Source organism: Apteryx mantelli, chromosome 17 (genome assembly GCF_036417845.1).
Source record: "Apteryx mantelli isolate bAptMan1 chromosome 17, bAptMan1.hap1, whole genome shotgun sequence".
NCBI classification, from domain to species: Eukaryota; Metazoa; Chordata; class Aves; order Apterygiformes; family Apterygidae; genus Apteryx; species Apteryx mantelli.
In genome coordinates this window covers 2,261,728-2,327,373 of record NC_089994.1, presented here as the reverse complement: position 1 = coordinate 2,327,373, position 65,646 = coordinate 2,261,728, and the positions used below count along the sequence as shown (strand labels likewise).

General features: G+C 47.1%; 2 protein-coding genes across 8 annotated transcripts; both read left to right on the top strand.

The window, feature by feature from the left end:
• The first annotated feature begins 10,415 nt into the window (after positions 1-10,415).
• ASCC2 (activating signal cointegrator 1 complex subunit 2) lies at positions 10,416-39,535 on the top strand. Of its 3 annotated transcripts, none has more exons than XM_067306959.1 (19): positions 10,416-10,488; positions 12,662-12,762; positions 13,953-14,111; positions 14,512-14,682; positions 16,474-16,603; positions 18,563-18,630; positions 20,364-20,474; positions 21,401-21,513; positions 23,610-23,684; positions 24,246-24,353; positions 25,959-26,027; positions 26,763-26,837; positions 28,315-28,501; positions 30,083-30,297; positions 31,973-32,092; positions 35,394-35,618; positions 37,465-37,573; positions 38,136-38,212; positions 38,744-39,535. In XM_067306959.1, the coding sequence occupies exons 2-19, from the start codon at positions 12,682-12,684 to the stop codon at positions 38,910-38,912; spliced, it is 2,262 nt and encodes a 753-aa protein (XP_067163060.1). In that variant the 5' UTR covers positions 10,416-10,488; positions 12,662-12,681; the 3' UTR covers positions 38,913-39,535. The 3 variants fall into 3 exon arrangements, with proteins under 3 accessions (XP_067163060.1, XP_067163057.1, XP_067163059.1); XM_067306956.1 differs by having other exon boundaries at positions 38,133-38,212; XM_067306958.1 differs by having other exon boundaries at positions 10,417-10,488; positions 12,667-12,762; positions 38,133-38,212.
• A 4,698-nt stretch (positions 39,536-44,233) lies between these two features.
• ZMAT5 (zinc finger matrin-type 5) lies at positions 44,234-62,086 on the top strand. Of its 5 annotated transcripts, none has more exons than XR_010885959.1 (7): positions 44,234-44,333; positions 48,716-48,917; positions 50,727-50,789; positions 51,034-51,114; positions 54,119-54,227; positions 56,957-57,591; positions 58,098-58,182. XR_010885959.1 is itself a non-coding variant. In XM_067307385.1 (7 exons), exons 2-6 carry the CDS (start codon positions 48,791-48,793, stop codon positions 58,204-58,206), a joined length of 489 nt encoding a protein of 162 aa, XP_067163486.1. In that variant the 5' UTR covers positions 44,235-44,333; positions 48,716-48,790; the 3' UTR covers positions 58,207-58,209; positions 61,856-61,939. The 5 variants fall into 5 exon arrangements, 4 of the variants coding, with proteins under 4 accessions (XP_067163486.1, XP_067163483.1, XP_067163485.1 ...); XM_067307385.1 differs by lacking the exon at positions 56,957-57,591 and adding an exon at positions 61,856-61,939 and having other exon boundaries at positions 44,235-44,333; positions 58,098-58,209; XM_067307382.1 differs by lacking the exons at positions 54,119-54,227; positions 56,957-57,591 and adding an exon at positions 61,856-62,086 and having other exon boundaries at positions 44,237-44,333; positions 58,098-58,209.
• Positions 62,087-65,646: the final 3,560 nt, after the last annotated feature.

The window sequence follows — 65,646 nt, the reverse complement described above, 5'->3', positions numbered from 1 at the left end:
CACTGGGGGCTGCGGTGGGGGATCCTCCTTAGGACTCCTCCACAAGAGCTGTCCGAGCCCCCCTCGGAGCAACAGCGTGCCTGACTAAGCTGCTCTTGCACGAAGGGCCTTGCAGCCGATGCTTTCCCTCTTTGCTCTTGGGACCTCCAGCTCGGCTGCAAGGACGTGTGTGGCCCCTTGCCATCCATGGACACGCTGTCCCAGCCACCCCGGGCAGCTCCTGCAGCGTGAGGTAATGGCGAGTGGGCAGCCAACAAGAGACCTGAGGACAGAGCCAAAAAATACATGGAAATTGAGAGAAGAGTGATAACGCAAAAGGGATGTGAGCGCTAAGCAGCAGAAGGGCACAAGAAAACATGAGAGGCAAATGGAAGCTGCAGCAGAGCCCAGCACAGGTAGCAGGATACAGTTGGCAGGAACCATTCACATTTCCAAAATGAAGCTTTAACTAAGCCTTGCAAGGTGGAGTTCATTTTCAGCAGCAAGATCTCTACCAGAGATTTGTTACAAATCTGATAGATCATTAATACTTTATTTTATACATATCTTTAATTGACAATATAGTATGTAGGTCAGGCTGTACTTTTGGGAGAGATTTCCACCTGCTCCCCATGTTTGCCTTGATCGGAAATGAAATGCTTGCTTGCAAGTGACTATAAAATGTACTCCTAAATTATCCACAGGACTCTCCCTCTGAGTCCAAGGCTAGTCATTGTTAACAGATGGGACTTCAGTCTGTCATTAAGCCATGTTTGAGCTAGAAGTAGAATTAATGTTCAGAGAGGAGAATACAAAATGCAGGATCCCAGTGTCTTTAAACTCAGATATATGCCACGCAGTGAGTTGTTTTCCATTTAGCTCCCTTGGTCAGGGACAGTAAACATATGAAAGGAAGTTAATTAGCCCCTCTAAAGGAATTTTTCCAACAACAAACCATCATCAAAATGCGAATGCTATCTGAAAGTCAGTACATACCTTTAGAGGAACTTTGGAAGAAATGCAGGTAACGAGGAAAAACGGTATTCCTGGCCTGTTTATCCCCCAAAGCAATGAAAAAATGTTCAGACGGTATAGCTGCATCTGGAAAGGACGTGTGTTGACAGCATGAGGAAGCAGAATATGAGTCTTGAAAACTCTATATTAAACAGGTACCTTTTTCAGTATGCCTGAAAGGAAATCAAATATGACGTATTTCAGGACAGTGGGTCCTGGAGACCTAGAGCTTTTGTACAGCATAACCTGCTGGTAGCTCCTTCTGCTTTATAGAGGGAACTAGCTGGGGTGCTTCCGCTGACCACCACTGTGACAACAAGGATGGAGGGAAAGCTGTACGCTTCCAGCTGCTTATTTCAGTGACACAAATAGTCCTTTGGCGTAATCTTTACCAATATGGTTAAACACATTACATGGAGTCTCCCCATTTCTTGTGTTCCAATCTAATTTTTAATAAATATGAGGCATGGCCCCATGTTAAATATCTGTTTTGCCTTTGTCTTCAGTAGAAATGATGATCAGGGCAAAGGATGATAGCTAATAAGAATTACTGTATGGAAATGGAAATTACTGTATCCAGAGGGAGAGCAAGACCCATGGGAACCTGACACACTCAGCGCAGGGAACAGGGTGTTCCCAAGCCCATGGTTCTGACAGACCTGAAACATGTTCACACCCATCCGGGCTGAGGGTTTTTAATTTGTCAAGTTGGAGGTGGTAATGAATTACTAAGGAACTGCTCAAGCACTATCTGTTTTTAAGCAGGAGGAAGAAAAGTAATCCAGTCATTAACATCCCTGTTAGGCTGACCTCAAGAACATTAAAAACCTTAGGAAAAAAATGTAAAGGAAAAAGTAACTGCAGACAGACAGGTAAGTGGGAAATAAGGTAAAATGCAACATAGCTTTACTACAGGTAGATTACATCAAACTAAGCTGACACCTTTCTTTGATAAGATTATTGTTTTCTGGACAATTGATAGACAATTTCCAGACAATAGATTTGCTGGATTTAGTAGGATATTAAATGCAATGCCACATGGCAAATACTTAGTCTATCTGGGGAGCTATTTGGTAGGTAAGAAACTAGCTGCAGGCAAATGACAATGGTTTGGGTGAAAAGGTAGACTGTGAGGATGGAGCTGAGCTCTTTAGGAAATGCTTTGGAATTAGACTATCGGCAGGTTCAAAAATGTATTAAATTAATGGACAACAGGTCCATAAACAATTGTTAAAAGGAAAAAGCAAGGATGTTGCCTCTAACATGCAACACCTGTGGATGTGTGGGGATTGCGAAAGGAAGGGATAGCAGGAAGTGGCAGGGCTCCTACCTTCTCCCTAAACAGCATCTCTGACTGCCGCCCTTGGAGACAGAGTACCGGGCTAGATGGAGCATCTGGCTGACCCAGCAAAGCATTTCTTATGTTCTTTTGATCTTAAACTATGTTTTTCAGGCCTTGGAACAAAAGGTAGGAGTGAGCTGATGGCATTTGCTGATGGCACAAAGTTGGGAGGCACCAGCGATACAGAAGGAATAGCTGTATAGCTGGGATATCATGCAGGAAGAGTTGGATAACAGCGAGTGCTGGCACATAAGAAATGGGATGAAATTTAATAGTGGAAAGTACAAGGTCATGCACTTGGGAATTATTAACAAGAATCTCTGCTAGAAGCTAGAGCTCATCAGTTGGAAATGACAGAAGAAGAGAAAAATCTGGGTGTACATGTTGATCTCAAGATAACTGAGAACTTGCAATATGAAGCAGCTCTGATGAAAAGTTTATATTACTGCAATATTTTCTGGAGAAAGAGGAAAATGTTAATACATACAGAGCTCTGCTGCAATCCTCTCTGAAATTATGAATACAACTCTGGTCACTTAATCAAGGAACACAAAATGTGATGGGAGAATAATTACAGGGTAATCCACAGTTTTTCTTATGTAAGGATCTTAAAATAATTTGTTTAACCTAAAAAATGAATGCTGAAAAGGGATACAGTTGCTCTTTATGAAACTTCAGGGAGTAAACATAAAAGTAAACACATCTCCCTTAAGAGCAGGGGTGACGGTGGTGTAAGAACAAACAAATATCTGGTGGCCATGAAAAGTCTGGACTGAAACATGAGAAACCAGAGCTTCTGAAGGCCTGAAGACAGAGGCTTTGGATCATCCTTCCAGAGCAGCCTTACCATAAGGTAGTTGCCAGCTACTGCTGAGTACAAAACCTGAAGGCCCAACAAGTCCTTTCTAGACCTCTCTTACTGTTTGAGGCAAAGTCACTGAGCTACTAGTTGGCCTTTTATGAAAGAATATGGAATACCTGGTGTGGAATATCTGGCTGCAGAAGTTTATCTGGCCCAAGAAGTTTCATTTAGCCATTGGCTGTATTAAGTAAGAGCACATTTAAAATCTACATGTGGTCAGGGTAAAGGCTGGCAGCATGCTGTTCTGGATCATCCCACTCTGGTCCCTCAGATCATTGTCCCACAGGTGCTTGCTCCCGTGCCCTTCATATATCTGCAGTGCAGTCCTTGAGCACTCCTGCACCTCGCACAGCGAGAAATGGCAAAAATCTACTTGTCTTAGGCACTTTCCTGACCATGTTACCATCCAGTAACCTTTAGTACGCTTCCCTCTTGTAACCCAAACAGATAGCCAAACTCAGGTTTTGCAGGTAGCTTCCGTTACAAGGAAAAGCTCATGGTAGGGACAGATTTATTTATTTATTTATTTTTAAGAGAATACACCAAGTCCTGATTCTGTAAGAACAGTGAGATGATGAAAACACCAAGTCCTGATTCTGCAAGAACAGTGGGATCATGAAACATGGGGTAGTTTCCTTTCTCAGGACTCCAGCCAGTCTCCTATTCAAAAGCAGCTCTCTTGATCCTTTCCCATTTTGCTTCTTTTGCCATCTTTCACCTCATCGTGATGTTTTACATCTTTTACTCTCTGGTTTCTTTTTTTTAACCAATGCATGAACACACTGCTGCATTCAAACCTGTCTCTGATCGTTATTTTTACACTGAGCTCATCTTTGTGCAGGGGCTTCCATTAATTCTGCTGCTGTCAAACAAGCAGTTATTTCATTGTTCATTTAATCAAAATGGCAGGTGGGGAGGGCATTAAGGTCAGCACAGTTGTGCGGCTGCCCTGATCAAAATACACTACGTGAGAAGCACCCAGTCTGTCAGTCATCCTGATGGGACCCAAAACATGGATTCTCTGAATGACTCCTCCTTTGAAAAGTAGATGGTAGATGGTTAATTTTAAAATAATGAGTTTTTTATTACTTACATATCATTTTTGCAGAACATTTTCAAACAGTCTTGTTTTAATATTTTTTTTTCTCGTAATATCCCTGTGCTAAAGCAGGATGTACTATTACTGACACTTTGCGAAAGGTAAACTAGCACAAAGAAGTTGTCTTGTCCAAGGCTGCACATCGAGATTATTATCACAGGACTAATCAAATACAAAGTTCTGCGGTCTCTGAGAACCTCAAGTTCAGTGGAATGGCTACAGCATTTTTGAGCAAATACTAAAAATGGCTTTGGGGACTATGTTTCCAGGTGGGAGCACAGCATGGCTCAGCACGGACGTGTGAGCTAGTTGACACATGAGAACCCAGCTTCATCCTGCAGATCAGCTGAAGATGTATGATGCCCATTTGTGAAATGAAGTACAGCACTTGATTATAGGACTTGTATTGACTGTCGTAATTCTGCTTGGTTTTGTGAGCACAGAGCTGTCCTCTGTAGATGATGAATGACACCTTGTTTGTGCAAGGCATTTCTATGCCTGCGAGTAAAAGCAGAGGACATCAGTACTGAATGTGTACTAGCAGTTCATTGTAGGCAGAATGCATAGAATATGTCTGCTTATATTATTTTCTTATACCTAAAATACTGATAACACATATTGTTCGCCTTATGTGTTAAAAAGAGGTAAAATGTTCGTAGTGTTTTCTGCTGAACACGTTCGCTGTTTGGAAAACTTAACTGACACAACCTTAAGCTGTGTTGTGTGCTAAGTTACCACCACAATGCTGCCTGACAAATGCTTTTAATAGTAAAGCACATATATTTTTCTTAATGAGCAGGCTTTTATAGGCCCTTCCTCCTGAAGTTATACAGTTGTTATTATTATCCTATTATTACAAATGAGAAACACAGGGCAAAGAGAGGCTAATGATTTGCTCAGAGGAGCTGCTTCAAGGATCACTAGAAATAGATTTCCAAAAGTTATTTTAGCTGGTAATTCTTTATCACATAGAAATATGCCAGTACCTCACTCAGGCCTGTGCCCACTACGGTAAGCAGGTGCGGGGAGGAGAGAGTTCCCACCCACAGGAACTTGCACCGCTAAAATTCTCAGACATTGAGCAACTCCTTCGTTCCAGGTGCCAGGCAAATGTCCCACCAACCTTTTGGTGATGTTCCTGCCCCTATGCAGAAGCAACCTTATACAGAGAACAAACTTGGAAATACCTTGGGCCATCCCTGGTGTCTTGCATTAGTGACCAAGACAGAAAAATACCTGAAGATGAGACTATGCTAAGAATATACTTAGAAAGGGTTAATTGGAGAGTAAGAGAAAATTGAAAAACTACTTAATTATTGTAGAATCTATCAGGTTTAATAGTTTAATGATAACACCTCTGCTTTTATAACTGTCAAGAACATGCTGCTGAAGGCTTATAGCTTCCATTAATCCTTAATAAGCTAAAATATAAAACATTAAGATAAAATTTAAAAAAGGAAAATGTGGAGTTGGGGTGAAAAATTACAAAGCCCGGGGCTTCACTGTTCCATCATTATTACTGTAAATGCATTTAGCCGCATAGAAAATATAATGACCAATTTCCACAACTTTGCAGTTTAATACTATGGTTATGTCTTTTTTTAGATTACATTGACGTTTTCCTCTGGTCGTTTCGTAACTCTTAAGTTTTATTTATATCTGTATATCTAAAAATGTGTTTAGAAGTGACAGTTCACCAGGGTTTCCTGTGCTCTCAGACCTGCATATAAATAGCATGTGGCCAGGCTGCTCTCTTCAGGCTTTCCGCGGTTTCCTTTTGAAAAAGAAGAGGGGACAGCAGGTGTGCCTGGCCCTGTTTGCACGCGGAGAAGAAGGTCGCTTGGCCCAGTAACAGCTGAGATTACTGTGCGAGTAGGGGAAAAGCAGCTATCTTCTGCAACTGTAAAGCAAACAACGTAGCTGTTTTAACCAGCCCCCAGACTGCCGCTGGGGACTTTCAGGCTGAATTTGAGAAAATGCAGGAACTTTGAAAAACTTAGATCTGTTCAAGAAACAGAATGCTGTATTGTAGTTTTCGTGACAGACCTACAAAGAAAAACAGACTGACCTCAAATAGTTGCATTCTTGGGGCAGCGCCAGCATTTCAATCCTCCTCTTGGTGCTTTTTGCATTGCTCGAAATTAAAAGGCTGCTTTTGTGTCTTATCACTAGTCAAGTCAGGAGTGACCTTACCACAGAAACAGAGGCAAGGAGATTATTGGTATATATCTGTCAAAACACTGACAGTGCTACCGGAACCAGGGCACTCTTCCCAGGCTTTGACTTGTGACATCTGATAATCTTCATAGTTACATTCTGTACTGAACAGCTTCAACCCATCCATGAATCATCTCAAAAGAAAGATCCCTTTTAATACAAGCTTTCTTTTTGCAAAGTTCTTGTCTGGAGAAATTCTCCACTTATGGTCTGTTCCAAAACCCAGTTATCCAATAATTTCAGAAGACTTTGGATCAAACTTTGAAAGAGTAATTTGCAGTAGACCTCAGCAGCCTACAGGCTGTTTTTAATGTTTTGCCTTACCTATGCAATAGGGGCCAGTAGTTAGCCTATACTTTTTGGACTTGAAAGTTGTGATAAGTGAAAGGCAGTTTTTCTCTTAGATTTGTATTAAGGTTTCAGATTTGACTTTACTATGGTGAAGTGGTAAAGGTCCCTTGCATGTTGCACATAGATGAACAATTGCACTTTTTTGTGGACCTTCTTTAAATTCTATTCATTTGTCAGATTTAATCTGCACACGTAATACATACAGAAATAATTATGTAACTCAGTTATACATATATAGTTAATATAGCCAGTCCTTTGGGCAGAGGCCCCCATAGCTTTAGGAAATCAAGCACACAATACACGACTGATAAGGTAACAAAAAAAACAAATAAATAAAAAAGAGGAAGAGATATTCAGAACGGCTCAATGGCGGATTCTAAGCCCACCGGATCACTTGGAGTCTATCCACTACTGCTTTGGAAGAAGGTTGGCAAAGAAGGGGAAATAAACAGATGCCTTTCCAGAGGATCGTGTTTCAATTGCCAAATGTTACCCTCCACTAAACAATCTTAGCAAACTTTGAATCTGGTATACTTACTAGAGTTTTGTTCTGCTAACTATTTTGCACAGCGTGCTGGTGCCAGGGGTCCAGTCTGAGAGCCAGACTTGTGTATGTGATGTCTGAGAAATAAAAACAGCAAATGCCTAATTAATTTGCAACAATTAATTCAAATGATATGACAAAAGAATGGTTAAAATTGCAGGTTCGCGAACAACCTGCCATGACATTTCAAGTCCAAATCAACGGTACTGTTCCGAATGTGAAAGGCCACAGAACCCATCCATGCTGTGTTCTTTCTAGAGGGAAAACGTCAGCATGTTAATAGCTAAATGTTGAATCTAATGGTGTTATGAGGGAGAATAAAGCTTTCCTGGTGAAGCTGACACAAGCCCTTCAGGGGTTTAGCCCACTCCGCAGTGTTTCCTACTGCAGCGTGTAAAATGCAGGATCGTGGGCATTCGTAACGCAATTACGTACAAGTGGGCACCAGGAAGTGGAAATGCTCCGGGATAGTATTTCCACGAGGGCTGGACTGGGGGATTGGGAGCTGGAACCTGGTTACATTCTCATTCCCAATTAGCCACATGACGGTGGGCATGACACCATTTCTATTTTAGACTATTTTAACATCTAACCTGGGATTCTAAATTTAGAAGTTCCCTATAGTCAGTGAAGAAAACGGAGATACTTTAGAGCACCTAAATTAGGTACTTAGATGGTACAAATCCCCTGCTCCACCAGTCTTTCATCCAAAAGGTGATTAAAGCAGGTTGCAGAATGTCTGATTCCTATGGTTTTCATGTGTTATAAGCTTGACTAACGTAATCTGTTCTTAAGATCAGTTGCGCCTGTATTAATTGACAAGAAGTATACTTGTCCTGCAGGGTCAAACTGGTCATATACAGTAATCTCCTTAAACAGCAAAGAGCAACCAAAGCTTAAGAAACCGGTGAGCGGAATTGTACAGACTCCTGAATATAACAGGCCCTCGTTGTCCTCGTGGGAACCACTTCCCTGTGTCTCTTCTGTTAAAAGGATGCGAGAGACTCATTTTGCTTTTGGACTCCAACTCCCTTTTCATTTGCAGGCCTTTAGAAATGCACATTCATGGCTTTGTTCTACTGGTTTTGTCTTGTTGGGAGAACTTGCGCTTAGAAATAGTCTGGGTGTCCTGAGCATGTCAGAAACGTTTTAGTTTTGAGTTGCATACCAGCTCTTTCTGTCACGTAGAACATATCTTTCACCTTGCACGTGTCATTTTATTTATCTGCAAAATTAAGTTAGTAAGATCTACCTCACAAAAAAGGTGACTGCTTTAACTAGTTAGTTTAACTAGCTGGTGGTCTTTCAAAGGAAAAAAACAATTGCATTGTAGGTAGAGGCTTTTTACCATCACAAGATAACATTGTGGATAAAAGTCATGTCCAAAATATATTTTAAAAATTACCTTTCATGTTATTTGTGGGATTATGTAACTATAGATTTCCATCATATCTATAGAGGGGTCTTTTACTGCTTAAAAGAAAAAGAGTGCTACAGCAGGAAGCGGTGTTGTGAACACTTCTCCCTGGCTTTGGGCTCGTCTCCACAGCACAGTTTTATTTTACACAATTAAAATATAATCACACAATTGAAACCTGGCAGGGACTAAAAGTGATATTTTGGGTTTAGTTTAAATCCTTTTCCAAACATTAAGTAAAAATGCCTGTTTTATATGGAAGTGGGTATCTCTCCATGGTTACTGTAATATAACCATGGCAATTTAATTTCACTCCATAGCTTTTATTCCTGTATCTCCTCCATGTAGACAGGCCCCGAGCTCCAGAAGGGAGGTCAGAGTTCTGCGGTGCCTCTGCTCCAGGATGTGTTTGCGTTTAACGAGGCGGCTAATTCTGCTCGTTTCAGCTGCACGCTGCCAGGCGTGTTCCTTCATCGCAGGTAGGCTGCACACAGTCGAACTTGCTGCAGCTTGCAGAAGCACGTCGCCCTTCTTAGAGGGGGAGCAGCAGGTGCGCAGCACTCAGGAACAGCCGCACAGCCCCCAAACGTTGGCATCCTGAATAAATTTCAAGCAGTATTGTTAACTTTTTAACTAATCTTTTGGAAAAAAAAAAAGAGGTTATACAAACCTACCTCATCTGTTTGGCAGATGGTGGCCTTTTTTTGTACTGCGTTGGGGGGAACACACTAGCGTTTTAACGCGGTACTGCTGTGGCACAAGCACCGCGCGTCAGGCGGCAACTCTGCTCCCACGCACCTCCCACACAGCAGGGCCGCAAGCGGGGCCGCAGGCCGCGGCCTCGGCTGGTGCCCCGGCTGCCGCCTGGCCTCTGCGGCGCTGCCCCATGTGACTGGGTGTCGCGGCCACCAGAGCGCGGAGAGGGCGAAGGGGGACCCACATCAGGGGCAGATCCGACATCACGTGGTGGCACCAGCAGGGCCATGGCAGATCCCGCAGGGCCTCAGAGGCACCGGCAGGGCCTTGGTGGCGCTGACAAGCCCTTGCGGGCACTGACAGACTCTCGGTGGCATTGGAAGGGCCTTGGTGTCACCGGCAGGGCTTTAGGGTCACCAGCAAGGCCTCAGTATCGCTGTCAGACCCTCACCATCACCAACGGGGCCTCAGTGTCACGCGCAGGGCCGCGGTGGCCCTGGAGGTCCCCAGGGTGCCTGGCAGACCCCTGGGGCCGCCAGCAGCCCCTCAGTGTCACCAGCAGGGCCGCGGTGGCCCTGGAGGCGCCCAGGTGCCTGGCAGACCCTTGGGGCTGCCAGCAGCCCTCTGCGTCACAGCAGGGCCGCGGTGCCCCTGGAGGTCCCCAGGGTGCATGGCAGACCCTGGGGCTGCCAGCAGCCCCTCCGCGTCACGGCAGGCCCCGGCGGCCCTCGGTGCTGCTGCCCTTGACAAGCTCCACGGCTGCAGCGGGGCCCGGGACGCTCCTGGGGGCGGGGCGGGACCAAGATGAGGACACGCCCCCTCCGGGCCCTGGGGCGGGGCTTGAACGGCCCTCGGTGCCGTCCCCTCTCGCACTTCCGCTCGGCAGCGGAAGGGCCTTTTGGCGGCGGAAGTGGGGCGCCGGGCTGAGCCGAGGCGACGGCGGCGTGACGGCGACGGCAGCTGCCCGGTAACGGGGGCGGCGGGGAGGGCAGGGCCCGGGGCGGGGGATGGGCAGGGTGAAAGGGGGTGGCTGGGCTGTAGGGGGTGGTGTGGCAGGTGTGGGGGGTGTCAGGGCCTGGGTCAGGTGTCAGTGGCTGTAGGGGGTGGTGGGGCAGGGTGTGTGGTGGGGCAGGGTCTGGGTCAGGTGTCAGCAGCTGTAGGGGGTAGTGGGGCCGGGTGTGCGGGGTGTCAGGGCCTGACGCCTGGCTGGGGGAGCTGGGCAGATCTGGGGAACACTGGTGGGGCCCTGCTGGTGGTGGCCGGGCTCAGGGCAGGGGGCTGTGCGGGGTTTGCCTGACGGGGCGCTGCGCAGCCATGCAGCCCTGTTGCTGTTGGTGACGGGGCAGCACGGCAGCACCCTAAGAGCTGTGCTGCGCGGGGTGCCGGGCTGGCAGTGTGCGCAGCGCTCCGGCTGTCCCCTCGGCTCCGGCTGTCCCCTCGGCTCTGCGCCTGTGTGTGGTGTGCAAAGCACAGGGGAGGCAGCGCTTCTGGTGCGCTGGAAATAAGTTTCCCTGGAAAAAGTTTGGATTGGTTTATCCTTTGTCAGCACTGGCTGTGCCCAAAACTCTTAGGCACTCGGAATTAATTACGTCCTTGCGGTTTAGACCAAAGCTTGTGGGGAAAAGCATCCGATAACGATCTTGACTAATTCTCAGGTGTGCACGTTCCATACTCATGTTTGTTCCTCTCTCCACCTGAATAAGCATTTTGTCTGGGGCCTGTCTCTTCCAGGATGTTCTTGACTTGAAATGGAGATTTGGGTGCTTACCAGATTTGAAATAAGACACAGGCTATTTTTTTTCCTTCTTACAAGTACATGCTTGCACGTGGAGTTTCCAAAACGACACTAGAAATTATAAGAGCAAAATTAATTATGTGACGAGAACTGAAAAACAGGCTAGTTTGTCCTGCTCATAAGAGTGTTTTTGCAAAGAAGTTATTTATCATTAAAATCTTGAAAATACTCTTGTCAATATTCTAATTTTTAAATTCGTTAGGAAAGACACAATTATTTAGAATTTTCTAAGCTGTGCAGCATGTTGGTGTTGCTCTAGTGTAATTTTTTTTTCAAAATTTCCATGAAAAATTGAACTCTAAAATGTTAGATGGTGTGCTTTTTTTTTGGGGGGGGGGGGGGCTTAAGACTGCAGGACCAAAAATCTGGAACTGAAAATCTTAGATTTTTTCACTTGCTGTCTAAACCTTGTCCCGCCTCTTGAATCTTCATTGTTCAGCTATAGAAACATTTCTCTTGATTTATGTGATTTTGCCCAGGCAATGTGAGTGCAATTAAATATGCATGTAAGGACACTTGCGATCTTAGATCTTAACAAGGACATAACTTATAGTAACATTTCACATAAATCATAACAGCACTATAAAACTCCTGAGAAATTAAAAGCTCTGCTAAACTTGCAATTTTCATTTTTATTAATATTTGAGGTTTTTTTTTTAACAGTGCACATAATAGTATATGTTCTTTTGAATTACATTTACAATTAATTTCAGAAAGTTAAATGAAATATTGCTGAGCCTATAAATGCTGGTGAAGATTAGAGGATGGTTTTGTGAACTTTCTTCTGAAACATGCGTGGGAAATTGGCAGAGGAAAGGAAAGTTGTGTTTCGTGCCCCACCTTATGTTTTATTTTTAATGTACGTTATCTGAATAAGTAGTGAGTGAATCTATGACATAAGAATCAAAAATATTCTTTTAATAGTATGTTGGCAGGATGTCTTTTATTGCCTCTCCAGCTTGTGATGTCAGGAGATAGGCTGCAAAAACAGAGTTCAGCACCCAAACAGAGAGTTCTGGTTCGATAACCAGATATAAATATTAAGCTCCCATATTAAACAGTGTCCCAAAATGCTTTCAGTTGTCCGTGAAGATGTCTGTGGCATCTCAGTAAGGATCAGGAATGAAACTATAGCACCATGATACAAGTGTCTTCTGAGCCATGTGCAACTTGCTCTTGGGTGTTCCCTAAAGGCTTGGCATTTGGGTGGTGGTTAGATTGTCTTTGCCTGAATCTGTTTCCAGCCACGGTGTTTGTGTGTTATAGTAAGGCTGCAACCTGTTTCGTTATGCTCTCGGTCTTGTAAAACACATCCTGTGCTGTTTTTGTTTTTGTGTTTGCTAAGGACAGGAATAAGTCATCACGATGCCAGCCTTACCACTGGATGAACTCCAGCTGACGGAAAAGGATCCAAAGACAGGGAAGCTGAGGACTTTACCAGCACTGGTGAGCTGTGTTTTTCTTGAAAGCCAAACAAGACCCTCAACCAAAAGTTGTTTTATTTTGAGACTTGGGCAAAACTAGCCCTGGGCCCAGGATATAGTGAAATTTGAATGGCCTCCCTGGTAGTGAAATTGTTTTTTTCCTGTGTCAGTGCATTCAGATAGTTGTGACCTTTTTTCTGATGTTGTGTCAATGAAAACTTACTGTGTTCAAAATCTATGGTAAAATGTGTTCTCCTAGAACTTCTTATCCTTCCAAGGAACAGCCCGATCAGCAAGGTAAACCTTGCTGTAATGGACCGAATGCTTTCTGAGCTTTTGCAAGCTCTGTGTGGAAGTTTAGCTCTGAGCTATAGCACTGGGATCAGTCTGTCCACTTACCACGTCCTTTAACCTCCTGCCCTGTGGCTCTAACTTGGAACCACAGGGTGAAATCAGAAATCGGTGCCTTGTTGCTCCATGTCTAACGTGCGAGCTGGGAAGCATTGTATGCCTGCCTGTGATATTATATAAGAGCATTCAAAATTGTGCACAAAATAAAATCCACAGTGATCCCTTTTCTCTCAGAAATGAGAAGGCATGGACAGAGCTTTCTCCCTGGCCTGTTGCAGAAGAGGGATCTGCTGTTAATGCCACTTGCTATGAAGAGGTTCCCCTGGGCATATGGGTGGACTGAGGCAGAGCTGGAAGGTGCTGCTGGCTACTCAATGTGATTCTCTTTCTAAGATGGGGGTATCTGAGCAAACTGTGTTCCCTTCTCTTGGGAAGGACAGTAAAATGTTTCTTTTCTGGATTTGGTGGTCCAGAATGTTGTTCAAGATCCAGCTTGGAGGAGAAAGAGAGCATGGGCAGCATCTCAAAGCCATGGCATTAAGCTGTTGTAATCCTCCCACACCTCCAAAACAAACAGCTTTGCAAGGCTTTCAGTTAATAGAATACAAGGAGCAACATGTGCTGAATTATGAAGGTATCTGAAAATATTGCTGAAAAATATGAACGATATAAACCCACTGATCTGCTGCCTTTAAATATTAGAAAGTGGGAAGTTGTCAGGGAGCTGAAAGACACATGTAAAGTTGTTTTAAAGCATAATTTTGTATCGGTTTCCTAAAATTCTGTAGAAAGGGCAAATTGTAAGTGTGGATTCCTGTTGCTTGGTCCATGTTTTTAATACAGTGTTTTGGCTTTCTGCAGCATCCAGAAATAAAAACAGATAGGTCTTTTGTGCTATATAGACCACCACCTGTTGTCAGAGACCCTGCCTTAGCGGAAGAATTCTTGGAGCGAGCAAAATTCATTGCAAATGATCTGGACTGGCTTCTGGCTTTGCCTCATGACAAATTTTGGTGCCAGGTAATATTGTTTTGTGGGTACTGAAGAAAAAATATGAGCAGTATAGGTGCTTGTAAAAGCCACGAACTTTAAATCATGTTTTTGATAAAGACTCTCATATGCCCACTATGTCATTTGTCAGGCATTTTCATTTTGATTACTGCTTCTTAGTCTGCAAAGAATGTAATATTTCCCTATAGTTTTTTAGTTGCGGATTTCTGAAAGAGTTTTCTTGGATTTGATGGACACGTAAATTGTTTTAGCATCTTTGACTGTTTTGGTTTGCTTCTAAATTTAACTGGGATGCCTTTGAGTGCAACTCGCACGTTATAAGACTGCCTCTCACTCTTACAGTGCATGCTGCCACCTATGAATGCGTAGCCTTCCCTTCTCTCCATTTTCTTCTCTTTTGTTGTATAAGGTAATATTTGATGAGACACTTCAGAAATGTCTGGATTCCTATCTGTGCTATGCCCCTCGCAAGTTTGATGCCCTGTTGGATTTCCATCCAGAAGTGAATGACATGCAGAAATATCTTCATCGGAGTGTCTTTCTGACCTTCCTCAGAATGTCCACTCACAAGGAATCCAAGGTAAATATTGCTTTGTCTTACAGGCGCTCTGGGCTGTATAGCTTAGAAAAATAGACAAGTGGAGAAATTAATCATGTTTCTTGTTTGCGTGTCCTAGATGCGTTCTTCTTGCTGCCTGGTTTTGGCAGTCTGTTTCTCTGTATGGAGATGATAACCACTCAGCTCTGAAGTATCTGAAATATGTAATGATTTCTTAGGAAGGGAGATCCAGGCAAACAACTAGATAATAACAGGGTGGCAACATGTGGCATTATGACACAATAGAATAAGAGGAAAAAAAGAGTAAGGTGGCCTTTGCACGGCTGCAAGGAATATAAAAGGCTGTTCAAGCCACCAGTAGTCAAGTGTTTGCTCCCTCATGCCAGCTCCTCTGCGCCATGCAGTGTTGCAAAACCTATGCTAATACCTGTTTCTCCTTGAACTTTCTCCAAGTTTTGGATGCACAATGAAATTGCTCTAAATTACTGTTTTCTTGGCATCATAATTAAAAGACATACTCATCCATACTTGTGTGAGTGCAACTCCCATGAGCAGCTATGGAATTTTCACAAGGCCCTTTGGGCTGGATGAGGCACCTTGTGTTTCAGTAATTTACTCCCTTGATATCCTCCTTGGTTTATTTTGTGCTCTTTAGTGATGATACTGATTCTTCTTGATGATCACAATGGTGACATTTAAGACATTTTGAGGAGAGGTCTTGGAGTGGGAGTTGGAGGCCTAGGGAAGGAAGACGTGAAAGGAATGCTGGAGCCTGCAGTTGGCATCACTTCAGCAAAAGTACTCAACACTTCTATGGTGCCTTTCATTCCAGGATCTGATTAAATCTTACTACTCCAATGAGGCAGACAAGCATTTGAAACGATTTTATAGTTGAGTAACTTGAAAAGAATGGATAGTCTGTTGTCGTGCAGGCAGTCAGCAGGAGTTCTGGAAACTGAACCTAGCCAGCCTGAAGCCCTGTCCCTCTGCTTTAATAGGTAGAACGTGCTTACCATGCATCTACTACCTTGCACCGTGATTAAAAACTTTTGCCATCATAGGCAAATCAGTCTTGTAAAAATCACTGACACCAGAATCGCATTTTACCTTGATTGCTTCTCCATCTTGGAGATAATGGATTTTTTGTCATCTAGAATATTAAAAGACACTCCTTGAATGTTATGAGTCATGTGTTCTGGGTGCAGTGTTTTAGCAGTCAAGGTATAGAGCTGCAGTTCAGAAATGGTTTTTCTTCCTATTTCTTTCACCAGTGCAGTCATCGTTGGTGCCTCAATTCTACCTTATCAGGCTATCAATAACCTTAGGCTGTGATTTTGTGTGTATTTCTTTGGTGTCAATGCCAGTTAAGCTGTTCCCGTTCCTGCTCCTGAGCTGACCCCTTGTTGTGTGAGCCCAGCTGTTTATTTGGCAACGTAGTGAGCCAGATTTGGGAACTGAACCACCTGTAAACAGCCTTTTATTTTAACTTTTAGGTTGATCAGTTCAATTCAGGGTGCAGCCCAGCTGTGTAAGCAGTGGTGCTAGTCCAGTGGGGTGGATGGTGCAGTGGCTGGCAGCTGGGAATGTAGGGATAGAGGGGTCTGCAGGGGGACTGTAGGGGCAGTTGCTGCCTTTTATGAAACCGCAACCTTAATACAGCTTTGAGAGATGTTTTTAAAAGTGTCATTTTAATGTTGCAGTTCCTGCAGAGTAAGATATGGATTATCCTTTAAATTATTATTTTATTATCAAATACTATTAAATACTAGCTTTGATTTAAAATTATCAAATTAAATTATTTTTTCTTTGTAGGATCATTTTATCACTCCCTCTGTCTTTGGAGAAATTATCTACAACAACTTTCTTTTCGACATCCCTAAGATTCTGGATCTCTGTGTGCTTTTTGGAAAAGGAAATGGTCTCCTGCTCCAGAAGATGATTGGTTAGTTAAAGCGAAGGAACAGCTTGTTGTGTTTAGGCTTTTGCTTACTCGTGAAATGGCAGGCAGTGAGTGGGGTTTTATACTGAGGTTACTGGCCTGAAAACAAGCTGCTCAACAGCAGCTGGCATCTATAATTTCTCAATAAAATGATTTTTTTTTTTTTGTTCCTTGTGAACTTCATTTATGTCAAGGAATATATTGTGGCCTGCTGTTTAGCTGTCCTGAGCTGTGCTCATAGGCATGACTGAACCTTGGGTCATGCCTCAGCAGTTATTTCCCAAACCAACTAAAAGTGCTCTCAGCCGCTGTAAGAGGACCGTGAGGGCTCTGTACTATCCAGGTAGAGAGGGGAAGGGGCAAAGAACTTTACTTCTGGGCAAGGAGGAAGGAAGGTTAGAAGATGGGGCACAGTCCGACTGCTGATACAAGTGTTCTTGTTCCCAGAGTTGGGAGCTTAGTGAAATCTGCAACAGGAATTAATTACTGGCCTGTGAATTGGGAGAACGTGAACCTTCAATGCAGACATTGATTTATATAGTGCCTTCAAACTGCAGCATACTTCAGAGCTCAAGCTGTGCTTGTCCCTAGATATCTCTGTACCTGCATAGACAATCTTAGCAGCAAGTGCCTATTAAGCAACAGCTTGGACAGCCTTGGACATTAGAACCTGCATAATGAAGAGAGGGCATATTCGTTTAGATTCTGTATTTGTCCTGTGCCCTTTTCACAAGGGAACTACCTGTGGTCTTTAACATGCACCTGAGCACAGATGGAAGAGTACCTAAACTTGGATTAAGTGAGCTGCTCTTCATGAATTCTAACCCAGTCTGTCTGCAGTTCATATAATGAAACTTTTTCCTTTCTTTGGTAGTTATTTTTGTCTCATTTCCAAGTTGACTAACATGAGAAGTACTAGAGATCATGTGACACAGCCTATCTATACAAGATTTTTGCCAAATTTCCAGACCGAGAAAAGCTTAGATAAGCCGTTGAATTTTTGAATGCTGATCCCTTTGTCCTTTTTCAGTAACTTTCACTATAAATTTGCCTGCTAAGCCTCAGGAGTAGGAAGAATGCGTAACCAAGATGGATAGTTCTCTTTCAGATGTGCAGTTAAATTATCTGTGTCTTAAAATATTCTGAAGAAGACCTAAGTGTATGAAACCTCATTTGAATTATACATACCCTTTCAAGTACAACACACTAATGCTGCGTGCAAGTGACCAATGATTTGTTTACCTGATTATACATGTTATGTTGTCACAGTAATGGCATGAGCAATTCTGGTGTGTAATTTATAACTTCATAAATTTTAGGCTTTTCTCAAGGAATAAATTTTTCTGAAACCATCTCATAACTCTTACCTGTGCTCTGTCCTTGCTGAGGAACTCTGTTAATTTTCATAGTCTGAACAGTAATTCACAGGAAAATAGGCAGCCTATCTAATACTTGACCAGCATTTATGATACACCATTACTTAGTGGAGTATTTTGTAAAGGTAATGAAGTCCTAGTAACATAATAGTAGGTATTACTAAAGCCTCATTACCTTTAAGAAATATTCTATAGAACATTTTCTAGTGTATGCTGAACTGTTATCAGTAATTAAAAGTCAACTCCAGTTGTCAAATAAAGGAACTAGGAATGTTTAGTATTTACATTATTCATTGATTCCGCCTCTGGGGCGTGAATCATCTAACATCTCGTTTGCTCTGCTCTGATGAGCATATTCTCATTACTAGTCCTCCAGTTGCACTGAGCTGTTGATGGGTGAGCTTTATAGGAGGAGGCACTGTGCATGCGTTGGGCATAGATTCATTTCTTAAGTCCTAAAATGTTAGTAACGTTATCTGGAGAGGGGGGTTGCTGGTAACGCAAGTACATCCTCTGGTACAAATTTGCCTGTTAACATGACTGTCTGAACTGATGGGAAATGGTCTCTTTCTCCCCCTCTTCTCAGAAAATATCTTCACTCAGCAACCGAGTTACTTCAGTGACTTAGACGAAACTCTGCCCACTGTCCTCCAGGTACTGCTTTTCTGCGTGGCCTGGGGCTCCGGTTTCATCTAGATTATGGTGTGGGATAGTTTAGAGGGAGGAAGGGAGCAAATGTGATCAGAGGCAGGCAGAATGTATTTGTTATTCCTTTTTTATCCATTTCGTGCTAATATGGGTCAGGCGGTTTTTGAACCTTTATCTAAAACTATTGCTGATGACTGATTCCTGTTACCTTCCTTCTGCTTCTGACATTCCCTTTGCATTAACCTTGAATTTTTGTTAGGCAGATCAAATACAAAGTAACTTCTTCATGTCTGGTCCTGTGCAGGGAAAGCATTGAAACTTAAAACAACGTAATAGAGACTGTGAGAAATAGCTAAGACTTGACGTAGCAGAATATGTGAGTTTTAACACTGCAGGTTCTCAGGAGTAAATGAAAATTGGGAGGGATGCATTGCTGCCATATAAATGATATCAGCACCTCTCTATTTCTAAGCTTTCATTTCTATGAGCAGTTCAAATCTTCCCCAGACTCAGTAAGCAGGATTCGCATTTAACCTGAAGGTAAATCAAGATGCCTTGACATCTTTGTACCGTGAAAATGTCATGTTTGGGTCCTCAAAAACCTCACCTATACGCAAAAATAAACAAAACCAAAAAATACTTTTTACCCCAAGACACGCATAATGTCACTTGGCTTTTTGAAAGTTCACATTCTTCTTTCTTTGCATGTGTTAAGAAACTGCTAGAGCTAAATAGGAGAGGTGATAGCATATATTAATAATATTCATATATTAATAATATTCTAGGATGCAAGACTAAACTTTGAAATGAATTACTGGGAGAGGGCAGCAAAGATTCTGTTTGTTTGTGATATATCATGTCGGAGCAGTTTCTCTACAGACCTTTAGTTTCTTTACGCTGTATTTTGTTAACCACTGCAGAGAGATACCAGTATATCTCAAGTGTGCGCGTGTAGTAGCTCAGAGAAAGCACGGTGTTACTGATCCATAAAAGTATGTGTTTACCCCATTCCTGAAAGGAGTTGATACTGGTGCTGGTTAGGAGCTTACGTGCACTGTGGAATAGCAATATTAACCCCAAGTACTTAGTGTCAATACTTTTAGCCACTCATCCACATGGCTGTGGAGTAAGGCTTGGCAAATCTCCTAAGATGCCAATGTAGAGGAGTAGCTTTGAAGTTGGTCCTACACCGAAGCTGGCTAGCAATCCTGAGCCTAATTCTATCAGCCTCACCCTAGATTTTTCAATTATAGCCAAGAGCCACAAAATCTGTCCTGCTAACTTCAGAAGAGAGGGCAGGAAGAGCTTTGGGAGCAGCTTGTGAGCAGTAGCTGACATTAACTTCCCAATTGTCCCGTTACTCCCTTGCAAATAGGGCTAGTCGGATCCTAGGTGGCCTCATCAGTGTTGGTAGAGCTTGCTGGCTGATTTTCTCACATAGCTAAGGATTTGGATTAGCCTGCAGTCCCTGTCTTGGCACCACCACCCTACGCAGCTGCACTTGAATTGCTTGCAAGTCACATGCAGTTTCAGAAGCATGGTGCGGCCCTTCCTGCTGTAGCCTGCAGGAAGCCCGCAGCTTTCAGCTTACATGACTCTGTGTTGTGTGGAAATAGTTTCATCTCTATTCAGCTGAACCAAGTGATCAGAGTGTAGAATACTCTTATATTGCTGTACTACAGGATAAAACATGTTCCACTGCTTTCCCCTGTCATAACGCTTCTGCTCTGTTGATCTAGGTATTCAACAATATCTTGCACAAATGTGGCTTGCAGTGTGAAGGAGCCTCTGCTGAGCCCCAGAAACTGGAAGAAAGAGTAAATGTGACTCCTGGGAACATGCCTCTCCAGGTAGAACTGTTACTCAGCGCACTGTACTGTTTGTAGGCTGAATAGCCTGTGGCGCAGTAAGACCAGGGAGAGTCATTCTGTCCCCAGATGCTGATGTCTCATACAGCACACGGTTGCTTGTTATTGTTTCGCTGTTTATCATATGACTTGCTGATAAAGCCTTTCCACCGTGGGTTTGTTGCTTTGCTCTTGTGCATTTCAACCATATCCATTGCACTGTGGGGTGTTTTTTTTTAAATTTTGTAATTTTTTTCCCCATTCAGTTCATAAGTAATGTAACAGAACATCCTACAGAAGTCTTAAAATAACCCTGAGAGTGATCAGAATTGATATTTTCTTCAGAACTGCCTGTTCAACAGTAGTGAACTTTACCTTCAATTAATTAAGAGGTTTTATTGTGCTAGGTGCTGTACAAATGCATATTGAAAGAGAGGCCCCATCTCAGTGAGCATACGGTCTTCTACAGAATCTTAGTCATATGGACTGTATGTGGGAGTTGTTACAGCTACCCTGGAAACGCATCTTACACTGAAACGGACTGCAGAAATCATCCCTTTAATTCCTGTACTACTGCTATGCAGTGCTTCCAGCTAGATGGGGAAGAATATTATATGTGGAAGATTTATGGAGGGCAAATGCCACTGTCCAAAACAGGATCTGATGAGGGTTCTCTTTATTTAACAGAATCTTTAATGAGAGCAAGCAGTTGGGATTGTATTATAGGTAAAGCACAGACGCTGTCTCTGTCTACCTCTGTACCCAATAACGCACAATGTGCATGTGATTGAAGGCAAACTCTCTTCCTGCAGTCAAGAAAAAGGCTTAGTCCGAACATGGTGTGTCCCTGTTAGAGTGGGTTATACTGTGTTGCCAGGAAAGCTTGTGTGGCTTTTTTTCCCTCTTAGTAATTGCTCTTTCTCTCTCAGGAGCTGAAGGATATTGTGCTGTACTTGTGTGACACTTGCACGACACTCTGGGCGTTTCTTGATGTCTTCCCATTGGCTTGCCAGACCTTCCAAAAACATGACTTTTGCTACAGGTACCTCTCAGACTGAAGACAGAGCTTGTCTTGGTGAAGCAGAAATACCAAGTGTGCTGCTCTGCCCTGTCCCAGTGCCTTCATCGTTGAAAGAATTGGCAGATTAAGCATAACTAAAGACTGCTAGGCTTGCACTGATGGGAGTACATAGACTCCCAGTAAATCAAATGAATTAATGTAGGGATGCCTAGAGTTTGTCTGTGATATGTTCACCTTCGTTGTTGTCCTTGAGAGAGTCTAGAGCTGGGCAACCCTGTACAGTTTCAGGACCCAGCTAAATAGTACTCAGTGTGCTTTGGAAAGCTTGGAGGGACCAACAGAGAAGAGCTGTGGACAAAAACGACTTCCTGCTGTAGGACCTGAACCAAGGGGAGCAGAAAGTCTCAGTCCATGAGGGACCATCGCTCCCAGGAAAGCATTTGTTTGATGTTATGCCTAAGTTTTATGTTAGAGAATATTGCTGAGCTTTGGCAAAAGCCGAGTGAGTGGTACCACCTTCCTGGGAGAAGGTGACAAGCCAGCACTGTCACAACTGTGCTGTCAGTGAATTCCCTTGTCTAGCTGGATCACGGTGGCGATGAGTCAGGAGCCAGGACGGTCACAAGGACCAGGCAGGAGTGTGTTTCTGCAGAGGCTGCAAGTCCTTGAGTGGCACTTACCTGGAGCAGACTGGGTGTTTTAAGCCCTCACCTCATCTTGTACAGTCCTGCCCTAACAGCCTCCGTTAAGGACAAACTGAAGTGTTAATTTCTTGTCCTTATTTCCCCCATTTTGTTTGCCTGTTGCTGTGAATGAACACTCATTTTTTGCTTCTGTTTCCAAACATGTTGCAAACCTCTGAGGTCTCATAAGCTCCGAGTGGTTTATGGACCACAGGTTGAGTAATACTGCTGTAGGGTGTTCAGGTTTCGGTGCTCTTTGGTTGTTGTTGTCAAGTTGGTTATCGAATGAAGAGCAGGTTGGTGGAGTGCTGGTGGCTGTTTGGATTGGCAAGCCACGCTGCTTGCATGCTTGGTTACTCGGAGAAGGAAAGCCTTTGCTTTTAATTCTATCGTTGATGTTAGAGATGCACCAAAAAACATCCTGATCTCTGTACAGTGGGACAGCAGCAACATTTTCGTTACTTCTCAATATGGACTCATCACTGGGTCTTTGGAGTGTGGGGAGGGAAAACTGATTTACATGTCATCTTTTTGGCACCTCTGTGAGCCTGAATCATTCTGTTGGCACTTGCTAATCTCTCTCCCTAAATGAAAGTATGAGCCTGATTCTGCTACATTGCCTCAAGGACACTCATTTAACATGTTTGGCTCTTATATGAGACATGCACATAATGTTGCTAATGGAGCCTCTGCTCCTCAGTTCAGCAGGCTTGGCTTTTGGGCAAAGTGCTGTTAACCATTAGTTATAGCATCTAGCTACTCATGAAGCAGGACCTGCTGTTATTGTGTGAGGGCAGGTTTCTCAACATCTCCTAGTGCTTTGTCCCTGAACAGAAAGGCTCTGTGGGGGCTGTTTGGCACATAAAATGTGAAACTGGACCAAACTAACTTTTTTGTTTGCTTGTTTCTTCCTGCCCCCACCCTATTGAAACATCCTCTTAAGCTTTCTGCTTATCAAATACCTCCATCTAAATGCTCACCTAGAGCAGAGCCAAATAGCAAGACTTCGCTGGAAATCACGTCCTGTTTCATATCCGATTTTTTAGTGTAGCAAGATAGAGCCTTGAGGATTTTGGGGTGGGAGGGGGTGTCTCATGAAAGACTCGAGCATATCAGCTCTTTGCAGACTACAGATTTGTGTTTGGGATGTTTCTCAGTTGGGCGGATTGTTCTTCTATTCAGTAGCATGATGCTTTTTAAATGCATTTCTTTGGCTACAGCTTCCAAGATATTTTGATGGTTTCCTTAGAGCGCTGCTCTTTGCCTATCACATATTTGCTTGCTTGTGTTTCAGGGGAAAAATAACAAAACGGTAATACTAATGAGTACTGCTAGTGAGGAGAATTTAATGAAATTAACCATATGACTTATTTTTTAGCAAATGATTTTTGAAACCTCAGTTGACAGTTATTGTTTTGTTGTCCTTTTTTACAGATTAGCTTCGTTTTATGAATTGGCAATTCCTGAGCTGGAATCTGCAATTAAGAAGAGGCATTATGAGGATAACAGGTGAAAATGTCTGAGAAGGCTTGCCTTTTCAATGAGAATCTCCCAGGGCTTAGTTAAAAAAGTGCTTCGTGCTGCTTTGCCCACCTCTGCAGTCCTTCTACTTTTTTATGCTGCTTCAAAGATCTCTGAAGAGACAGCTTTTCTAATTCCAAAAGATCTTTCTTGGGCAGCGGGGTGACGAATGATTTCTTTTACTGCTCTCGAAGAAGAGGCTTGATGAGAGATGTATCTAAATCGTAACAGAGTGCAAAAAGATCGATGGTATCTCTGTGTAACCTGGTCTCATGGCATTTTAAAGCACAGACTATGCTGATACAGATGAGATATCATTTGTCTAGCTGTCAGGTCAATTGGTGGCTGAGAGCAACTTTGTTTAGAGCATGGGTTTTGCTTAATCCATGATTATGAAATGGCTCTAATCTCTGGTTCTTGCAGCAAAGAAACAATTCGGCTAATGAAATTCCTCCTGTAGAGGGATTTCTCTGCAGAAAAGTGTGTGTTAGAGAATCAGATTTCCTATGCTGATACTAACAGTGGTTTTGTTTGTTTTCAACTCTGAAGTGTTTTTGCTGATTTGTGGAGGAGAATTTCCCATTCCAAGAAGAAGGTGATGGAAGCTTTTCACATCCTTATAAATCAAATCTGTCTGCAGCCCATCTTAGAAAACAGGTATTGGCACTTGAGCTCTGTGGTACTAGCCAATTACTTGATTGCCTTCAAGAAGAAAATTGTTCCTTGGTTTCCAGATTTACTGGAGGAAATGAACAGTTATTGCTATTTGTTTTGGGGTCATGTCCAAAGACTTTGGCTGAGATCAGAAGTCTGTTGTCCTCGATAGCAGGGAAGAAGCTATGTCTGATCCAGAATTGATTTGGTGAGCTGTGTATTGACCCTACCAAAGCAAGATAAGGTCATGGTCCAATGAGCATGCTAACCTCACTTTATGACCATATTGCAATTTATAATGCTGTGTGTGGAAGCCTTTGCTGAGACACCTTAACAATGCATCATTTTTATTAAAAAACACTGTTTTCAATGATCTTAACTATATGTACTGGTGCCTTAGCCCAGTTCTTCCCCCCTCCTATTTTGAAAATTGGCTAGCTAATAAGAAATGCTTCTTATCTATAATTGTCAGTAATTGCAAAATGAAGGCAAGTATAATTATCCTTACTTTGTAAGTGGAGAAATTAAGACAAGTGAAGTGACTCAAAACCATGCTGCATAGTGGGGACAGAGCCAAGAACCTGGGTCTTGCTTGCAAGACCAGTGCTCTATCATCCTGGGCTATCTTTGCCCCGTATTCATTACAGGTTTTGTAGATTGCTGGTCTCTGTGGCTCCTGTTCTGCTTGAATAATTTTCGTGGTTTGATATGAGTAAAGTTGTCCAAGAAGACTAAGAGGGTCTGTTGGTTGAATTCCTTATGGATTTGCTGGATTGACTTCCTCTGTGGCTTTGGTTAAACCACCTAATCTGTCTGTGCTACAATTCTAATTCTTAAAGTGGTAACAGTAGCCTTGCCATACCTGAGCGCTGCCTTTCTGCACTCACAGGAATATTGAAAATAAAAATGAAGCAAAGACTGTAACATTTTCAGATTCCACAGTATTCAAGACTACATGTATATATTTCAGAGAGATAAAAAGAGCAGTAAAGGGCAGATCCAGAAACTCATTCTCAGTTTGATGGGAGCTGAGGTTACTGTGAAAGTGATGCTTCCAGCTTCTAGGGAAATGCCTTTTCTTAGTACTGATCCACTGCAGGGAGTGTTCTGCCCTGCCTCAGCCCTGCGGCTTGATGCATAATCAGCAAGGGGAAGTTTAGGCGTTATAACAGAACAGTTGCAATAGGAGTTTGCTTGGCATATGTTCTTGCATAGGTGAGCACATACTTTCTGGGAGGTTCAGTGGTATAATCCCAACATACATAATACCGTGCAATTACAAAAGCTCTACACACCCTTTTCTGCATATTGCAAGTCTGAGACATCAAACTATGGTTTATAAAGTCTATCAAAAGTTTTAGATCTGAAGCCTTATCACAATTAGGATTCTAGCTTGCTGAAATATTTGCTGAAGCCATAAAAGCTTGTTTCCATTTGACTCTCTGTTCCTATGAAAGCCAAAAAGTGGCCCAAAATCTGATTTCAGATGGGATTTTCCCTGATGTATGAGTGTTACTAGTTTGGCTAGCAAGGCAGAATGTGGAGATTCTGCAATGTGGTAGGCTCATCACTGGATTTTTCACTCTGTTGTGCCAATGTTTTTTGCAGCTGTGAGAATATTCAGCCTTTTATTGAGGAATTTCTACAGATCTTCACTTCAGTGCTTCAGGAAAGGAGGTGAGTCTGGCTGAATGAGACCCAAGGGGAGGGTCAGCTTGCCTTCCTCTTTCATTCTTTACAGCAGAATTGCCCAAGACATTATTATGAGGTGTTATGATGCATTTGAGAGTTAGAAACCATTCTAACTAGTTGGGAAAACTGCTGTGAGAGGATTTCAATTTGTAGTACAGACTTTATTGTAAAGGTGAGGAGGGTGTTGCGTGGTGTTGGAAAATGTTGTTGTTCACTCTTTTTAATTCGGAATTTGCAAAGTGGAGGTTAGTGATTTAGCTATTACAGCTAGCTTGACAAGTTCGGCCATTATTACTAATCTAGCTTTTCAACTGGGGTGACCAGACCGCAAAGATACTGAGTGCCAACACTGAAGATGGAAAGTGAACAAGTGACAGAACTGGGAATCAGATCTTGTGTTCCTGATGCTGCTGTTGTTCTGATCATGTTCAAAGCATAAACCATATTTTCTCTGTAACAGGGCACTGGGTGATGGGTCATAGTATCATAAGGAGTGTTGAAACTGGCTGTGATGGGTTAGTGGGGAGTGCTGCAGTGTAACAGGAGTAAAATCAGACATGGCAACATGTGCCGTGTTCAGTATTGGGTGTGAGAGGTTCTGTATGTTCCTACCTGGGCAGTGAAAAGGTCACATTGCATAGCAGGGATGGCGGCATGTGACAGCTCTGCAGGTAATTTACTCCTGAGTTTGACTGATTAAGCTTGCTTCTGCATTTTCAGATTTCTCCGTGACTATGACGAGCTGTTTCCTGTTGAAGATGATGTCAGTCTGCTTCAGCAAGCATCCTCCACATTGTATCCTTTGCTGTTAACAGGTGTGCACCTCGGTGTTTTGCAAACCCAGCTGCTCTTAGATTCACAGAATCACAGAATCGCTGAGGTTGGAAGGGACCTCTGGAGATCATCTAGTCCAACCCCCCTGCTCAAGCAGGGTCACTTAGAGCACATTGCACAGGATTGTATCCAGGCGTGTTTTGAATATCTCCAGAGAAGGAGACTCCACAACCTCTCTGGACAACCTGTGCCAGTGCTCTGTCACCCTCACAGTGAAGAAGTATTTCCTCATGTTCAGATGGAATTGTCTGTGTTTCTGTTTGTGCCCGTTGCCTCACGTCCTGTCACTGGGCACCACTGAAAAGAGTCTGGTCCCATCCTCTCGACACCCTCCCTTCAGATACTTGTACACGTTGATAAGATCTCCTCTCAGCCTTCTCTTCTCCAAGCTAAACAGGCCCAGCTCTCTCAGTCTTTCCTCATAAGAGAGATGTTCCAGTCCCCTAATCATCTTTGTAGCCCTTCGCTGGACTTGCTCCAGTAGTGCCACATCCCTCTTGTACTGGGGAGCCCAGAACTGGACACAGTACTCCAGATGTGGCCTCACCAGGGCTGAGAAGAGGGGGAGAATCACCTCCCTTGACCTGCTGGCAACACTCTTCCTGATGCACCCCAGGATACCATTGGCCTTCTTGGCCACAAGGGCACATTGCTGCCTCATGCTTAACTTGGTGTCCACCAGCACTCCCAGGTCCTTCTCCGCAGAGCTGCTTTCCAGCAGGTCAACCCCCAACCTGTACACCCGAGTACATGGGGTTATTCCTCCCCAGGTGCAGGACCCTGCACTTGCCTTTGTTGAACTTCAGGAGGTTCCTCTTTGCCCATCTCTCCAGCCTGTCCAGGTCCCTGTGAATGGTAGCACAGCCCTCTGGTGTATCCGCCACTCCTCCCAGTTTTGTATCATCAGCAAACCCGCTGAGGGTGCACTCTGTCCCTTCATCCAGGTCATTGATGAAGAAGTTGAACAAGACTGGACCCAGTACTGACCCCTGGGGGACACTGCTAGCTACAGGCCTCCAACTAGACTGTGCTGCTGATCACAACCCTCCAAGCTCTGCCATTCAGCCAGTTCTCAATCCACCTCACTGTCCACTCATCTAGCCCACACTTCCTGAGCTTGTCTATGAGGATGTTATGGGAGACAGTGTCAAAAGCCTTGCTGAAGTCAAGGTAGACAACATCCACTGCTCTCCCCTCATCTACCCAGCCAGTCGTTCCTTCACCTCCGTGGCACTTCCTCTGCTGCTGCCTCTGGTTAAGCTGCATGACTGGCAGCAAGTGAGGGAAAGCTTGCTTTTAGGGAAAAAAAAAAAGGGGGGAGGGGATGTTGATGTAGGCACATGCGTGGGAGTCACTGAAAACACAGAGCTACTTCATGGCAAGGTCTGAGTTTGTGCATCTCTAGAACACGAGAAATGTCCTTAATGTGGTCTCTTAGAGATGAGACCAGGACAGCCTATATCCTCCAAGCAGTGGAAAGTGCATGGGAAGGGGAAGACAGGAAAAAAGCACAAGTTGTTAAAGATCCAACACCACCAGCAGCATCTAATGCAGCATCAGCAAAGGTGGAGAACAATTCTGAGGACCTGGAAGAGCTTGGGGCTGCGTATGCATCAGAGGATGAGGTGAGTAGAACTGTATGGATAGGGCTGGGTTCTGCTCTCTCTGTCCTCACATCATTTGTCTGTGAAGAATGGATTGGTTTGCTTGGCTTTTAGGCTGATGTGAAATTTAGTCTCCCTTCTTGCATTTGCTAAGTTTCAGTGCAGGCCCATGTGCCCAATGAAATGAGAAACAAGCTACATCCTAATACACAGAATGGTTAAGGTTGGAAGGGACCTCTGGAGATCATCTAGCCCAACCCCCCTGCTCAAGCAGGGCCACCTAGAGCACATTGCCCAGGACCATGTCCAGATGGCTTTTGAATAGCTCCAAGGATGGAGACTCCACAACCTCTCTGGGCAACCTGTTGCAGTGCTCTGTCACCCTCCCAGTAAAGATTTTCCTCACGTTCAGATGGAACTTCCCGTGTTCCAGTTTGGGCCCGTTGCTTCTTGTCCTGTCACTGGGCACCACTGAAAAGAGTCTGACCCCATCCTCTTGACCCCCTCCCTTCAGATACTTATGCACATTGATAAGGTCCCCCCTCAGCCTTCTCTTCTCCAGGCTGAGCAGGCCCAGGTCTCGCAGCCTTTCCTCCTAGAAGAGATGCTCCAGTCCCCTAATCATCATCTTAGCCCTTTGCTGGACTCTCTCCAGTAGCTCCATGTCTCTCTTGTATTGGGGAGCCCAGCACTGGACACAACACTCCAGATGCAGCCTCACCAGGGCTGAGTAGAGGGGAAAGATCACTTCCCTCGACCTCTTCCTAATGCACCCCAGGATACCATTGGCCTTCTTGGCCACAAGGACACACTGCTAGCTCATGGTTAACTTGTTGTCCACCAGGACTCCCAGGTCCTTCTCTGCAGAGCTGCTTTCCAGCACGTCAACCCCCAACCTGTACACCCGAGTACATGGGGTTATTCCTCCCTAGGTGCAGGACCCTGCGCTTGCCTTTGTTGAACTTCAGGAGGTTCCTCTTTGCCCATCTCTCCAGCCTGTCCAGGTCCCTGTGAATGGTAGCACAGCCCTCTGGTGTATCAGCCACTCTTCCCAGTTTTGTATCATCAGTAAACCTGCTGAGGGTGCACTCTGTGCCTTCATCCAGGTCATTGATGAAGAAGTTGAACAAGACTGGACCCAGTACTGACCCCTGGGGGACACTGCTAGCTACAGGCCTCCAACTAGACTCTGCACCGCAGATCCTGGCTTTGTCATTGAGCAAAGTGCTTCTAACTCCCTTTGACTTGTGTTTCCTATTGCTGTGGTTTGTTCAGATATTGCACTTCATCACTGCATTGTGAAGGTGTGTGATATTTTTTAAACACACAGTCCATGTATTGTTTGAGGAAGGGATTCTCCAGAGTATCCCAGCTGACTCAGGAACAGACATGAGTAGGTGTGCACCCAACTCTGTGTCATAAACCTTGCATAGTATAAACAGCTTAGCTGATTTGTTTTGTGACTTCAGTCTTTGACTTCTCTGTGTTAAATCCTGATAACCCGAACTGCTCCTTTCCCTTTTACATTGTGTGTACCTGCCTTCCCTCAATTGCTGTCTCTTTCCAGTAATGCATCCAATTCTCTTTGGTGTGTATATATAGTGTGCCGGTGCAGCTGCTGCACCCGCTGCCAAGGTGTTAGGAGTGGAGCTGGACTCTCTGATCTCTCAAGTGAAAGACCTGCTGCCAGACCTTGGCGAGGGCTTCATCCTGGCCTGCCTGGAAGAGTACAGTTACAACGCAGAGCAAGTGATCAACAACATCCTAGAAGATAAGCTGGTGCCGTCCTTGGATAAGCTGGAGCGAACGATGCAAAGGTGTGGGTCAGGATATCTAGCACTGCTTTGATGCCTTTTGATTTTAGTTTGTGGCTTATCATTTAACATCCTTCTTGTTGAAGGTTAGAAACCTGTAGAGCTCAAAGAAGTTGCATATGCATTTTCTTGGGGTCGATAGCTGCCATGAGAGCTTCTGACTGCCATCTGTCACTAACCTGCTGCCCTCATTCCGTCCCTGAAGAGGACGGGAATGCTCAGTGTTCAGTGTTTCAGTACAGCAGAGGCTGGGTCATGTTTTGTAACAGGGAGACAAAAATACTTGTCCATTAAATACTCAAATAAAACCCATTAAAATTCCATCGAGGGGGGCACTGGCTTGGTGTGGGTGGAGCAATATAATGTTGTTGCCTCCAAAATTTATTTTGTGGCAGAGGACAGGATCACAGATGTTAACATCCCAGCTGTCCTGCAGGAAAGGGCATCTTCAAAGGGACTAATTCAGCTGGAATTCAACCTGCAGGGCAAAATACGGTATTTGAAGGGCTACTGTTTTCCGGTTGAAGTCACGTTGGGGAGCGATTGGAAATGGCAGTTCAGATCCACTTTTATCTACCCTTTGACAAAGTTGCCAGGCTTTTGCTTACTTCTGTGTTGTATATGGAGTGTGGGGATCGTAGCTGGCAGTGGAATTAAGTTGTTTTAGTTGTCCACTGCTGCTAGGGTGTGCTTGTAGTACAACAGCAGTTCCTGACTGAGTTTCAGGTTGTGAATATGCTGTTTGTTCACATTTCATGGGAGATTGGGCAGACTGTCTCATTGTTGCATTAAAAAAGGAAGCATCTTTATCAGAAAAGCAATGTTGTAAAAAATCTTGGTTTTGCAACAATCTTAATGCTCTCAGTCAAATCTGCTGACTTTGGCACAAATGATGTGAGATGTGCTTTTGCAAGATGCTTTTTTGTTTTCTTTTTTGGTTGTTTTTTTCCTCTGCTAGTATTGCAGAGCCAGCAGTTACAGAATATAGGGCTGGATTTTTTTTCTTGCCTCTTGCATCTTGAAACAAAAGTGTCAGTTCAGTAGCAAATGCAGAATTTTGATTACTGCTGATTTTAGAAGTAAGCACAACAGCATTTTCAAATGCCAGCTGAGCTGAAAGCACTGGCAAAATGAATGTAAAGATAATGGTTCTTTGACTTATATAAATTGAACAAGCGTAACCTGGAACTCTGAGGCAGAATTAAGAAGGAACCATAGGGAGATAAATATCCTGAAATCAACAGCAGCAAATTATTGGATTTTTTCCAGCATGTAATTCATCATACTTAGTGTTGGCTTTCCTGAGTCACTGTTTTGAGACCAGGCAGTCTGTTGAATGGTCCATGTTCCTGTTTGGTTTTACTCAAATGAACGGAAGAATTTTCTTCTGGCTTTCTGTACATTGCTTCGGTTTCCCCACAAAGATAAGCCTAAAAGACTGTGGCTTTTTTCTCAGACCAGTGCCATGTAGTGATGCTGCACGTATTATGCTGCAGCTGTGAAATGAGGGGATTGCAATCTGTGACCCAGTCAGCTGGCACCACAGAGAGTGTCTCGGCATGCTGTGGGCGACTGTGAGATTGCCACAAAATAAACTAAGGTCTTAGGAAGGAGAAGACTTGGACTTCCTCAACTTCACTTGTGTTTTCATTTTCTCTCTCTTTCTCTCTAATTACAGACAGCTAAAGCCAGACCCTACTCCTCTAGTGACTTCTCGCTATAATGTTTTCCAGAATGATGAGTTTGATGTTTTCAGTAGGGACTCAGTGGATGTTTCTCGGATACAAAAAGGCAAGCGGTGAGTATCGCCCACCCTTAATTAACCCTGTCTGTCAGGAGGAATAAATATCTGTGAACTTGCAAGTATCAATATCTATCTACTCTCAAAATCTGGTAACACTCAGGAACTTTGGCTTAGACTCCTTTTGTTGTTCCTGTTGCTGTATGCTTGCTGCAGAAGAGCCTTTACTTTGCTTTTTGCCTTGCTTGGCATTTTGTTCTGTGCCACACGGTGCAAACTTAGGTTAGGGCATTTGGCATTGCCTTGTTGGCTTGCACTGAAGTTAACTGTACCTCAATAATATGATTGATATGTTTCAGATCTCTTTTTAAACTCTTTTCTCTAATCAGCCAAGTGTGATCTTTATGATGATGTATCTTTACATGGTATGTAAAGGAAAATCTGGCTGCAGATTGGACCACGTGACCCTGGTAGCTCCCAATTAAGGTTTCAGTTGCAAAGCTGCATCAAACTGTCAGAAGCAAATCACTTCTGTTCCAAAGTCCAGTCAAACAGCTTTTCAGCAGCAGCACTGTAGCATTTATACTGGCTTGGCTGGACAGGAAAATTGTTTCTTTTCTGGCCAAAATAATGACTTCTGAAGTGCCCATAACTCAGAATTCACAGGTACAGTCTTTCTCCCTTCTCCTCCTATGTTCCCCAGCTTGTGCAGGTGCTCAGAGCATCTTGTCTACACTCGTCCGGTGCACAAACGTGCTCAGCTATCTCCCAGCTCCCCCAAAGGTGTGTGTGTCTGTGTGTGTCTGTGTGTGAGTGGTTGCGCAAGGCTGGAGACTACTCCTCAGATTCAGCACAGTGCCTCCAGTATATGGAATAATGCAGCTAGGAGGTCCCTTTGCAGATCACCTACAGAGCTTCCTAAGTTGCAAGTCATCCCTGAGCTGGGCTGTGGGACCCTGCTCCTTGCCATGTTCCACCTGCTCCCATGGCTTTGTCTATGTGGCTTCCGCCATGGAGGTTGTGTCGCCTTCTCCACTTGTCGCGCCACTCCTTGAGAAAGCTGTCATCTCTTCTGCTGTACTGTTATGTGACCTCTTGGGATTATCCTCCCATTAATGCTGCTGTTCCTGGTGTAGTTTGGCCTCCCTCAGGCTATGTCTTCGTTTCCAAACAGTTGTTTTACATGGAGAACATGCTCTCTGCAGGACTCCAAACACCTTAATATTTATTTTTGAGGTGTTTTTTTAAAACTGAAGGTAGCTAGCTGGGATCAGCTGTGTATATCCTATGCCCAAGGTTGACCATATCTAACTATATCAAAGGGTAAGCTATAGCACCTTGTTCTCTCTAGGATTTAACATTCAGAGCTCCATAAATATGAAATGTGTTTTTCAGCAGTAAAAGTGTAACTTCTTCTGTGGTCCTTGTTTTACAAGCAAGAAACCTGATGCTTTACCCAAGCTTTGGGATACTAGAGTTCTCCTAGCCTAGTTTGAGGCCTGCATTGGATTCTAAATGTAATGGCCTTTCCCTTTTATCATCTGTCTTAAAATCTTTTGCTCTCCAAATTGTACTTGTACTTAAAATGCTGTTACTGCTAAGCATGATGTTGCAGTAGTGCTTAAAGAGCCGGGTCAAGTTGGGTCCTGTTGTGCTTGCTGCTATCCAGATAGATATAAACAGTTTGGGGCAGGGCCTGTTAATGTGAGGGAGAAAGCCACACCAGGATGAGAAGAAAAACAAGCGTGCGGAAATGAATATAACAGGGTACACGTGATTCTTTGCCAGTCCTGAAAAGTGGTCACTGCTGCCTCTGCCTGTCCAGCCATAATCACTAGCTAAACCTGACTCTTGAAGTCAGAGCATGTCCTGAACACTGTGGGACTAGAATTATCCCACTGTTTCTCCTGGAATCGGTGCCTAGCACAATTCATTGCAGCACCTCTGCAGTCATCAGACCAGCTCAACAGGAAACAATTATCAAGTGTTTAATTCAGTCTCATGCTGAATACCAACATAACATCTTATCCAGCCTAGGTATGTGTGAACTAACCACATGTTTTGTAGGGCACATTTTGCAGCTAAATTCAAACATGTAACAGAATGAGTCATGGAAGAGAGGGGAAGCAAATGTATCTATTGTGTTATCTTGTTCTGAGATTCTTAACAAAAATCAGCCTTCTTAGATTGTTTTCCCAGTGCTCGCTGGCATGTCACACAAGTCTGGCCATCGTTGGTTCACTGAATATGTACCTTGGACAGATTCTTTCACTAATAATATTCAGATCCCAAACAGATCATTGATGCAAGTTTCTCCTAGACTTTGAGAGCTGCAAGGTGTCCTGGGAATACTTGGAAGTGAAATTCCCCATAGCTTTGCTGTAAGCGCTCTTGGTTGGTGAACGCTTCAGTTTCACAAGGCCTCGTTTGCTATTTGCATGTAATATGTACTTGGCTGATCTGAAAAATGGGACTTCAAAGAGTTTATGCTTGTGCAGCTTGAGACATAGCATCTCAGTGGCTGTTTTTTAATACCTCTGTCAAACCTCTGTTTCTTGGTTTTTCTTTCCCTCTATAAAATGGCTATAGTTTACCTGCATCCTCAATGTTTTACAAATTTAACAAATGCTTAAGGGTTGTATGTGCAGTGCATCAAGACAGGTTGGATCGGAAGTACGAGTCTACTCTTTGTTCTGCCTTTCATTCGTAATCTTGCTTATTCCGATCCTTACTTTCCGTATGAGTAACTTTTTGGCTCTCCCCATATTTTGCATCTCATGTTTACGAACTATGGTTTTTGCCTCTATTGGAACGCACGTGTCCGTGCAGCACCTACTCGAATGCAGCCCTGGTCCCTGATTTGCAGCTGTGTGTGCTACCGCAGTGAGACAGTACTGGAGCATGGTGTTAGAGGGCACTCTGGGCCTTGAAGAGCTGTATCCTGGATGGAAGTCTTAGCCCTAACAGCTTGGCATTCAAGATTCATGGGACTTTTTATGTTATTTGGATCTTGGCCAAACTTCAGCCTCAATATAATTGTGTTTGGCCTCTTGTAAAACCTTCCTTTCTGTCTCAAATGACAGTGGCAGTTTCCAGTTCCTATTCTTATCTGCTGCATAATCTTGCTGGGCTTCTGTTTAAAAACTGCTCTGTTCCATGCCAGAAGTGGCTGGTTTTAGTAGCTGGAGAAACATTACATCTCGGGGGGAAATATGTAGGCTTAGGCAGTGCTTGCAAAGTTTGAGATGAGGCTTCTATTGCTTCAGTTTTCACTTACTAACAGGAAAAAAATTTATACGGAAGATCTTGACACTGCCTTTCTGTTTCTGCCCCTCCCTTTCCATGCTGTGGTTTGCAGGAGGGAGAAGGACACGACCAAGAGTTTGCTGAATGACAAACGCCTGATTGCTGAGCAGAAGGAGCGCTACAGCCAGTACAGCGTGATTGTGGAGGAGGTTCCTGTGCAGCAAGGAGAAGCTCAGCTCTACAAGGAGGACTATGAGGACGAGTATGATGACACTTATGATGGAAACCAAGTGGGGGCAAATGATGCTGACTCAGATGATGAGCTGATTAGTAGGAGGTAGGTGCTGTGGCTTCAATGCACGGGAGGTTGGTGGGAGCTGCCACCTAGAGTTATCTAGTTTGCACGAACGTGTTCAACACTGATTTTTCGTTCTGCTTCTCAGGGAGGATGTGGGTGCTCCAAACCATCCTTTTTCTTCTGCTACTATTTTCTCTGTAACATGTGAGGAGGAAGATTTAGATTTCTTTCTCCCCTGTTGATAGGGAGCTTTACCATGGCATGCATGCAGGAAGTTCTCAGTCTTCCGCTTTCTTTGCCTGCGAGACTTAGCTATTACCTCAGTTCAGCATCCGGATCTAAGGGGACTTTATGCTGAAATTGCACACAGCAGTGCTTCTGCCTGTAGGATAATTATCCTCCAGCAGAGGGAAATGAGCTATTCTGAATAATCAGGCTTGAGTGTAACTGGGCAATGTAAAGTAGAATGACTGGTTAGCAAGAAAAACTTAATTTGGAAAAGTGTATGACCAGACTTTTATTTCTTGCCAATCCCATCTGTCATCTCATGGTGATACCTGGAATTCAGCCTGTGATGGACTGCACACACTCTCCAGAACAACTGACAGCAGGAGGCACTTAGCATCCAGGAAACGAAGGGCTAATTAGTAATGGGACTTGCAGAATATTTATTTTAGAAATATGACCCAGAGATAGAAAACCATCTCTTAAAAGCTGGTTTAACATTTCTGAAATTGATCTTCTAAATTTTGATATAATTTATAAGAGCACTTTCAGGAAGCAGGAATTGTAATATATTGTAAAGATGTCACTGTTTCTAGCCTTAAGACAAATGCATCTTTGGCGGTTCCCTTTGTTCCTTTTTCCCCCCTCTTTTCTCCCCTGTAAATTGTGGTGAGGCTTCCATTTAAAGCATTTTTTTGTGGTTTGCCTATAACAGTGTGTCACTCGAGTCCTTGCCCCTCTTTCACCTGCCCAAAGGTGCTCCATGCTGTCTGCCTTTCAGAGAGGCAGTAGGAACAGTTAATGGATGTTACTGCTGAAAATTAGACCTATAGGTCTGATGTAAACAGAGGCTCTTCTGGTTTTATGTTTATTTTTTATATAGTGGAATGGTGGATATAAATCCCAACAGAATCTCAAACAAAAAACAAAACAATCCTCCCCCCCCCGGCCACACACACACACACACACATTGAAGAAGAGCTATAATGTTCATTTATTTATTTGTTTTTCCTCCAGGCCCTTTACAGTGTTCTGCATGTCCAGGGTGAATCATAAAGCTTGATGGATTTCTCTAAGTATTTTCCCCTGGATGAAACTGGTTCAGAGCAATGAAACGGGGGCTCCATGGATAACCACTGACCAGTCATGGTGGTTTTAGAGTACAGCACTTTCTGCGCATCAGTTTTTCTGGCTGAGTTTAAACTTGAGGTGTGAGGGTTTGTCTTTGTACAATAGATGCTCCCTGGCTGATGAGCTAAAGCCTAGCAAAGTGTAAATAAAGTCTGGCGCTCCTTGCTAATGCTTTGCGGGTGTATCCGGCTCCCCTTCTCCTAGAGGAGACAGTTGTTTCCCTGGAGAAATTCCCTTGTGAGGTTTCAGGTTTTTCCTGACCTGCTACTTTTTTTTTTTTATTATTATTATATTTTGGTAACAACTTCCTAGTGAACATTCCGTGGTGAAGAACCTCCATGTGTGCTAATCACACATTAAAGGTGTCAGTAGCTGCTGGGTCTCTCTGTTTTCAGAAGAAGCAAGCCTGTGAAACTTGTGGATTCTAGTTCTTGAAAGATGTGATGCAAAATGAAAAGGATATGCTGTGCAGCGAAATGCTTGTGGCTGTGCTCTCTTCATCTTTCACTATTCATGTCTAAATTCTCAGGCCATTCACCACTCCTCAAGTCTTGAGACCAAAGGGACAGGAGGACGGACAAGAGGAGGAGGAGGAGGATGAAGAAGAGGAGGAGGAAGCTGAAAAGGAAAGAACTAAGGTGACATTTAAGTTTGTGGTTGGAGTTGCATTAAGATTTATCATATGTCTTATCTGCTTCACCTGTTAATTGTCTTCCAGGGATGATGTGGAGGAGGTTTCCTCTTCCAAAGCATGAGTCTTAACACTAGCATGGAGACTGAGCTGCTTTTCAGAGTGGCTAGTTACTTTTGCAGTTGGCTGGCCTGTGAAATGTCCTGACTACAACTATCCACTGCCTCCTAAGTTAGCCCTATAGGAGCAATGATGCTCCATGGAGAGGTTTATATCTCTCTTACTCCATAGACAGAAGGCTTCTGTTGTCATGGATATGCTGGAAATAGTAATGCTGATGGCGTCGCTGCTGGAGGTAGGATGTGGAAAGAAGTCTCATTCAGATTTTCTGCCAGATGTTGTGTTCAGGGCCTCTGACACCAATCCTGCCGGCTCGGCCAGAACAGATAATGAACAGTGAGCGGCCTCTCCATTCCATGGCACAACAGCATTGCCCCTGCTCTAGTCCTTTGAGTAATGCTGATGAATTCACTACAGTGCTGATGGTTTTTCCTTCCTTCCCATAGCAGGACCATTTTGTGCAGGACCCAGCCGTACTGAGGGAGAGAGCCGAAGCCAGACGGCTGTCTTACCTTGCAAGGAAGGGGTAAGTCAGGATCTCCCTCTGTTGGATGAAATCTTGGTTCTGCTGTAGCTAGCAAGTAGCTTGCTACTGACTTTAATGCATGAGGATGTACCTGTTCCATAGCATTCCTGTATGCCAGGGTCACCACCAAAGTGGTGTTAACTTCCTTGTCCAACTTTTGCTTCACTGCTGATGGTGTCAAATGGATAGGACAGGGTAATTCCCTTTATTGTAAGTACAGCAGAAACCTGTGCAAGGTAGGATCTTGGCAAACACGGCTTCCCAGAGCTTGAACAGGTCCCACAGGGCTGTCAGGACAGCGTAATAGCTGGCCTTAGCTGGCATACTTAATGTGCAGAAGGCTGGAATCATTGTGTAGCTGATGCTATTTCAGCTATTGCAGAAACCTTGCACAGCTCATGCATCAGTGAGCTGAGGCTCAGAGCCGGATGGCTGAACTCCTCCCACCCAGTCTTTTCTCAGGATCCGTGTATTTTGTTCCCCAAGTGTGCAATGTGCTTCTTCTGATGTCCTTTTTCCTGTGTGCTCCAGGCACAAGCACAACAGCTCTGCTGTTATTGGGAATGTGAAGGGACACGGGCAGAACCGGGAAACAGTGCAGGAACGAAGGAAGAAGGAAGCAAACAAAAGCACAAGAGCTAATCATAATCGACGAGTCATGGCTGACAGAAAGCGGAATAAAGGCATGATTCCTTCCTGAAAGACTCTTACCCCAGGTGTTGCATCCTGCCCAGTCCTCGGCATAGGGGCAGTTGTGCTGTGTTCCCTTGGCCCTCCCGGAGCTCAGGGGACTGGATGTAGTGGTTCAATACCTGCCACTTCATCTCGATGCGGAATTGCACATTCTGTGGGAGGGTTGCCCATTCATGAAAAGGAACTGCCCACCAGGCAGATCGGCTGCCGTTCAGCTTATAGAGAGAGACATATATGACAGTAGGCCACACCTCAGATGCATTGGACAGGCTGCACGAGCCGTACATTTCCTTTTGTACTATTTATAATTCTGAGAACTTTATTTTCATACTGGCTCCTCATGCCCTCGCTGCAACTACAAGGGGCCTTCCAGGCCATGCAGCTGACAGCTCTGAGAGCAACTATGTGAGCTGCAGCAAGGTTTCCCTGGAACAGCCCTTACAGCTCTCTGCTCCACTGAAATGCCTTATCCTGCAGGAAAACTTGAAGGCTGATAGGAAAACACTCGGGCTATTCCAGTTGCTGACAGATACTTGGGAGTTCAGGTGAATAAGAATGTATCATAAATTTCTGTCCCTCAAGTGAGATGTGTGAAAACAGAACATGCAAATAAATGATTTAAATCTTTTAGTTGGTGTTTTAGGCTCTTACAAACTGTAATGATCTTTAAGCTAGAGGAACCTTAACCAGCCCTTTAATGTGCTGTGTATCTGCAGGCAGTGAAATTCACTTGCTGTTTTGTGTTGGTTCAGTGAAATGAGATTTAGCCACAACCACCGACTAAAGGTACTTGAAAATTGGGATTAAGGTGTCCTAAGCAAGATGGCAATAGTATGGAAATCAGAGTTGAAGGCAGCAGGGTCAGAGTCCCTGGGGAGCTGCCTGCTCAATAACTGCTTGTCACACTCTGTAGCAGAACTGCCCTGATCATCATGTTTGCTGTTAGGAAGGCTGGGAGCTAATACTAAATTACAGTTTGTTGCTGCTGAAGGGACTTCTCTTGAGGACCATTTTTGTTAGAAGTCACTCCCTGCATACTGAGACACAAATTATTGGGTTTACTTTGTAACCTATTTGTAAGGTGCTCAAAAGCCGTGGCAATAGCTGCTATGCTGTGCCTAGACAAGCCTGGAATACCTGCCAGTAGCAGGTGGCAAAACTGTTCAATTCACTCTTGTCACAGAGGATCAGCACGTTTTTAGAGTGCCGTTCTCATCATGGAGACTAAGGTAAATGGGCTCTGCTTGGCCATCTCCCCTCCCCTCCCTCCTTGTGTGTTTTTTCTAGTACTGCTATATAAAGTAGAGCAGACAAAGCTGCATGTGGTTGTCATCCACATGCCGAACAAATTAGCACCAGATTTTGTAGTGTTAGAGCTGTTGTTTAGGGGTTAATCTAGTGCTGTCTTCCCCTTTTCAAATGCTGCAGGAGAGCTTTTGTAATAAGCTCTGTGTGCACGTACCTTGCTGCCTAGTTTTACGCAGAGGGCGGGGACTGTATGGATATATGATTAGTACTGCTGCCAAACACGATTGTGCTGGAGCTGTTCTCAAAAAGTGTGGAAATGGCTGTCACCGTTATGCAAATACGACAAAGCCCTGAACGCTGTGAGGATGCAATTTTTCTTTGCATACCCGTAACTGTCCAAACCCCCTATGACAAGGCACAGAAAAAAGGGAGTTGCATTTACCACTTCTCCAAATCCACTGCCAAGGGAAATTACTCGCCAGGATAACTAACTCCCTACTCTTTTATAGCTACTGTTTTCTGAACTAATAGCTTCATTTACTCTCTGCCAGCCTGCTACAATGCTGTCTTCCCCCGTCCTAATACTGTATTCATCTTTAGTTCTTGCTTCTAAAAAGCTGCAAATCTCTATCACCTGCTCAGCATAGCATGAAGCTATCAGCACTGCAGACAGAACTCATAGTAGAGCAGGCAGTCTTACATTGTATGAGATTATCCCAAGGAAGTTTAAACCTTTCCTCCCAAGTGTCTCTATAAAAGCACAGCTGGGACTGTGAAGGCTGCAGTTGTTTTTTGCTCAAAAACAAGCACAATGTTTTAAGTCCTCTTAATGTTCTAAGAGTAAATGTTTTACTCCTCTGAGACCTAGTTACAAACCCAATAAAGCTTCTTTCATTATCACAGGCTCCAACATGCCCTGCCTCATCTACTGCTAAAATTCTAGTTAGATGGTTACTAGCAAGAATAGTAAAGAGGGAGAAATGCAGCTTCTAGGCCGTAGAGCATCATCAGGTTGGAGTAGGGGGAAACAGTGTGAGTCATTCTCAGCCAAGTCTTAATACAGCCACCCAAGAGCCCAAAGTGATTCTGTTTTAATAGTCTCATTACCCAAAACAGCATCTTAATAGCCTTGCCCGGCAAAGAAAGATGCTTGAAATGACCACAAAGAACAGCAGGGATGGACCCTTCAGTGAAGTTGCTGATAAAAGAATTACTCTTTTCTGCATGACAGTCAGCTGTGTGTTGGAACAGGAGCTGCACAGCCAGCTGTAAGGGTGTATGCTCATTACAGACCTAAGTAATTTCTGTTTCTTCTCAGCCACTCTGCTTTGAGCAGAAAGGACTGGGACGGACTTAGAGCATAGCAGGCAAGCCTGGTAAAACTGTTCAGGCCATCAAGCCACTTTAAGAGCAAGAAGACACAAACATACAAAGAGCCAGGAAAAAGACCTACATCCAATTTCATTAAGGTTTGGACAGGTGGAAAATTACACACCCCCTCCCCTTTCAAGAACCACTCAGCCCAAGAGGCTGAAGGGTGCACACCGCTGCTTGAGTAACGTGAATACAACGGTCATCTCACTGGTTAAGATGAGGCAATGCTATCTGTATTACAGCTTTAAAAGGATGACAGACTAAGAACCAGCAGTCTTGCTGCAAAAAGATGACAGAGCACTGTAAGTGATTTTATAAGTCGCCTTTCTTTGAACAAGACTAAAAGAAAGCAGGCAGCTCCTAGCCCATAGGTTAAAGTTCTTACCAGGCATAAGCCAAGGGTATTGTCAGCAGCCCTCAGCTGTATAAATGCTTTCAAGTCTTTTACACTGTCCTGAAAATAGTTTGCTTTCTTACAGTGTCCTGAAAATAAGGTTTGGGGCCATATTTAAACATTCATTCTCTGTCTCCTAGATAAGAAACTACAAGCAGAGCAAATGAAAGTCAGATGAACACATAAGCATGAGACATGGGCTAAGAATTTATTTTTTAACACAAGTTTCAAAACAGCAGCAGAAGTCCTTAAGTCCATCTAGTTCCCATAGCAGTAGGTGGCCGATATATTCTGGCTTGGAGTTGTTCAGGCAGGAACACATTTCCATTTTGACATAACTAGCTTCAGGAGATCAAATCCTTCTCTGCAGCATCTTTGACCACCCCAGGACACATCCCGCTGCTGAGCATTTCAGTCTTCACTTGTCTCATACTTGTGCTTGATGTGTTTCCACAGTTTCTGCACACCAAAACAAACAAAAAAAAAACAGCCAGTCATCTTAGCCATCTCTTCAGCAGTCCTGGGATAAAGACAAAGTTTCACTTTAAAAATACAAGTATTCACAAAACCAATGTCAGTAACAGGAAGGAGTAGGAGGAGAAAAAAGAAGCTGTATGAAAATACACCCCTAAGTTTCACTAGTGTGAATGACACCTTGGGTACAGTCATCCTGTGCTTTTCTACTGCGACTGAGTCTACCCTGTTCCATAATAGCCAGCAATGATCCGACACAAGGGTTTCAGAAGGAGCAGCTACACTCTAGTTGAGCTCCTTAAACCTGTTCTTTGTTCATGAAGCTGCTTTCCACAGCGGAGTGGACAGAAGAGAACTCTTTATCCTCCTACCAGCCAGCAGGCTTTGTCTGTCCCCTCCACCTTCTTACCCTTCTTTGGGGGCTTTATTCCACTAGGGATAAAAGCACCTGCTGATGCTGCTGTGCCTGAGTTTCCCACCCCATCTTTACAAGACCTTGGAGAAGCATGTGGATGGAGTCCTGTATCTAAGGCTGTAGGGACAGGGCAGCCATGCAGGTGGCTTTCAAGGCTTTTATAATAAACACAGAGGAAAGCCACAGTCATCCTACTTCCCCTATTCTCACTGCTCTCCTATGCTGCAAACCAGAGATTATTAGAGTATTCCAATCCTGTTGCTTTAGCTTCCCATTGAGACCAGAGAAGGCGTTTCAGCTGGAAGAGATTCAGGATGAACAAAAGAATCCTTATTCCAGGCACTGAAGTCTGCTGGTAGGAGCAGGACTTGCAAAACCGCTGCATGAGGGCAGGAGCATTCCACGCTTTTCTCTTTGTTGCAGACAACCCTTTAGATTTTCAAAATATATTATTTTTCCTTGATAATTTAGATTTCAACCCCTGCTTAAGAAAATATTGACATATAGAAAATTAATGCTACAAGTTAAAAAAAAAAGTAGTTGAGTGCAGAGCTCCAGTTCAGGCATGATTTTAAGTTGGCTTATAACAACTGACTTGCTAAAAAAGGGGAGGGAGAGATCCTGGTCTTGCTCTTACTGTATTTTCCCAGCCTTGCACTGCTTCTGGCTGGGGCTCATGCAACCCCTCGTGAGCTAGTTCAGGGTGGCGAAGCTGTCGTTTCCCCCAGTGTTAGTTTTTGGCCGGTCTAATGAGCTGGTTCAGGAGACCAGGGAACAGACATACCACCGGATCGGAGAAGCAGCATGGCAGCTCGTTTCGGTAGCATTGCCGTTAAGGCAACCTCGGGACACTGCGCCTCGGAGGCGCAAAACAAGGCTTACAGGACTCTCTGCCTTTCCTTGGGGCACGCTGCCCCCGGCTCCCCAGCAGTCAGCACCAGGCCGCGGGGGCGGCTAGAAGCGCGAGGCCGGTCCGCCCTGCGCCCGCCGGGCTCCGCGCCGCTGCCGGCAGTCGGGCCGCGGCCCGGGCGGCTGGAGCAGCTCAAGGGCGCGCTCCCGCCCGGCTCTAGGGGCCCTCCGGGAGACAGCCCTGGGGGCCCCGCTCGGCCCGGGGAGCCCCGCTGTGGGCCAGGCCGCGGCCGGGTCGGGCCGGGAGCGCAGCGGGGCCCAGGCGGGGCCGCCTGACCTTCAGGCCGGGACGCGTGGCCGGGACGCGCCGCGGCGCCCTTACCCCCTGGTTGAGGTGCTCGAAGATGGCGTCGGCGCCCTGGTCGAAAGCGCGCTCGAAGACGACGGCGCCCAGGACGATGGTGAGCGCGAAGGTGGAGGTGCGGCGGAAGAGCGAGCTGTACACCCGCGCCAGCAGCACCATCTTGCCTCACTCCTTCCCTCCCTTCCTCCGCGCCTGCGCTGCGCACGCGCGCTGCCACCCGCCCCGCGCGCGGGCCGCCGGGAGATGTAGGCGCAGCTCTGCCGGCGCTGGGGCTGCCGGGAGGTGTAGGCGCGGCTCCGGCCGGCGGCAGGTGAGTGCCCGGGCCCGGCGGGCTGCCGGCCTCCCGGCGGGGCAGCAAGTGCTGCAGCCGGCGCTCGGTGGGCTCCGGCGGCCGGGGCAGCTGCGGAGCCGTGAGCGGCGGCGGCGGCCCGGCCCGGCGGCGGGAGCAGGCGCCTCCCGCCCGGCAGTGGCCGCCTCGGCGGGGCGCCGGCCCGGCCGGTGCCCCGGGCGCCCCCTTTCCTTTCCTGAGGTAAAATCAGCCAAGTTACCCCAGTGCCGCCCTCAGCAGCGCCGGCGGCCTCGCGTCGCCCGCTGCGGCATCGAAAGGAGGTGGGCGACGAGGGGAGGTCTGGAAGGGAGAACTTGCCCTGCGTTAGCCGGGCCTCTCGCTCGGCCTCGAGGGGTTTGCGCTGATGCCCCTCTCGTCCTTTTGGGGAGCAGTTTGGGGGCTTTGTTGCTGTTTGGATCAGCTGAGTGACAGTAGCTCTCATTAGTAACTCACTTTTTAACGGTAAGTCTCGTTAGCAGAGAATTACGTGAAGGAGGTGAGCGTTATCATTCATAAAAGTCCGCGGAAGTGCTCATGTTTACCACAGCGGCCTCGGGAAGAGAGTGATCCAAGCACTGGTAGGAAAGAGAGGTAAATCTGGGTTTAGAAAGGGAGGACAAGCATTAAAGCCACATTAAAAAGAAGTAGGGGACAGGGGCATCTTAAAATTGAAGTCTTCCCTCAGTAGGACTTTTATTAAGTCAGCATCTGTATTGAATTTCAGAGCAGATCCTCAAGTGGTGCTTGTTCTGTTGTTTCATTTGTCTGGGCCGTTCAGAAACAGAGTGTGTTTTCTGGCTGCATAGTCATTTCTCTTTATTTATGCGTGTTTGGGTCTCCGCATGCAGCTGCTGCGGAGGTTAGTGGATTTTCCGGGGCAGGACAAAGCCTCCGCTTGTGCTGGAAGCACGTGCAGAGGCTGCAAGGTGCCTGCTGTAGTCCAATGGCCTGTGGACAGTGGGAGTTTAATGCACCACCCCTTAGGCAGGTCCTTTGAAAAGCTCAATTATTATTCTTCAAAGTTAACTGCTGGGGACTGTCTCTAAGGCAAATCTTCCTAATAGCCTATAAACTACTACCACTAGGTTGTGTTTGTGTAATGGCTAGGTTGATGTTAGTCCTGAATCAAGCCAGTGGCTCTGGCTTTGCGAAGGGCATAACGGAGATCAGAGCCTGGCCCTGTGTCATTGCGACAACGCTGGCAGAGCCTGCTGGTTTTTTGCTTGTTCCCATAGAGATATGAGCACATTTAAATTGGCAGCTGAGTATCATAAGCTTGACACTTGGATTTAATTAACTTCACATCTGTCTGGATACCCAAAGTGGCTGAAACGGCCCTGAGCCTGGGCTGTAAGACAGCAGGAAATTGAGGTCAAGGCTCAGAAGCAATTTTCAGGGTTCAGCATGGAGAAAATCAGTTACACCCAGATGAAAACAAGTCTGCCATATGCTCTTTTCTGGGTCACCTTCTTCCCTCTCTCTGGATTCCTGTCCACATCTTGGGGAAATCAGTGAAAGGACCCTTGGAGAGTCCTAAATAAAATCTGTAGCTAGTAGAGCACAATGTGGAATATTTTGGCCATCATTTGAGAAGAGAAAATGTAAGATTATGCATATGAGATCCTGCCTTGAGTTTTATCAAGCGCCTAGGATACATGAGTGGAACGCCTGCTAGACATATTAGAACATGGTATTTCATAAAAATGATTGCTCCAAAAGGCTTAAAGTGGATTTTTTTTTTTTTAATAGTCTGAAGCATCGAGGTAGAAGACAAAACCCCGAGTTTTGTATTTGGATACATGCGAAAGGACTTTTAAGCTGGCACAAAGCCTGTTTGAAATCATTTATGGCTGCATGTGGGTCCAGGGGCCTATTTGCCTGAATTCAATTGCAAATTAGGGTCTAAAAATGTTAAAAGGAAATGGCCAAGCTAAAACAGTTCTTTATAAAACAGCTACACTTACTTTATTTCATAATGACAAGATGGATTTAATTAAAAAAAAATCTCTGGTTTTAACTGAATAATGCTCTTTGTTTACTGTTTGAGCCATTTGGGAAAATGGAAATAGGTTAGTCAGTACTGCTTAGAAACAGCTTTTATTCCTGCGTACTAGTTCAGTGCAAAATGCCGTGGATTGCTGATACTGCAGAGAGTTGTTAGAATCCAGCCAAAATAATCCGTACAACTGAATTCTTAAAAAGATGGAAATAAGTATTCAATGTAATCTTTTGAGGGGGGATTTCTGGGAGAATTTGATGCTCCTCTAGTTGCTTTTTTTTTTTTTCCCATGCATCCTCTGCAGTTGCAATTGCTATGAGAATTTGGGAGCCAGCCCGTCTGGGATGTGGGATCTGAGTGCCTGAAATCTATAGGAGTTTTCTCCCCTTGTTGTTGGGGAGGAAGGGGGAACTAGCTTCTGCAATTATTGGCAGCAGAGTGATGAAAGTAAAAGTTTGAAATATGAATTCAGAGGCTGGCTGCCGCTGTTTTTTTGCAGACAGAATTCCCACTGAGGTCTGTGGAAACTTGGCGGTGCGGGGGGGACCACTGCAGAATCTCGTTTATTTTCCTGATTCACAGCAGCTGCTCCTGTGGAGATGGAGTACAGGAATCAGTAGCCGAAATGAGAAGCTTTTATTTTATCAGCAGCTTCTCAGGAGACCATGACATGAGATGTGAAAGGGATTTTTTCAATATTTAAAAGCCAAAGCAGAGCCTTCCAGTGGGCCCACATGCTGGGGACTGAGGGTAGCAGCATCCCTCCAGATTCTAGCGGCTGTTGGCTACCAAGATGCAGCAGGGTTGGCTTCAAATCACCTACAAAAGTCAGGGATGATCTAGTAACGGACGAGAGGAAATCATGGGTGAATGTGGATTAAGCAGCATGTGGTTTTGATTTCTTGCACTGGAGAAGCAAAATTTCAGACCTCAAACACTACAGAGTTGATTTCTGGTTGCTCAAAAAACACAAACACTTTCCAAGCAGGAGCCAGATCTAGTTGTGTTTCTAGGTAAAGGAGTTTGCCTACCTGTAGTCTAATTGGAGGGAGATGGCTGGCTGATCATCACCACTGAGCAACCAGGTATTTCACCTGGAGAACAAACAAAGGACCTTAAAAGAAGTGACCTTAAATTCAGTCGAGTTTCTCTGAATGTTCTGCCTTCAGCATGAAGGTCTGTAAGCCGGTTCAGAAATCAGAGAACATTTCTAGTCAATGTGCTGCATTGGATACAGATGGAAGCAGCTGCATATTAACTGGTGGCATGAGGCCTGAGAGATTTCCAGGGACTTGATTTTGAAGCAGCAATTCTTGGGAGGGGGGGAAGGAAGGGAGTTTGGCACGCTTGCCCAGGAGGTGCCAGGGTGGATGGCTGACAAGAAAGCTTGGCAGAACTGCTTTAGCTCAGCTCAGCTCTAGGGATTGCCTGTTGCTGCTGTTATATTGGCTGTTCCTGCTGATTCTGAGGAATCTTTAGGTAGGCTGTGATTGATTCTGACCCTGATTTATTTATAAAATCTTTATTTCTTGTGCTGGTCTCCATGCCATTTTTTAAATGCATTTGGCTGTCAAGGTGTCTAAAACTGGAGAATTGCTTTTGGAGTTTGTCAACCAGTCCATCCATCTTTGGCATTTATAAGCTACCATTATATCACAAGGGAGGGAACTTACAGCTACCTCAGGGAAAGCTTCTCCATGGTACCTCCAGCAAGGACAGCCCATGGGAGCAGGGCTGCACGTGGCTGTAAGCTGTTTTTCTGTTTCTTTTAGTGTTTTTAATGCAGTATACCCCTTGCAGTGCAAGCCTAGGCAAGAGCAGCTGATTTATCTTCTTTGAGGAGTTCCTGAGTTTCTTCCTTACCTTGCAGAGGTAGTCATGGGGGAATTTCCTTCTTCTTGCAGGGCAGCCTGGGGAGGTTGGCTGTGGGCCAGGGTTAAATTCCTGGGGCCCCAGCTGGAGACTGTGTCATGGGCCTCTAGCTCCTCTTGCTTGCACATCAGGTGGTTTTCGCTGCCACCTTCTCTGGTGTAGTTGGCCTCTTGCGCCTCTGTGGCTGGGAGCACTTGACTCTCTGGGATCTCTGCTTTGTGTGGTCTTAACTCCATCACACTCAAGGAAGGAGAATTTTTCTTTTAGCAGAGCTGTTCTGGCTTTGGGTAATGGAGTCCAAAAATGGAGATCCAAGCCTGCTCACCCCAGTATGCACAGCAGACACTGCCTTGCCCATCTGATGGACAAGAATATATACTATCAGGTCTCACCTCTTCCTCTCTCTGCCAACCCTAAATGATTTGAGTTCTTCTCCTTTGGAAGCAGGAGCTGTAAATCTTGGATCCTTCAGCTTGTGCTTCTCCATCCCCAGGGCAGATGTGGCTGGGCGCCGAGGAGCTGTCTGATGGTTCCCAGGCCACACTGACGCTGTTCTGCCAGAAGAGAGATGGGGAAGAGATACTTCTGTGATTACTGTGACAGGTCCTTTCAGGACAACCTTCACAACAGAAAGAAACATCTCAATGGAGTGCAGCATCTCAGGGCTAAGCGAGTCTGGTATGATTTGTTCCGAGGTGGGTACCGCCAATTGTCTGCTGCTTTCTTTCTGAAACCGGGGAGGTGACAGACAAGACTAGGATGGGTGGAGGGAGAGATAAAACTAAATCAGCACAAGTAATTTATATTCAGAATTGTATGTGTCAGTGAATCGTGGACTTGATGTGGTCGCTGTCGGTCTGTCTCAGAGACAGAACCCTCAAGTAACTGGATCTGGGAAGGGGAAATTTTTTGACATCAGCTGGGATTTGAAATGAGGTGGAAGAGCTTAGGAGGTTGCCTCTGAGAGCAGGAGCTGCAGAGGAGGCTCTGTTGGCAGCAGTGGCGAATCAGAGACAGGAGACCTGACAAAACAAAGTGAGCTATAGCTTGTGAAGGCGAGTTAGGTGCTGTCTGCAAACCAGAGTTGATCTCTGACATGAGCAGTGCAGGGTAGGGGCGTGCATGCATGTGCATGGAGGAAGTGGGCCGGAAGGCAGCATGTATGCACATGGTGTGGGAAAGGGTGGGAAGCTGGTAGCAGGTCTCTGCACAGGGTAGAGATGTCACTTCTGAGGGTGGCTGTCAGAGAAGTTGAGGATGTGGCAGCTTGACTGGAGATCCCGAAAAGGTAACAGGATGGACGTAGCAGCTCAAAGCACTGGCGTGCTCAGGCCCATGCTAGCAAGGGCAAAGGAGAGGAAGAGGAGGACTAGATGCATTGAGACTTTTTGCAGAGGGGGAGATAGTGTTTTGGGGCTGGAGAGTGCGTCAGGACACGCTGGAGGAAAAGCCCTGTGTCCTCTGCCTGTTTACCAGGATTTTTCTCACCTGGATCAGTTCTCTGACCTGGCTCGCCAAACCATTGCGTGAGTTCTAGTGCCAGCCCAAAGGATGTAGTGGGACTATGTGTCTGAGAGAGCAGGCGGGATCATGTGTACTGGCAGCTAGCAAAAATTGCATTTGAGTGAAATTGTGAAACCACTGCTCATGGGTTCCTTTTCTGCCTCCTGGTTCCTTTGGGTGAGGAGTTGCAGGCTGTGTTCATCTCCTGGCCAGCTAGGTGAGGAGTACCCTGTGGAGCTCGGTGGGTCTGCTGTCCTCTTCATAGTATGTAGAAGTTTGCAAGATTGTTCATAGTAGGCAAGTGTGGAGGGACCAACAGCCCCAGCCCAGCAGAGTTCTGTCTGGGTCAGGGATGGCAAGGAAGTTTGCCTCGTACTTTCCTTCTCAACAGGCTGCCACCTTTGTTTTTGGTTTCTGTTTGATTGATATAATTCCTCATCCTAGTCCTGGATAGGGGGTTCATCTCCTTTTGTCTCCAGTCTTTATGGCCTGGCATCAGCCACGGCAGATTATTCTACAGTCTGTGGGAGCTGCTGTATCCTTGAGGCTTGCTTTTTGTAGGACACCTCCAGGAGGCAAAGGGCCATTTCACTGGTGTCCACTGGAGACTTGGCAAAAGGTCCTGTGAGTCCTGGCACAGTATTTCTGAGAGCCCTGTTCACCAGCATGGTCTTTCTGTGCTGCACAAAAGTGTTGTGGAGTCCTTGCTTTTCTGTCATGCTTCTTTTCTTGCCACTTGGACGGGGAGAAAGCATGAAGCAGAAAGCAAACAAGCTGATATTTGCAAGCCAATGAAAGCTGAAACCAGGGAGTGCAGATAGGGACTGTTAACTATTGATTTTTCTGCAGCCAAGTTTTCAGTTGCTTAAGTTCTTGGTTATTGTGGAAAATGGCTTCCTATCAGGCAGCTGACCTGTGTGGGACCATATCATGATAGGATGGGGCATTAGTGCACAAGAGACCTTTACGCTGTTCCGTGGTTTGTCCTTTGTCTCCCCCAGATGCTGCTGCTATCCTGCAAGAGGAGCAGAGCAAGAAACCTTGCCGGAAGTTCCTGCAAACAGGTCAGTTCTTTGGAGGTGGAGGTAACTGCCTGAGCTACAGCAGCTCCTTTGTGGGCCAGTTCAGGGCTGTTCTGGAGAACCCTGGTATGTGTGTGTGTGTGTGTGTCTAGAAGGGAGTGAAGGGGGGCTTGGGCCTGTGTGTCCTGTGTGCATGCAAACCAAGGCTGATCCATTACCCCTGCACATTTACACGGGAGGACCTTGTGCGTGTGGCTCTTACACAGCTGTGTGGCTTTTGTTCCAGGACAGTGTGATTTTGGGTCCAACTGCAGGTTCTCCCACATGACGGAGCAGGACCTGGAGAAGCTGAGTGCCCAGGTGCAAGGTGAGTCCTGGAATGAGAAAATGTCCAGGGATCTCTGAGGAACAGGAGTTGCTGCAGGGAGCATGGGCTGCAAAGAGGTGCAGGAGGAATCGGGCAGTGGGAGTCTGGTCCTGTGCTGTGCGTGTGCAGCAAGCTGAGCGCGGATTCCTCCTGCCTGCCTCTCATTGATATGTGAGCCTGTGGCATGGCTGTAAGTGCTGCAGTTTTCCAGATGCTTTCTGTTCTTTATCTGCTGGCACAGATACAGGCGTAAAAAACTGAGCCATGCTGTTGCCACTTGGCAGCAAGCATCTGAAGCAAAGTGGGCTTTCTGAGCCCTCAGGGTTTTGCTCAGTCAGGGAATAAAAACTGTCAGCAGCAGAGGGCACTGGTTCATCATTTCCCCTTAAATTTATAGATCTGATTTTCTCCTACCCTACTACTGTTACCTGGGAACTACTGCTTGCACTCTTGGGAAAAGCTAGCCTGCTATCAGTTGGACTCTCCTGAAGAGAGGATGTGGGTTCGTGGATCCAGAAATGGCCTCTGCTCATGTGGCTTAGGATGAATCTGAACTTTGGGTGGAAGATGACTGGCATCTTCTTCCCTGCTCTGAGTCTGGGGAGGTCTTTTGAACTTTTTTTTTAATCCTGGGAGGACTGCCTTCTTGCCCTAAAGCGAAGGGCAGCTCTGTTTTCTGTATAGTGTTTGTTGCCTCTATGGTTAGAGAAACCACGAGTGAGGTGTTGGTGAGAACTTATCATAGAATCGTTGATGTTGGAAGGGACCCCTGGAGACTGTGTAGTCCAATTCTTTTGCTCAAAGTAAGGTCAACTACAGCAGGTTGCTCAGGACCATGTCCAGTCTGGTTTTGAATATCTCCAAGGATGGAGACTCCACAGCTTCTCTGGACAACCTGAGTGTTTGACCATCTTTAGGATTAAACAAACTTTTTCTTATGTTCAAATGGAATTTTCTGTATTTCAGTTTGTGCCCATTGCCTCTCATCCTTTCAGTGAGCACCACTGAGAAGAGTCTGGCTCTGTTGTCTTTACTCCCAGATACTTATACACATTGATAAGATTCCCCTTTGATCCTTCTTGTCTCCAGGAGAAATAGTCCCAGCTTTCTCAGCCTCTCCTTGTATGACAGACGCTCCAATCCCGTAATCATCTTTGTGACCCTTTGCTGGACTCGCTCCAGTGAGTCCATGTCTTTCTTGTACTGGGGTGCTGAATACTGGACACAGCACTCCAGTTGTGGCCTCACCAGCGTTGAGCAGAGAGGAGAAGTCACCTCCCTCGACCTGCTGGCAGTGCTCTTCCTAGCACAGCTCAGCTACAAGCTGATCTCTTGGCTGCGCGTCTGGCTGAAGCTTAGTGTTGTTTGGCAGTAGCCTGGCAAGAGCAAGCTGTTGAAAGTGTGTGTGTCTGTGTGTGCACACCTGTGAGATTTGGGGGTGCATGGGTTAGCGATTCTCTCCTGGCCTTCAGGCTGGGGGAGGGAAGGCTGGAATAGGGAGGAGGAATGCACTACAAAGCCATCCCAGCCCTCGCCGCTGCTGAGTCGGTGTGCGAATCCCTGAGGCAGCTCTGTGAATCAATTGCTGAACAATGCTGGCAGTCAATAAAACCCATCTAGTTGGGCTGCACGGGAAACGGAGCTCTCCTCTCCGGCGAGCCCTTCTTGAAGAGGCAGTGCCTGGCTGGTCGTCTTGCTGCTTCTGCTCCCCGCTGCTCGCCCGGAGCCTCTCTGTGACCCTTCTCCGCTGCAGGGTTTAAGTGCTGGCTCCCAGGAGGTGGCAGGGGAAGTCAGGTATTTGCAGGAACTTGCAGAGTTTCCAGTCATTGAAGGCTTTTTTTTGCGGGGAAGGTGAAAGCTCTTTGGAGCAGAGCAGAGCTGCAGGGGAAGGGGCTGGCAAGCTCTTCTGCGCTTGGGCAGGTTTCTTTGCCAGTTACACTTGTTATCGATTATTGACTTCTGTCAGATGGATGGGATGTAAGTGGAGAATTGGCTAGTGAGAGCGCTGATTCCTGGGAGATTACTTGGAAATCTTACTTGGATACCTGCCTTTATATTACCAAGTCAAACATTTAATTAAACAGTTACACTTCAAGGAGCAATGGCCAGGGGACAGCAGGGTGTCTCATCCTTGGCTGCGCTAACTAGAACAGGAGTGCCTGGTTGTCGAGTCAAATCCTGCTCACCCCTCTCGCGGTGTTGTTCCATGGGACTCCTGTGTGAGCCGAGCAAGCTGGCTGAGGATCACACGGACCTCAAAATCTGATCAGCTGAGCCTGCAGAGAGCTTGAAGGGATTTGGTGGAGAGAAGAGCTCAGCAGGAGGTGGTGGAAAAGAGGTGGAGTCCATAACATGGCAGACTGGACAGAATGAGCAACTGCAAATGCCAAGCCACTGGTAGATGCATCATGGGGACGTTTTGCCATTCCTTAAACTATTGAGGCATCTGTTTCTCAGTTGGTGAGGCTTAGGGTGGAATTTAGGCAAGACTATATGATGGCAGGAGGGATTACAGGTTGCATTAGTCATACAGGAGACTGTTGATCCTTGTAGCCTGTCTGTCAGGCAGCTCCGTAAAGAATGTCCTTATATCCATTAGCATCTAGTCCTGGTGTTTCTGTACTACGAGGCATCACAGGCCACTGCCAGTGAGATGATACAGTATGGGATGGACCAGTGACCTGGATCAAACTGCCTTTTACTGAATTGTCAACGTCTTCAGAGATTTCTCGTCCAAGTACTGTTCTGAACCTGCAGCGCCTGGGCAATTTTGACAGGCTTGCAGCCTGAGGTGGTCTGGCTGCGCAACTTGGGATTTGAGAGGAGCTGTGGCTGCGAGGATGGAGAGCCTGAAAGCTCCACAGCCCTCTCTGAGTTTTGCGCAGAGCCTCGTGTGACCAAGCTGCAGATGGCGATGCTCTGCCTGTAATGGGGTAAAAGAGAGCAGTTTCTTGGTGGGTCCACAGTGCTGCTTAACTCTGCTTCCCTCTGCTCTGTTGTGCAGGTGCAGAAGCACAGGAGCTGCCAGGCTGTGCTGGACCTGGACTCCCCTTTTATCCAGGGGCCACGATCAGAGACTTGTCTCCAGTAGTGGCCAGTTGCTTCAGAAAAAGGTGCAAAGAAGTCCTGTAGTAAAGTGGTATGGACCAGCCTGTCTCTTAACCCGTGTTCAGGGCTGGGCTTGCATCCTAAAGCATGGCAAAGCCCTTTCTGACTTTTTTTTTAATGCTACCAAGTGCTGATGGCACTTCTACATCATGTTAATATTGAATCTGTCCCCAAATCCCTGTTAAGTGTTCGGTGTTGGTAGTTCTGTGGCAGCGAGTTCCCTTCGCTGATGATGTGCTTTGTTACAGTCAAAGGAATTACTACCTTATTTTTAGCATTTGGCCTTTTTAATGCAGGCAATTTGCAGCGTTGTTTGTGTTAGCCTTGTGGGTTAAGTAGGAAAACTTCTGGACCATTTGTTGCTTTATACTAGCTTAGAACTTATCCTAGTTTGGCTTTGGCACTTCTTTGCCCCCTGCAATATACTCATAAAGAAGCAACAGTTTCCGTCTTCAGCAGGGAGGGAGGCATGTTCCCAGCTGTTACCGCATCAGCGCATTAGTCTTCTGCCTCTGCTGCATCATTCATCAGAGAGACACTTCCAGACTGTCATTTTAAGTACAGTCATGTCAGGAAAAGTCACTGTAAAATTAGCATCTGCTTGCTTAAAGTTATTGGCTCCCTGCTAATCTGCGTCACTTCTGCCTGTGGTATTGACACAGGCCAGCCTCTTTGGTTAGCTCCAGCTAGCCAGAGCTGCTAGGGGAGAATAAGGGCACAGTTGGGTGAGCGTTCGCAGTATATTTGTGCAATTCAGAGAACGTGAGCGACCCTGTTGGGGGTGAGCATTGTCGCCCAGTTTAACTTGGCTGTGAGCTGGACAAGGAGCGCTCTCACAGTCGGTTGCCGCTTCTTGGCTGTGGGGCAATAAGTTCTGAAGCCTCTCATATTGCAGGGCCTCATCAAGGTCTCCCTGGAGAGCCTGCTGCTGTTGATGCACTCCCAAGGAGAGCTGGAGGAGTTTGGGCTGCTCGGGGAGGGAGACACAGGACTACACATAAATCTGACTCCTGGGTGACCTGCTTGGTGCCAAAGGTTGAGGTTTTGGCCCGGTTCTTCTCGCAACATACAGTGGTGCCTTGCTCAGGAAGATCCCTCTTGACTCCTTGGGCCAGGCTGGGTATCCCACCTGAGGCACTTTGCAAGCCAAAAGCTAATTTTTTTTAGTTTATTTTATTTTAATGGAGCAAACTTGTGCTAAAAGTTGCACGGGGAGAGAAGATAAATCTAGACTCCCACTCCGGCATCATTAGAGAGGCACTTCACTGACTACAGCCGCTCTTTTAATTGGCTGTAATTAGACTTTGAAGCAAACACCCCAGCAAAAAGGAGTGGGGCAGGGCCTTTGCACCTGCCTGGCTGCTGCCGCTGCAGTCTGGCTGGCTGTGCGATCGTTTGAGGGGATTAAGGGCTGGTAATTGTATTTCAGGATTAGAGCCCGGATTATCTAATGACATTCGGGGAGCATCTCCAATCCGCTGGTGGTTTTGGTTGCCCCTGGATGGGGCATGTGTGCTTCAGAGGAAGATGAGATGAGAGATTTGCCTTTTTAATGGGCACGTGTCAAGGAGGATAGAGCCAGACGTTTCCGATATCTACTGCCTTATTTCTCTGCCTGAAGCCTTGGAGCAGTAACTCGTGGATCTGAGTGAATGGGTAGCCAGCTGGATGTCTTTCTAATCTGGACACCTGGGGCCTCATTTAGGCCAGCGTAAATCTGGAACCATTCCACCACAGCCAGCGAGCTCGTTTGGCTGAGGGGTGTGCTGAGAAAGCGAACTGGGGCTGCTCGAGGCTGTGGGCTCCCACCTGTGTCTGGTGTGGCATTTTGGGGACAGTGGCCCCCGGGTCCCTGCTCTGAACAGAGATGCTTCGGCAGAGTCCAGTCTGTTCTGCCCTGGGGCATGAGGTGGGATGAAACGGAAATGCCTGTAGTAGGTAGAGGCGAGAGAGCTTTTTCTCTGTGATTTTCTTCCCTGTCTTATTGAAGCATCTCCCAACCACTGCTTGTCCACTTGCTGATATAGGAAGTGCCTCAGTCACTCACTAGTTGGAGAAACCTGGGACAAGGCTGCTGATTTGGGCCAAGTATTGGTCTCTTTGACCCCGAATAGCTCTGCTGGGGCTTTTCTCCTGGGAGCAACTATAGGAGACCTGAACTGTCCTGCCTCCAACCCAGATCCTTATCACTGGATTGCAGAGCAGCACCTGGACTGCAAGGACCGCAGCAGGCCTCCTCCGTAGTGGCAGAGAGTGCATCGTCACCCCCCACAGCAGCAGCAGATGAAAAGGCTGGATGACAAATTATCCATCTCTGGCTGCTCATTGTGTAGCACGTTTCTGCCATCCTTATTAATATTCAACAGGCAGATGAATAATTGGTTGCCACTGCTAGAATGGAGTGATCCCTTACTCTGCCCAAGCAATATTAATTTCACGCCCTGTCTGGAAACGTCTAATATTTTGCTTATGCATGTGATATATGTTGGGTAGGTGTGGTGCGGGCTCCTGGTGGGCCTGGCTGCAGGTGGCTGTCACCAGCGGTAGCACTCCCAGCGGGTTGATGTCTGAATGAGATCAGGCTTCCCCCAAGGTGCTTGTCCCTGGAGGGTTTGATGACTGGGATGTAGGGGAATGACACACAGCTACCTTGACTTTTTATTTATACCAATGTGTGTTTGTTTTGTGTTGTTTTTTTTTTTTTTTTTTAAAGCATCACATTCCCTTTTGTTAGGTGGGAACTTTCCACCAGACTGGAGACTGACAACGCTGAGCATCTCTCCAGCCAGCTCTGCCTGACGTGCCGTCAGGAATATGACCGTGTCATTTGTGTCAAGGACGAGTGCTAGACCCTGTTGTGTGCTAGCGTCCCTTCCTGCTCTGTCAGTAGCATTGACAGGGACTTTGGACTGAGGACTTTGCTAGCTGGACAGCTGAGGATTTCTCCACCGGGGCGGGGGGGGGGGTGTGGATTGGGTGAATGCTGGGCTGCTCTCGCTGGCTCTGTGCTAGTCTGCTGGGAGAGGACAGTGCCGCAGGACGAGGGGCCTGAGGGCATCTGCCCACCTGGCAGAACAGCCCCACTGGGGACGTGGAGGGGTCACAAGCTTGAAAGCACCTGCGGCTCCTAGGCATTTTGCTGGGGCTCAGCCTGTCGCTTGGTAGGCAGCAGGGGTTTCATCGTGGGCGCTGCTCATCTGCAACCTGTGCGGAGCAAACGCAGGCAGGCATTCCCCTCCCTTGCTGTGCTGCGCACTGCAGTGCCCCAGACTGGCGAGGCTGGAGCTGGGGTTTTGCACCTAGGCATCAGCCTCACGCTCTGTTTCTGCAGGAGCCGAGGATGCATCACGCAGCGTGTGCCTTAAACAGGTCTGACAGCATCTCTGAAATCCGGTCTCTTGGTTGCACGCGCGTTCTAAACCTTTCAGACTCTCGTGGCCTGCCAAGTCCGCATCGATCGGGACGGCCGTCCCTGTCACTCCCACCTAACTGGGCCGAGGTGGCAGGGTGCTTCCTGCCAGTTGGAGGAACAGGACTTTGGAAAGCGTTCAGGGCCCAGGGCCAGCAGAGGCTGTGTGGTTCAGGCAAGGATGAGGATGATCTACCCCAGGGGGAGATGTTGGGCTGCCCTCAGTTAAGTGCCTAAACTGCCACTGTGCTTGCTGGCTTGGTTCTTGTTCCCCAGCTCTGGCTGGCTGGAGCTGTTGGCCAAGGGAGGCCAAGCATCAGATGGTGGCTGAGCAGGGGAGGAGGAGGAGCTACCGCAAGCAAATTGCAAACTCTCAACTATAAGAAACTACGCAGGATAATGAGCAATGGGTTTAATGGAGTGAGAGGGCTGCAGGGCGAGTGTCTGATAGCGCTCTCTCAACTAGGGGAGCAGAGATCGAAGGAGCTGCGGCAGGAAGGAGCAGATGTCCCGCCTGGCACCATCGAGGACTGGCTGGAGAAGAGAGCAAAGAGACTGAGTGCGGCTCAGAATAACAGGTACCAGTGGCTGGGGAGCATCCTTGCAAGGGCTGTCTGCCACTTCCGCTAGCCCACACGGCAGGGATCCCACAAAAGGGGATAGGAGAAGGGGGCAGGTGATCGGAGCCTGCTGCCCACCTTGATGGGACCTCACGAGCTATCGTTCACACTCAGCCTGCCAAAGCTTTGCACCTGCTCTTGGCACGCGCTGCAGACGTGCATACAAATCCAGTCTTGACGCACGCATCAGAGACGCGTGCACGTGTCGCCCCATGTGCAGGGGTGAGGAGCCAGGCCTTGCTGCTTGTGTCTGCTTCCCGAGGGAGCGCAGGCAGAGTGCTACTCCGGTGCTCTTTGCAGTGCTCGGAGATGCCTGAAAGGACAGGGCTACAGTGATGCTGAGTTATTAATGCTCCGCATCCGGTGACAGGAGCCTGGTCTCATCTGTTGACAGCTTCCCTATCCTCTGCATGCCCAGTCTGCACGTCTCTGCCAGTCCCAGCTTTCTCCTTTGCCAGCAAGAGGGTGGAATTAGCTCCTCCTCATGGCATTCGGACGCCTGCCGGTGCCTGCTGTTTTTTTGCTCACCTGACTGTGCCGCAGGCTTAATTGGATGACATTTGGGCAGGTGCCAAATCTCTCTTTTGTTCTCTTTCTGTTTGCTCCTGTCCTCTCTGTGTTTGGTCTGGGCAGGATCTTCCTTCTGGTGCCTGTCTAGGCTTGTTGCTTTCTGTTCGCTCCATCCGTCAGCTTGGCTGCTCTTAACCCTGCAGTAACGCTTACTGACAGCAGCAACCTTCCTACCCCCCTGTACCCTTCCCTTGCCCTGTTCTATTTGTCCTGCCCTTGGAGATTGCCTTGGAGAGCATCACTATACCCAGCAGAATTGCCACTCCTTCATAACTGTGTGGTCTTTGCTGCCTCCATCCCCTCACAGGCAGGCAGAAGACCTGGGATTTCGAGGGTTGTTGCTTTTTACCCAACTTTTCAGCACCTGTAGGCCCTACTGTGGCCACCAGCTAGTCAAAGGCTGCTCTTCCCGTGTGTGGCCTCGCCAGTGTCTGTCTCTACCTGCTCTCCTCCCCCTGGTGCTCCCCAGCCCTGATGTTGCCCTTTGGAGCAAACGTGAATTTAGCTTTGGCTGCCAAAGAGCTGGCTTTGCATTGCCAGAGAAGAGGGGCCTGTGGGGTCCCTCTGCTTCTAGTGTGTGGGGTCAGTGTTCCTTCTGGAAATACTTTTAAGGACTGGTAGCTCCCTCCCTTGTGCAATCCTTGAGGTCACTGAAATGTGGCGAATCTGTGGCAGGATCTAACAGTGCTTTGGGGAGTACCTGGTTGTGGAAGATAACCCGCCCAGGTGCTACCTTACCTGGCTGGTAACTTCAGTAAAGGCTGTTAGTCTGCACAAAACAGAAGTAAAAATGCTCTCAGGAGCAGTCAGCTCCAGAAGAAGATGATGGGATGCTAGAGACCCAGTTCTGTCTTCTCTGGCAGCACCTAGTGGAAAGGGTTCAAACTGGGATGGAAAAGGTCTTGGAAGTAGGGTGCTCCCAAAATGCAGTGGGGAAGCTGTTGCTGTTAATAAGCCTCAGGCTGTGAGCAGATCTGAGTCCCTGTCCCTGCCTTGCTGGGGGTTTTCTAACTGGAGATCTGGCAGGCAATCGTAGGTGGAAGTTACTGCCTCTGCGCAGCTCCAAGTACGCCGCAGTGCAAACTAGAACGCCGCAATGGGCTAGAAGTGGGCGCGTGGCCAGCTGCTGCTTTGGCTGAAGGGTAGCAGTTTCTTAAAGGTGCTAACTTTAACGCCGTTTGCTGACTGTCGCATGAGTTAGCCCCGTGGATGGAAAACTGCCGTGCTGCCTTCCCCCCGTAACCTGTGCGGCCATTCCTCCAGCCCAGCCACCTCAAAGGGACGATCTTCATCTGGAAGGCTCCACCTGATCCTTGTTTTCCAAGTCGTGCAGTGCCGTTGCTTTCTGGAGAGCTGGGGTGGAATTGGATGGAGTTAGTGCAGTTCTCTTAGCAGTGGAGCTCTGCCAGGGTGCAATTGATTTTTTTTTCTTCTTTTTTTTAAGTTGATTTCTAAAGGAAGCAGAGCATGTCAGTGCATGTGAGTATGCACCCTTGCCATAATTGCCTTGGAGCCCACTTGCGGATTTCAGCCAGATTGAAAGGGGGGCTAGGTCCTTGAAGATACCAAGTTACTACCACTTTCATGAAAACGGAAGTGGGTAGAGCAGAGAGATCCCATTAATGCCCCCCAAAAAGGGAGTATTCGCGACTCACTAGACACTGGCAAATCCCCACGGGACAGCCATTCCGAATGCTCCGGCTGTGGTTAAACCTTTTGTCAGTGCTTGTATCTTATGAGTCCCCGGGGAGTCTGATGCCAGCCAGCATCCTCCCTATTGATTAGTTCTGCTGCTCACAGAACAGCTCGTTAATTGATAGCTGTGGCTGTTCCACCTTGCAGCATGCCTTGTCCGGCTCCGCACCCTGCCGGACTGCTGCCGCCGCTGCCCCCCTGCCTGTGTGTACCAAAAGAGATTTTCCTGCCTGCGAGGAAAGCCTCTGCTTGGTGTGCCCTAGCAGCCTTATCCTCAGTTCTGAAGAATCTCTGCTATGGGGATAAGCGCTACAGCAAATGACTTTGCTCTGTGCTGGGAGCCTAGAAGACACTGTGCACCACTACTGTAGCTGGCTTGCAGTCACCTTCGAGGCCCTGCAGGGAGAGGAGGGTGCTGCTTCTCCGGAGCATTATGCAAAGGAGCCTGATTAGATTTCTCCTGGCGTAACAATTAAAAAGATCCATCAGGATCGGCGGTAGAGACCTGTGAAGCTGGAGAGCTGCTGTCAGGGCTTGCGCTAAAGAAAAAAATGAGCATTCCTGTACTGAGGAATTAATGGAAAGGGTACGTTTCCCACGAATTTAAACCTGCCCTGGCCAAGCACTTTCCCCAGCTGGAGGCACTGGGGTAACGCTCCCTGCTTTTGTGCTTTGCCAGTCCTGTGTGTTGCTTGCAGCAGCCTCAACTAATAAACTTGAGAGAGACAGCAAGTGTCTCCCAGGCTGTTAGCTGGAGGAGAAAGCCTGTTCCCGTGAAGGGTACTTGTGTGAAAACACCCTGTAGCTTTGGCGGTTTCTCTCTTTCCGAGGGGGTCCTTGTCCTCTGGGAAGTGCACAGCTGGCTTTGGCTTTCTGAGCAGCCCGAATCCCGCGTTGAAACATCTGCTCATTTTGTTTGCTCTTGTCACAACTCAGCTGCATGGGGAGTTGGGAGCAGCTGGGGGTGGGAGGGGAGGGGGCCAGCCGGGTGCTCAGCACGCGGCCTCTTCCGCCCGCAGCTGTGGTGGGGGCTGCAGCCGCTGCCCGCCCTCTCCGGAGGCCGGGCCTGCCTCTGCCTCCCGGCGGTCCCTCTTGGAGTGTTGCTCCCCACCTGCATTCAGTGGCTGGCACTAAGCAGCAAGCACCAGCTGTTTAAATGGGCTTGGAGGGGGGGGTGGATTTGAGGGGGGGATATTTGATGATTGATAAAACCATCATCTTTTTGGAGGTTTCTTTTTGGGGCTAGCAGAGGGGACGCTTAGCTCAGCCCTTAAGGGAACGGTAGCACCAGAGCTTTCACACGGAGACAGCCGCGGCTAATCCCCTTCCATCTCTGCAGCACTCTGCCTGAGAAACCAGCCCCTTTCCAGTACCCACCGGGCTGGCCGGCCGTGCAGGACCTGCCGCCGTCCCTGCAGGCGCCCCCGCCGGGGGGCTGGCCCCTGCCACCTGGCCTGCAGTGGGGCTGAGGCGCCCCAGCGGCTGCCGGGCTGCGCACAGGCTTCTTGTGCGCTCCCAGAAAGGGATTATTTTGTATACCCTTTTCTATTAAAAAAAATTTTGCCGTGCCTTCAGCGTGTGCAACGTGTTGTTTCTCTTTGTGGCCTCCCGGGGTCTGTCCCCTTGCTGCGGGAAGGGCACTGGGCACTCAGCCGCGCTCCAGCCTGGCGCTGCTGGGCTGTCCGCTGTCGTGAGAGGTGTGCCACCTGCGTCCCACACACCTCCTTGTCTGCACTCGGCCCTGCGCTGCAGGCTTGGGGTCCATGCCTGGTGCCGATGCAGATTGGGAAATTGCAATCAGGATTTTAAAATTGGTGTTTAATACGTCCACCAGTGTTGGTAATTTATTTTTTGCCACTGTTAAATTTGATGCGTAGGACTGCTTTGGTTCAGGTGCTGGTGCTGCTAATGAAGAGCTTGGGGAGTTGCTGTAAACCCTGTGCTCCTGCTCCCCCTATGCCAAAGGGGAGAAGCAAGGAGGAAAAATTATTCCAAGGTTTCTCCTTCTCCAGGAAACTAAGTTAAAAAGGGTCGGGGCAAAAGGGGCTCCCTCCCTCCCTGCCACGGGGGCCGGGGCTTGTGCTCTGGGGACTGTGCTGGGGTGGAACAAAATACAAGGGACCAGGCACAAAGGGAATCCGCAGCCCTTCTGCTTGCAGCAGGACTGCTCTGATCCCGGAGCCCAACTGGGGTGGCTGCCCCGGCTCAGCCCTGCTGCTGCACAGCCATGCTGGCCCAGCCCGGGCTGAGGGCTGCTGTCGCCTGGGCTCCCTTGCTTTCCGTGCAGGAGCCAGCTTGGGGGGTGGCAAAGGGATTCATGGAGCAACCTTCCCCCACTGGAATACAGCGAATGCAAGGGAGAGACGAATGCGGCTCCTCGGCTCAGCTCAGCTTGCGCTAACGCGGAGCTGCGGGTCGGCTGGGAGATCCCAGCCTCGAGCATCCTGCGACAGCATCTCCCACGAGCGGGTCTGTCCAGGCATGGCAGTGCGCGCTGCCAGGGCATTTGAGGTTTGGCCACGCACAGAGGCAGCGGGTCCAGATTTGTGAGCAGCGCGGGTGGGAGCCAGCTGCGTGCAGCCAACTCCTGTCCGGAGAGCCGTAGCGCGCGGCTGCCTGGGGCCGGGCGGCAGCCACCCTCGCCAGCCCGGCTGGGGCTCCCGGCAGCCGGTGGGGCGCATCTGCCTTCCCCTGAATTTGCAAACAGGCAAATGAGGCAGTTAAAAATAAACTCCCCCAAATCGAGCTCCTGCACCCGTAGGCGGGTGGTGGGCAGGTTTGGGGGCTCCCTTTTCCGTGTCTCCAGCTCTGTTTCCCCTCCGGCCCTTTTTCCTTCTGCCGGCAATTCGCCAGCAGCCCCCGGGGCTTGAAGCGGGCAGAAAATGAGAATTTTGGTGTAAACCAGAAACGTAGCTGCCCCCTTCAGCTGGGACCGGGAGGCTCTGCTCCACTGGCCCTGCTGAGGATGCTGCTCTTCCCGCCTGGAGGAGCTCGTCGTGGCTCAGTGGCTCCCAATAACGTGCAAAAAGCAATAAAACCTCCTGCAAGCGGGTCCCTGCACCGGCTACGTGGTGGCGCGCAAGCCCATCTGCGGCAGGCAGTGGGGCAGCCGGGGGTTTTAATTAAAAAAGCTTTTTCCCGTAAAAGCCAGTGTGAGCTCGCGCTGTCAAGGGCCACCCAGTGAGCTGAGCGCTGCCCCCAGCCCCCCGAGGCGCCTCCGCCACCCGTAACTGCCCGGCCCCTGCGGGAGCCCGTAAATCACCGGCTTTTATGGCGGCGTATTTTACAGCACGGTGGCGGGAGGTGTAATGCTGCCGTGTCTCACTGCCCGGGACGGCACGCAGCCTGGCGCGGGCTAGTCGGGGGGGATGGCTCGCGGCTCCGGCTCCCAGGGGGCGGCAATGGGGCGAGGGCGCCCTGCGGGGCTGAGCACCCCCGATAGGCCCCCGGGTGTGGGGTCCAGGGGTGCCGTGCCCTGAGTGACGGTGGCGCGCTGCCGGCCATCGGCAGTCGCGTGAGCCAAAGTGTCTTTTGCAGAGCGGGAGCAATTTGTCAGGAAGCTTTTAGGGAAATGAGCAGCTCCTGGGGCCCTGCCAAGGTGCAGCCCTGCTGGGCTCTGCCCCGTGTCCTCTGGCAGCTCTTGCTGGGAGAGCAGCGGGGATGGGGAAGGGGACGGGGACGGGGATGGGAATGGGGATGGGGACAGGGATGGTGATGGGGACGGGGACAGGGATGGGGATGGGGACAGGGACAGGGTTGGCGATGAAGACGGGGACAGGGACAGGGACCGGGATGGAGATGGAGCTCAGGCCAGGCCACACTGCTTGCGTGGTGCTAGTGAGGGCCAGATAAGCAGAAATAACCTTATCCAGGCTCTTTTTTCCCTTCCTGCCCCAAGATGCTGGTCAGCAGTGCGGAAACCTCAGTGGTGCTGAGCCCCTGCATTCGCGTCACTGCTGCGTTGCCACCTTTGCCCTGGGACCGGCCAGTGTTTCTCACGCGCCCTGCCCCAGCCCGCCGCCACCAGCCTCCCTTTTTGCTGCTATGAAGCTTTTAAACCATGGTTCGATTTATTTATTTATTTCTTGCCTAGTGAGCATTTAATTAAATTAGCGCAGCGCAGCCCCAGTTCGCAGCACCCGCTGCGCCCAATGGCCATGGCGGAGCCATGCAAGGACGGCGCGTGGGGAGCCGCAGCTGGGGCCCCGGGCTTTTCCTGCCCGGAGCTGCTCAGATATTTTTGAATCTGGAGCTGAGGTTTGCAAACCTGCCTGAAGAAATCTGTTCTCCCAATTCCCATTAAAATTAATTGAGTGCCTTTGAAAAGCTGAGCTTGGGGGATCATATTATTCCTTTTATCTAATTTTTCTTTTATGTCATTGTATTTTCTCGCAAATTAAATTGTCCTTTTTTTTTTTTTTTGGCTCCTTATGTTTATTCACTGTGTCTATAATAGACCTGGTTAAAAATATATACACATCTCTGAGGCCACGTGTTTTCCTTTGAAAATGCTAGTTCTTAAAAAATCAAAACTTTCTGCAGGGAGACAGATGAATTTTCATTACAGGAGTGGAGCCTCCCCCACTTTTGGAGGCAGCCGTGATGATTTCGTTGCCGCAGAGCACTTCCCATTTTCATTTCTCATTTGGACATTGAGATCAATTTGTATGATAAATTAGAAGAGATCAGAAAAAACCTGATGAACCCCCCCAGCGTGACCGAATCTCTCCATTTCCCGGCAGCGGCATGGGGTGAGTGGCACGCACTGATTGCAGCGGTCACAGCAGGGGATGCCTCCAGCCAGGTCCCCTCGATTCGAGGTGAAATCAAGCTTTTCTGCAGGTCTTGCTGCCCACCGGGCTTGTGGCTGCCTTCACTGGGACCGTGGTGCCCCTTGTTGGCTGCTGGGTGTCCTCTGCAAGGGCCCACAGTGGGCGCTGGGCTTGTCCTGGACCTCCTTGGGGCTGCGTGCCAGCAGTTATCCCCGGCTGTCCCCATTTCGGGTCTCCTGGGAGCACCAGCTTCTCCGTGTGGGATGAGGGAGCCGCACAGTGGCCCCGACACCCCAGGGTGTCCGGTGTGAAGGCAATCCACTCGCTGTAGCCTCTTGCTGCAGCTGCTCTCGGATTG

Bases quoted from the DNA above. Each gene is read 5' to 3' on its own strand.
- ASCC2 (XM_067306956.1), top strand. From the start codon at position 12,682: ATGCCAGCCTTACCACTGGATGAACTCCAGCTGACGGAAAAGGATCCA. The intron at 14,683-16,473 runs GTAAATATTGCT...TTTTCTTTGTAG, and splicing joins CCACTCACAAGGAATCCAAG to GATCATTTTATCACTCCCTC. The intron at 32,093-35,393 runs GTGAGTATCGCC...TGTGGTTTGCAG, and splicing joins CGGATACAAAAAGGCAAGCG to GAGGGAGAAGGACACGACCA.
- ZMAT5 (XM_067307382.1), top strand. From the start codon at position 48,791: ATGGGGAAGAGATACTTCTGTGATTACTGTGACAGGTCCTTTCAGGAC. The intron at 48,918-50,726 runs GTGGGTACCGCC...TGTCTCCCCCAG, and splicing joins CTGGTATGATTTGTTCCGAG to ATGCTGCTGCTATCCTGCAA. The intron at 51,115-58,097 runs GTGAGTCCTGGA...TCTCTCAACTAG, and splicing joins GCTGAGTGCCCAGGTGCAAG to GGGAGCAGAGATCGAAGGAG.